The sequence below is a fragment of the Arachis hypogaea genome, chromosome 16, assembly GCF_003086295.3.
Source record: "Arachis hypogaea cultivar Tifrunner chromosome 16, arahy.Tifrunner.gnm2.J5K5, whole genome shotgun sequence".
Lineage (NCBI taxonomy): Eukaryota > Viridiplantae > Streptophyta > Magnoliopsida > Fabales > Fabaceae > Arachis > Arachis hypogaea.
This window is the reverse complement of record NC_092051.1, coordinates 94,785,266-94,857,354: the sequence shown is the minus strand read 5'-3', so window position 1 is coordinate 94,857,354 and position 72,089 is coordinate 94,785,266. Positions and strand designations below refer to the sequence as shown.

At 37.8% G+C, this 72,089-nt stretch overlaps 1 non-coding gene across 1 annotated transcript; it reads left to right on the top strand.

Moving 5' to 3' along the window:
• Positions 1–71,766: 71,766 nt before the first annotated feature.
• Positions 71,767–71,874, top strand: LOC112761846 (small nucleolar RNA R71). Its single transcript, XR_003182219.1, has one exon. It is a non-coding gene; the product is annotated as a small nucleolar RNA R71 (small nucleolar RNA).
• The last annotated feature ends 215 nt before the right edge of the window (positions 71,875–72,089 follow it).

Below are 72,089 nucleotides of genomic sequence, written 5' to 3'. Positions count from 1 at the left end.
CTATCTTCTCCTCTTGTTGTATTTCTTGCTTCAACTTTTCTTCCTCACCTTGGAGCTTTAAGATTATTCCCTCGCTAAGCTCTTTAATAGTTTCTCCGCATTCAACAATGCGAGTGCTCAGGGTACATGAACCTAGGTGAGATGTTAGGTGATTCACGGCTTCTACCATGCTAGCTACCATTACTCTTAGCTCCTTAAACTTAGCTTCATCCTCCACTTGTCGCCTTAGGATGTGAGATTCAAGATCTCTTAGTTCTAATATGAAGGCTTCGTCGATAGGTGGTGGTGAAAGATAGGGTTTAGTGTTTGAGGGAAGATTGTCAATGTTGGAAGGTGGTTCATATTGGGGAATTCTTGAGGTGGTGTATACAGAATTTGTGGTTCTTAGGAGTATTGGTATGGGGATGGTGGTTGTTCTAGATGTGATTCAAATGGTGGTTGATATGGTGTGTGTGAGTTATGGTCATATGGAGTTGAATGGTGATGTGAGGCTTGTGAGTATGGTGTGTGGCTATATTGAGGAATGGGATCACATGCATATGATGATTGTGGTTGACAACCACAATGAGGGTCATCACACACATTGGATTGATACACATTAGGATCAGGATTATACCATAGGAGTTCGTAGGAGGTTGTTGCCATGAAGGTTGTTCATAAGCTTGAGGTTCCTCCCATCCTTGAATTCCAAACCCTTGATGCATATTCTCATTGGAGCTTTCATTTCCTACAACATAGTTTGAACTACACTAATAGCCAAAAGGATGAGAATTCATAGTGAAAGAGAAAATAAAAACAAAGAACAATAAGAAACAAAGAAGATAAAATCCTAACTAGTAAAAACTAGCAAACAAACCAAAATTCAAGCTATTCACAATATATACAATAGCCAATAACATAGCACCATTGTGTTCCCCGATAGCGGCGCCATTAATTTGATGTCTGAGAATCATTGTCGGTAAGGAATTTCACAAAATATTTACGTTGCAAGTATAGCTCCAAACCAACAAACAACTCTCGCAATCAAATTAAGATATGGTTTTGTCACATGTACAAATTCCAATGAATTTATAACCGAAGTATTTGGACTCCGGGTCGTCTCCCTAGGATAACAATGTAATGCTTAGTTATTGGCTATGAAGGGATAAAGGGGGGTTTTGGTTCATGAGATGGCAAGAAAGTAAATTTAGCAAGTAAGTAAAGAAAGCAAGATAAAGAACTCTTGGCTAAGATTTGGGTAATTGAGATCACCATCCTCGTCAACGAACCGAATATTGATAATCATGAGAGGCCAATCTATTAAGTCTACTTCCCAAAATCTTTAAGTACGTAACGTTTACTCCTAAACTTGAAGTACGTCAAATAGATTTGATCACATCCACCCTTAAGTCCTAACCTACCTACTAATTAACTTAGTAGTGGGTTAGCGTCAATGGGTGTCAAATTGATCACCATGGGTTCTCAAATCACCAAATCTATCATACCCAATGACTCAAGGTTACCCAATTCCCTTGGCTTAGGCCAAGAGTTGACAAAACTACTCAAAAATTAAAAAGAGCATTTCATCAAACACATAGAGTGCAATAAAAGTAAGCATCATAAATTGCAAGAATAATAAAATCTAACAACTATTAAATGCAACAAAAGTAAGATCACAACTCAATTCATCAATAAAAAGAACATCAACACTAAATTGCATTAAAAACAAATCAAATCCAACATGAGTTCATCATCACAAAAGAGAGCAAAACGAGAAATTAACATCACAATTAAGAAAACCAAGATGTAGGAATGAGAAATTATAAAAGATACAAGAGGAGATCAAGTAATTGAACTTGAATTTAAGATAATCTACCCTAATCCTAACCTAATTCTAGAGAGAAGAGGGAGCTTCTCTCTCTAGAAAACTAACTAAAGGCTCATGTTGGCTAAACTAATTGCTCCCCCTTTGCTTGGACTTTAATTCTGCATGAAATACACTCAGAAACAAGTTGGACTTGGGCCTGGGCAGCTCAGAAATCGCCCCCAGCGTTTTGTCTTCAAGTGGGCCTTGTAAGAATATTGGCGCGTGCGCGCCAAGTGCGCGTGCGCGTCGATTGGCAATTTCTCCATCCGCGCGGAAGCGGCATGTGCGCATGCACGTCTATGGGCGAGATCACTTTTGCACGTGCGCACCTTGTGCGTGTGCGCGTCCTTTGATGCACTCCCAATCTTTGTTTCTTCATGCATTCTCCCCTTTGTATGCTTTTCTACTCACTTCTCCCATCCAATACTTGCCTTATAACCTAAAATTACTCAACACACACATCAAGACATCGAATGGAATTAAAGTGAATCAAAATTACCAATTTAGGGCCTAAAAAGCATGTTTTTACACTTAAGCAAAAATCAAGGGAGAATCAAAAAACCATGCTATTTCATTGAATAAATGTGAAAAAAGGTGATAAAATCCCCCAAATTAAGAACAAGATAAATCACGAAATCGGGATTTATCACCTCCTTCATCCTCTCTGGAAACTTATACCAGCGTGCCACGCCTAAAGGCTGGCGTGCCACACCCATGATCTTATCTTGGTTCCAGTAGTTGAAGTGCCACGACTCAGCCTTCAAGTGGCACGCCATAGTAAAATGCTAAGGTTGGCGTGCCACGCCTTCAATACCAAGTGGCACGCCCAGTCTTCAATTGCCTTCAGCCCCTTCTCTGGATTGTTGTACCAGCGTGCCACGCCATGCTGCTCAAGTGGCACGCCCATGGATTTGTGAACTCTTCAAGGTTGGCGTGCCACGCCTGGGTTCTCAAGTGGCACACCCAAGTGACTTCTTGGGACTGGCGTGCCACGCCTTCGATACCAAGTGGCACGCCATAGTGGAGGTTCTTCTTGGAATGGTGAATTGGCATGCCACGCCTCTTTGCTCAAGTGGCACGCCCATAGTAGTTGATGGTTCAGGCGTGCCACGCCCAAACCTAGCGTGCCACGCCCCTTTTGTGTCCTCCATTTTGCTCTCTAGAATTTTGTACTAGCGTGCCACGCCCAGTTCCTGGCGTGCCACGCCCATATGCATGCTTGGACTTCTTCTCTGGACTTTAGTACTGGCGTGCCATGCCAGTGCATTTTTGTGGCGTTTGCTTCAAGTGGCACGCCAGTTTCACACACCCAGCTTTTTGTTTGTCTTCTACCCATTTTTTGATGCTTTTTTCACCTGAAATTCAGCACAACTCATCTCAAAGTAGTGTACCATAATATTCATCAAATAATGCATGAATTGTACTGATCAAATGAGATTTATGCTCTTTTATGGTCTTCTTTATGCAAGAAAGAAGGGTAGATGATGCAAGTCATCACAACACCAAACTTAAGTTTTGCTTGTCCCAAGCAAATTAATGTGAGTAAGCCTTTATAACTTGAGGCCTTGGCTTTGAGTGATTGCAATACAACTAAGAGTAAGACTAAGTGTTCAACACATGTATGAATGTTTTAATGTCATGGGAAGCTCTTGGATCCTTGAGGGTTCTTTCAGGTATAGGCTTTAAGGGTCCTTTCTATTGATTGTCACCTTGAAGTAGTAAGGGTTGTTTTGCTTTCTTGACCACGACTCTAAGTGTTTTGTCTCAAGACAACCCTTTAATTAAGCTTTCAATTAGCACTCCCAAACCAGTTGGTTTTAGGGTACTAGGTGTTGAGACACCCCTAAGAATTTACTTACCCAGGTCTCTTCTTGACACATCTTCACCACAAGCATCTACTAAGATTTTTAATTCTTTTTGAGCTTTTTAATGTTTCTTTTTCTATCCCAGTAGTTGATGCTCAGAGCCTTGGGTCTTTATTGCTTACTACCTTTTGGTTCTATGGATATCCAAGGAACACCCTTTGGCCTTCCCTGGTTATACCTTCTAGGACTAGTTGCTCTCCATGACTCATTTTTTTCTTAGTTCATCCAAGGTTCTACACTTAGTTTCTTATTTCTTAGTTTGTTTGATAATCCATCTTGGCCTTGGTCTCTCTCATTGTTTTTGCACAACTCACAGTGACTCTTATGGAGATAAACTCTACTTTTATTTATGTTGAAATGAAGACTTGAAATACATGGCATTTTCTTTCTTAAAAAAAAAACTCATAAAGACTTCAAACAGGAATTAAAACTAAGCATAAAGCATAAACTATCCTAGCATGATTATTTATTCAAAAAGTAAATAAAGAAAAAACTTAAATAATATTTTAGAAATTAGAAAGTGTCAACCATGGGACTCAACAACCTTGAGCAGCTTCATCTTTAGTTCATTGGCCCCTTCCCTTTGTCCTTTTTCTTGGAGGGGGAGGAGCCACCTTCATCTGGCTTGGAGGAACCTTCTTGTGCTTTGGCATCCTTGGGCTTCCAAAATCCTAGCCTCCTCATGTAGGATTTCACATTCTCCTTGTGTTGGTACGCTATTTCTTCTTGCCTTGAGCTGAGTTCCTCTAATTTCTGCATATAGGTGGGGTAATTAGGGTTCATATTAGCTACTGCGTTGCATAGGTAGCTCAACTTTGTTTGTGCATAGCAATCATATTCCCCTCTGGCTACAGTTCTTGCTTCATAAAGGTGTCTGAATTCAGCAAGGCTCTCTATTTGTTGTAATTGCCGTCTCAAAATCACTCCTAAATTGCCATGCATTTCTCCCCAATTAATTTGATCTTGCTGCTCCTTGAGATCCTCAAAACTCCCTTGGAGTTGTTGAATGTTTTGGTTGACTTGGCTCTATTGTTGTTGTTGAGTTTCTTTGAGTTGATTGACATCTTTCCTCAAGTGGTGTAGATCTCCCTTCATTTGGTGTACATCTCCTTGCAATTGCTCCCAGTTGAATCCCTCTGGAAATTGCTGATATTGGTATTGTGGCGGTGGTTGAAGTGCCAGGAATTGAGGTTGTTCTTCTGCCTCTTCTTCTTCTTGTTGTTGTTGTGGTTCATGGGCATGAGCTCTTCGTTCTCTGGCCCTGTTGAGTGGGTAAACAGCTACCACCTTGGCCATCTTTTTGGCAGTTATGAACTTGTCTTGCTTCACAAGCACTTCATCAATGATCTTTTCAACTCCAGCCTCATCACATAGCCTCTGTATAATGCTGGAGAATGCCAACCTTGGGTTGTCACTGGTGCTTTTTAGCACTTTGTTGATGTTGTTGGCAATCATCTCCCCCACGTTGATGTTCTCTCCTTTCAGGATGCTGTAGATGAGTACAGCTCTCTCCTTGGTCACCTCTAAGGTGTTGGATGTAGGGATTAGGGACCTCCTCACAAATTCTAGCCACCCTCTAGCTTGGGGCTCAAATCTCTTCTCCTCAATTGATTTGGTATCCCATCCTTATCAGTTATCCAACGCACATGCATCACACAAATTTCATTCAGGATCTCATCAAACCCAGGGTCTTGCTGCTTCATTCTTTCTTCAAAGCTCCGAGTGGAGCATGTCTTCTTCACCATTAGCATTCTTTCTATGCTAGAGGGACTGTAGTCAATGGACTTCCCCCTTACATAGCTAATGTAGCTATAGTGTTGCCTTGGTTGAGGCACTGCGTTGGCATAAAATTCCCTCACCAAGCTTGCTATCACTTTCCTTGGTTGGTTGCATAGAAGTGACCAACCTCTATTATTGATCTCAATGTTGATTTCAATGTGCTCGTTCCTCCCTAGTTGAAACCCAACTTCTGGAATGATCTCCCTCTCACTCACCTAACCATAGAATTAATTTTAGTTGAATGTGGAGAGGAACTTGTAGTCATTAAAGGAGCTTGAGGATCCAGAGGTTGGTTCCTTGATTTTTCTTTTCTTTGAGGCTGAGCTTTTTGGTGGTGCCATGAGGTTGAGAGAGTGTGTTTGAGAGTGAAAAAAATTGGGGATTGCAGGAAAGAGTAAGCAAAACAAGGTTTTGCTCCAACACCAAACTTAGGACTTGATTGTCCCAATCAAGAAAAAGAAAGAAAGAAAGTAGGGGAAGAGATGGTAAAAGATGAAAAGAGAAAGGAAGGTGAGGGGTGTATGTTCTTCGTGTGTGATTGGAGGTTGTTGAAGTGGGACAGGAGATGGGGAAGTGAGGCTTTTATAGTATGTGAATGTTATGGTGGGAATTAAAAAGGGTTAAATGTTTTCCCACTTGGGGAGTGGCGCCTAGCGTGGGAAGAGGCGCCAACTCTTTTCTCACTGTGTCTTCTACGTGTGTTGAGTTCCAAAGTGCAAGTACACTTTGACTTCCTTGCTTTGTGAGTTGTTTACCATGTGGGCCCCATCTTCTCTCCTAAAATGAAACTGAACCCATTAGTAATGACAAAAGAACCCCTTCACATTCCTTCACATCAAGAGTGAATTGGATTGCAACTAATGGGTGTCCCTTGGGATACCAAACTTAATTCTTTGGAATCTTAATAAATTGGTTTCATCATTGTGTATTTAATATGTTCATAAGAGTGGAATAACATCAATATTTTCATTTTCTTTTGATTTCAATTTCTCTGAACTCATTAAACCACATTCATGTTCTTACCCAAAGCATTAAGTGCTTTCAAATAAGGTGACTTGGGCTGCTAGGTGATTCTTGGTGGTGGCCACACCAAACTTAATCTTTGGGCTTACTCTTCAAGATTAGGCTATTAATTGTCTGTAAGCCTAGATTAAGTGGGTGGAAGGCCACACCAAACTTAGCAGTTTAGCTAGTTCTCAGCCCATTCACTCATCATGATTTATGCCTTCATCAAGTTGCAATTCCGGAATAGAAAAAAAATGTAAAGAAAATCTAGCTACCAAAGCTAAAATCAAACCTTCTAATATGCAATTGTAAACTAATCCTAATATGGTAATGTAAGATAAATGTGAGACTAAAAATTAAACTACCTAATGCAATAAATTTTAAACTACTTCTAAGAAAAGTAACTAAATCAAAAAGGATAAAGTATTGGGGTGCCTCCCAACTAGCGCTTCTTTATTGTCATTAGCTTGACATTCCTTCATCTTCAGTTGAACCTGTAGCTCACTCTCTGCTCCTCTAAGGAGCCTCCCAAATAGTGTTTGAGTCTATGGCCATTGACAGTAAAAGTTCTATGAGTCTTGTCCTCCATGAGCTCCACATGACCATAGAAAAACACCTTGAGTATGGTGAAAGGTCCTGACCATCTAGACTTCAGTTTTCCAGGGAAGAACTTGAGTCTTGAGTTGTAGAGTAACACCTTCTATCCTTCAGTGAACTCCCTTCTTGTTATCTTTTGGTCATGCCACCTTTTTGTGTTCTCTTTGTAGATTTTTGCATTCTCATATGCTTGATTTCTAAACTCCTCCAGCTTATTGAGTTGCATTAATCTCTTTTCTCCAGCAGCTTGTTCATCATAGTTTAACATCTTTAGAGCCCAAAATGCTCTATGCTCAAGTTTAACTGGTAAGTGTCAAGCCTTGCCATATACCAGTTGGTATGAAGACATCCCAATGGGAGTCTTATAGGCTGTTCTGTAGGCCCATAGTGCATCATCCAGCTTCTTAGACTAATCCTTCCTTGAGCTCCCAATAGTTTTTTCAAGGATTCTTTTTAGCTCTCTGTTGGAAATTTCAGCTTGCCTATTGGTTTGTGGGTGGTATGGAGTTGCCACTTTGTGCTTTACTCCATATCTGAGAAGGAGTGTCTCGAGTTGTTTGTTGCAGAAGTGTGTCCCTCCATCACTAATGAGAGCTCTGGGCACTCCAAATCTGCTGAAGATGTTCCTTCTCAAGAAGCTTATCACAACCTTGTTGTCATTTGTTGCAGTGGCTATGGCTTCTACCCATCTTGAGACATAATCAACAGCCACCAATATGTAGTTATTTGAGTAGGAGGTTGGGAAGGGTCCCATGAAATCAATCCCCATACATCAAATAGCTCCAACTCTAGTATGAATTGCTGTGGCATTTCATTTCTCTTGGTTTGATTACTAGCTCTTTGGCATTCATCACACCTTGACACCATTTCCTTGGCATCCTTAAACATTGTTGGCCAGTAAAATCCGGATTGAAGCACTTTTGCTGCTGTCCTTTCTCCACTGAAGTGACCTCCATATGCAGATCCATGGCACTGCCATAATACTTTATGCCCTTCTTCATGGGATATACACCTTCTTAGGATTCCATCAGCATACTTTTTGAACAAATAAGAGTCATCTCAGATGTAGTGTTTGGCATCCTTGATTAGATTCCTCCTCATGTGCTTATTGATGTTAGTTGGTAGCTCCCCAATAGCCTTGAAGTTGGCTATGTCTGCAAACCAAGGGGCTACTTGAATCATCATCAATTGTTCATCATGAAAGCTTTCATTGACTGCTACTTGCTGCATCTCTTCTTCTTGTGGGATCCTTAAGAGGTGGTCAGCTACCTTGTTCTCTGCTCCACTCCTATCTTTAATCTCAATATCAAATTCTTGGAGCAGCAAAATCCACCTTATTAGTCTGGGCTTAGATTCTTGTTTGGTAAGCAAGTATTTGAGTACTGCATGATCAGTGAACACAATTACTTTTGAGCTAATGAGATATGATCTAAACTTGTCAAAAGCAAAAACTATGGCTAAAAGTTCTTTCTCCGTGGTGGTATAGTTCCTTTGATTCTCATTAAGAACCTTGCTAGCATAGTAAATAACATGTACTAGCTTGTCTTTCTTCTGTCCTAGAATAGCACCAACAGCAAAATCAGATGCATCACACATTAGTTCAAAGGGAAGATCCGAGCTTCGTGGTGCTATAATAGGTACAGAGGAGAGTTTCTTCTTAAGTTCATCAAAGGCTACCATGCACTCTCTATCAAAAATAAAGGGAGTATTTGAGACAAGTAGGTTGCTAAGGGGTTTTGCAATCTTTGAAAAATCTTTGATAAACCTCCTATAGAACCCAGCGTGTCCCAAAAAACTTCTGATTGCTTTGACATTGTAAGGTGGAGGTAATTTTTCAATTACTTCCACTTTTGCCTTGTCTACTTTTATGCCATCTTTTGAAATCTTGTGACCAAGAACCACCCCTTCAGTCACCATAAAATGACACTTCTCCTAGTTTAAAACTAGGTTGGTTTCTTGACACCCTTTTAGCACAAGATCAAGATGGTATAGGCAATCAGAATATGAGTTCCCAAATACAGAGAAGTCATCCATGAATACTTCTATGAACTTCTCAATCATGTTTGAAAAAATGGAGAGCATGCATCTTTGGAATATTGCAGGTGCATTGCACAATCCAAAGGGCATTCTCCTATAAGCAAAGACACCATATGGACAAGTAAATGAAGTTTTTTCCTGATCTTTGGGGTCTACAACAATTTGATTGTAGCCCAAATACCCATCTAGGAAGCAATAGTACTCATGTCCTGCCAGTCTTTCAAGCATCTGGTCTATGAAAGGTAGGGGGAAGTGATCTTTCCGCGTGGCTTCATTAAGTTTCCGGTAGTCAATGCACATACGCCATCCGGTCACTGTCCTTGTGGGTATCAATTCATTCTTCTCATTTTCCACAACAGTGATCCCTCCCTTCTTAGGGACTACTTGCACCGAGATTACCCAAGGGCTGTCTGAGATGGGGTAGATCACCCCTGCTTGCCACAATTTTAGCACTTCTTTCTGAACCACTTCATTCATAGTTGGGTTCAGCCTCCTTTGTTGTTGTCTTGAAAGTTTGGCATCCTCTTCAAGTAAGATTTTATGCATACACATTGAAGGACTGATCCCTTTTAAATCTGCAAGTGTCCAGCCTATGGCATCCTTGTGTTGTCTCAGCACTTGGATGAGCTCCTCTTCTTGTTCCTTACTCAGACTTGAATTTATGATCACTGGGTGAGTGTTGTTGGCACCCAGATATGCATATTTTAAGCTGGGTGGTAATACTTTCAGCTCTAGTTTTGGTGACTCTGCATCTTTGTTGCTTGTAGTGGTTGGCAAGATTAAGTTTCCCATGGTTGCTTGTGGTGATTCTCCATCTGGTGCTTGTTCCAGCTCTATGGTTCCTCCACATTGTTCTTCTTCCAAGACTTCTTGAACTATTTGTTCCATGGTGTCTACCAGCATGCATTTTCCTATGGATTCCTTGGGGTAACTCATTGCTTTGAAGACATTGAAGACCATTTTCTCTTCATGCAACCTCAAGACCAGTTCCCCTTTTTGCACATCGATGATGGCTCCAGCAATATCTAGGAATGGTCTTCCTAGGATAATTGACGTGCTGGCCTCTTCTTCCATGTACAGCACAACGAAATCAGCAGGGAAAATGAACTCTCCTACTTTCACTAGTAAGTCTTCCACCACCCCATGTGGAAACTTAAATGTTCTGTCAGCTAATTGGAGTGCCATTCTTGTTGGCTTGGCTTCCTCAATCTTCATCCTTCTCATCATGGTCAGTGACATAAGATTTATGCTAGCTCCCAAATCACACAAAGCTTTCTCAATGGTGATGTCTCCTATGATACAGGGAATTTGGAAACTCCCTGGGTCTTTCAGCTTTTGAGGCAGCTTCTTCTGTATGATGGCGCTGCATTCTTCAGTCAAGATTATGGTTTCTTTTGCTTCCCAGTTCCTCTTTTTGGTTATAAGCTCCTTCAAAAATTTAGCACAGAGTGGCATTTATTCTAATGCCTCAGCAAATGGTATGTTAATTTGGAGCCTCTTGAAGATCTCTAGGAACTTAGAAAACTGGCCATCCTTCCCATCTTTTCACAGTCTTTATGGGTATGGTGCCTTTGGCACGTAAGGCTTCAAGACTGGTTTTGGTGGAGGTGGAGCAGGGATTTCTTCTTCATCCTTGTTCCCATGCTTTGCTGCAGCTTCTTCATGTTTGTCTTTGCTTGGGGTTCCTTCCTCTACAACCTTCCCACTTCTTAGAGTAACGGCTTTGCATTCCCCTCTTGGGGTAGCCATGGTATCACTAGAATATATGTGTGTAGGAAGTGGGATTTGCTTGGATAAAATCCCCACTTGTGCTTCCAACTTTGAGATTACTGCGCCTTTATTTTTCAGGTTTGACCTGTATTCTTCTTGATTAGCGTCTATCCTTCTTTCAGTTTGTGCTTGTCTATCCATGAGGGTGGAGACTGCTCCTGTAATTTGTGAGGACAGTTGTGCTATTGCAGCTTCCATCCTCTCAAAGTTGCTCTTGATTTCACATGGTTGCATAGTTGAGGATGGCGCATCGCGATTGAGGTTGTTGTGTATGGGTTGGTTACTATGGTATGATGTGTTTTGTGAGTTATGGTAGGGTCTATGGTTTCCTGTTTGATGGTTGGGGTTGTGGTTGAAATGCTGATTTGATGAATAAGGCTTGTTGTGGTCCTGGTTGTGGTTTTGTTGATTTCCCCACCCAAAGTTTGGGTGGTTCTTCCAACCTGGGTTGTATGTCTTAGAGTGTGGGTCATATGGTGGTCTGGATGAATTGTTCACATAATTGGCTTGTTCCCAGTCACCTTCAGATTCTGGTGCATTTCCTTCTTGTTGGGGAGTTTGGTCTTGAATGACTGAGGCTTGGTTGGCCTCCATCCTTTTGGTTAGAGCTGCTATTTGAGCTGCAATTGCTTTGTTCTGAGCTAACAAAGCATCTAGCACTCCCTTCTTCTGAGTCCTTTCTGAAGCATAGAAATATTCATTTTCAGCTACAGTCTCAATGACATCTATGGCCTCTTCAATGGTTTTCTTCTTTTTTAGTGAGCCTCTTGAAGAATGATCCACAGCCTTCTTTGCTTCATAGGATAGTCCCTCATAAAAGATGTGTAGTTGTACCCATTCATTGAACATTTCTGGTGGGCATTTTCTTGTCAGATCTTTGAATCTCTCCCAGGCCTCATAAAGTGTTTCTCCATCTTGTTGTCTGAAAGTTTGCACCTCAGCTCTCAGCCTATTGATTCTTTGTGAAGGGTAAAATCTTGCAAGGAATCTGTTTACGACCTCCTCCCATGTAGTTAGGCTATCCTTGAGGAATGATTCCAGCCACTTTGCTGCCTTATCTCTGAGTGAGAAAGGGAACAAGAGTAGTTTGTAGATGTCGGGGTGTACCCCGTTGGACTTTACAGTATCACATATCCTCAAGAATGTGCTGAGATGTTGATTAGGGTCTTCTTGGGCACTTCCTCCATATGAGCAATTGTTCTGAACAAGTGTGATGAGCTGAGGTTTCAGCTCAAAATTATTAGCATGAATTGTTGGCTTTAGGATGCTGCTGCCACAATTTCCTGGGTTTAGGTTGATGTAGGAGCCTAAGACTCTCCTTTCTTGCCCAACGTGATTTACTGGGCCTCCTCTAGCATTATGAGCTTCTTCTTCATGGTGGTTCTCCATGTTCTCCTCCATGTTTGTTTCAAAATACTCTTCCTCTTCCTTAGCATCAACGACTCCTTTCCCTCTTGCTTCCCTCCTTAATCTAAGGAAGGTCCTCTCAGGTTCAGAATCAAAGAAAGTTGAAGCACCGCTTCTTCTACCTGTCATACAACCAACAAGGCAAAAAGCAAGAAAGAGGATGAATGAAGAAATTACTCTTGTTAGAGTGGTTGTTAGTGTGAGTGGTGCAATTAATCAAACAGTTAGAAGAGTGGAAATATGGATGATAAAAATAATCAAAGAAGAAAGAAATAGAACTCAAAATAAAAGAAAATAAAAAGGTTCTAAATAAAATAACAAGGAATTTAAATTGCTTAATCTAGCTCTCCAATCAATTTAATCACTGTCGAATTTAAGCCAATCCCTGGCAACGACGCCATAAAACTTGAGGAGTCCAAATTCACACCCCATTCAAAATTGGTGAATTAGTTTTTTGGCAAGCACACCAAAATTATCGTCAAGTAATAACCCACAGTGGAGTGGGATCGTATCCACAGAGATTGGAAAATTCGAGCAGTTTTAATCAATTGATGAATTAGTCAAGCGGATCAATAGGATTGTGAAGTGCGGAATTGTAAATGACATAAATGTAAATGACTATAGTATAAAGAAAAGCAATAAAGTGCAGGAATATAAATGGCAAAATGTAAAGTGCAGAATCATAAATGACTTGAATGTAAATGGGAATGGGGAATTGCTGAATGTAAAAGTAAGCTGTAAAAAAATGGATAGATAAGAATGGAGAAATTCATTGAGATTGGGAGATGTTGTCTATTTGGATCAAATCTAGCTTATATCCTCTTCAATCATGCAACCCATTGACCTCTTGGAAATCATGATTGATTGAGCCCCAATCCCTTGGTGACTCAATCTCTCAGATCTTGATCAATAGCCAATTCCTTGGTCTAATTGCTCATGAAGAGAGATATGCTTGGTCCCTGATTATACCACACACCATTATAGGTCCAAGTAGAGGGAGGATTATATGTCACATATCCAAACACCAAAACCCAGATTCTACTCAAGTGTGAGAAGGGATTTCAAGCATGGTTTCATGTTTCCTTTCCCAAGGTTCCCATGAAACCCAATTGCATTCAATCTCTTTCCCAAGATAATTGAATACTAAGCATTAAGAACAAAATTCCTTCTAGCAAATCAAAGAGAAGATGAAGAGAAGAATAATTTCACTATTATCAATCCATCAAGTACAACAGAGCTCCCACTCTCAATGAAAGGGAAATTAGCTACTCATAGCTCAAAAAGTACTCAAAAGTGAAGTGTAAAAGTGGATCTAAAACTAACTACTTAACCCCCTTCTTCGGTACTCCTTGGGGGTATTTATACTACTCCTAGTAAAATAAAAGAATTACAAAAGTGAAAAAGGAAAATTACATTTTGGAGGGAAAAGAAAACACTCAATAAGCATGACTTCTCAGCTGGCGTGTGGCTGGCGCTTTTCTGGTGTGTCACGTTCCCTTCATTTCCAGCTTGGCGTGCCACGCCCAATCCTTCAAGTGGCACGCTCGTCCCTCTAACAACCTTGGCGTGCCACGCCTTCGAACTCAAGTGGTACGCCATAGTGGAATTCTTGTGTTGGCGTGCCACGCCTTCGAACTCAAGTGGCACGCCCCTTGCCTTTCTCACTTCTCTTTGCCTCTGGAAGCTTGAACTGGCGTGCCACGCCCAAGATCTGGCGTGTCACGCCTTTGCTCTATGCTTGGCTAGGCTTCTCTCGAAAGTTGAACTAGCGTGCACGCACAGGGTCTGGCGTGCCACGCCCCTTTTGTGAGTGAGTGGTTCCTCTGTTTGGCATGCCACACCACAAACTCAAGTGGCACGCCCCAATGCTTCTTTGCTCTCTGAATGACACTGGCGTGCCATGCCTGGTTGCTCAAGTGGCACGCCTAAATGAAGAATGGTGAGTGGCGTGCCACGCCTTCGATAACAAGTGGTACGCCCCATGTAATTGGCCTCCTTCATCCTCTCTGAAACTTATACCAGTGTACCACGCCCATGATCTTATCTTGGTTCCAGTAGTTGGCGTGCCACGCCTCAACCTTCAAGTGACACGCCATAGTGAAATGCTAAGGTTGGCGTGCCACACCTTCGATACCAAGTGGCACGCCCAGTCTTCAATTGCCTTCAGCCCCTTCTCTGGATTATTGTACCAGCGTGCCACGCCATGCTACTCAAGTGACACGCCCATGGATTTGTGAACTCTTCAAGCTTGGCATGCCACGCCTGGGTTCTCAAGTGGTATGCCCAAGTGACTTCTTAGGGCTGGCGTGCCATGCCTTCAATACCAAGTGGCACGCCATAGTGGAGGTTCTTCTTGGAATGGTAAGTTGGCGTGCCATGCCTCTTTGCTCAAGTGGCACGGCCATAGTAGTTGATGGTTCACGCGTGCCACGCCCAACCTGGCGTGCCACACCCCTTTTGTGTCCTCCATTTTGCTCTCTGGAATTTTGTACTAGCGTGCCACGCCCAGTTCCTGGCGTGCCATGCCCATATGCATGCTTGGACTTCTTCTCTGGACTTTAGTACTGGCGTGCCACGCCCAGCTCCTGGCGTGCCACGTTAGAGCATTTTTGTGGCATTTTCTTCAAGTGGCACGCCAGTTTCACACTCCCAACTTCTTGTTTGTCTTCTACCCATTTTTTTATGCTTTTCTCACCTGAAATTCAACACAACTCATCTCAAAGTAATGTACCATAATATTCATCAAATAATGCATGAATTGTACTGATCAAATGAGATTTATGCCCTTTTATGGTCTTCTTTATGCAAGAAAGAATGGTAGATGATGCAAGTCATCAATAATGCAAGAGAAGATGCAACAGTTAAATAAGAAAATTTAACACCAATGGAAAAATAATAAATTTAGAAAAGAAAATAAAAATATGCACAAAATTAAAATGCAATGAATGAAAGTATACAAATGCAATAGGAAAAATAGAATGAAAGAGAATAATTATGAGAAGGTAAATAAACGAAGAAAAAGAAAGTAAGAAAGGAGGAAGAAAGAATAAGAAAAGATAGAAGAAAGAAGAAAGAATGATAATAGAAAGATAAGTAGGATTGGAGAAGAAAAGATAGGAATTCTGGCGCTGATCTGGATAAACTGTGCGTCGCATGCGACGCGGACACGTGGGTCACGTGATCGCGTGGTGTGTGATAAGTTCAGGTGACGCGGACGCATGGGTCACGCGATCGTGTGGCCTGATTTGTGCTATTGGCGCGAGTGCAGCCGTGCGTTCGCGCAACTCTCTGTTTTAAATGCATTTTGCCAAAATTTAGGGTGACTCGTTCGCGTGGGTGACGCGGTCGCGTGAATGGCCATATTTTGAAAATGACGCGGACGCGTGGGGCACGCGTTCGCGTGATAGGGCTTGTGCTTCTAGCACGATTTCAGCCCAGCTCCATCATAACTCTCTGTCATACACCTCTTTACGTCAATTTTGTAGGGCCACGCGTTCGCGTGGGTGACGCGGACGCGTGGGAGGCTCTTTTTCAGAATGACGCGGATGCGTCATTGACGCAGTCGCGTGGGCATGTTTGTGCCTAAGGCACGCCTCCAGCCACGCTTTCGCGTGACTTTTTGTTTCGTTTTCCCTTGCATCGCATGCACATATGACGCGGACGCGTCAGCGACGCTTGCGCGTCACGTGCGAAATTTTTTTTTTATGCAGTATGCAAATGCAAATGCAGGCTATATGCAGCTATATGCAAAGATTATGAGAAGAGTCATTAACAAAATTAAAAATAGAATAAATTAAAATAAAACTAAGACTGAAAAAAGAACGATCATACAATAGTGGGTTGTCTCCCACCTAGCACTTTTAGTTAAAGTCCTTAAGTTGGACATTTGATGAGCTCCCTGTTATGGTAGCTTGTGCTTGAACTCATCCATGAATCCCCACCAATGTTTGCAATTCCAATATCCTCCGGGATCCCACACTAGTTGCATAAATCCTTCAAGCAAGTTAAAGCAAGTGACAAGGCCCCAAAAGTGTTGATTGCCAAAATGAATTTCGGGGTCCCAAACCTTGCTTTTGCACTCGTCTTCTTGTTGATCATCATTTTTCCACTTGGGTGGTGAACAGTCGGAATTGTTACCGAGACATCCAAACAGTTTTCTAGACCCATTCAATTGAGAATTATACCAACCCTTATACTTCAATTGGGAGCATGCAACCATATTGTACCTTGCATGACAATTCTTACCACTAACCATCTCCCTCTTACTCTTATAGCCACAAAGAGCTCTAAGTTGCCCATCCGTCTCAAGCAAAGCATATTCAAGTGAGCTAATTAAGCTTAGAGAGGAGAGATTTACCCACTTGAATGAAAGAATGGGCGGTGATGGCTTTGGGGGAGAGGTCTCCAACAACTTTGGCAAGGTGATTTCCAGCTCCATTCCCTTGAGCTCCTCTTTGACAACTTCCACCTCTTTGCAAGCTTCTTCAATATCAACCTCTTCCTCTTGGTAGCTTTCTTTCAATTCGATCTCTTCTTCATTGTTCACCAAGGATATGGGAGGTTGTGCTTCTTCTTCTTTAATCTCCATGTCAAGTCCAATGGGAGAGGATTCAAATATAGATAAGAATTCATCAATGATTGAATCCATCTCTTGATCATCCCCTTCAAAGTCTTCAACCATGATATGCCTTGGAGGTTGTACACCCTCCTCAACATCAATTTCAAATGTCTTGGAAGGAGGCTCTAGGACTTGACTTTCCCATGGAGGTTCAGCATTTCCTAAGTCTGCAACCACTTCTTCCTCTTCAATAATTACGGCTTCTTCCAGTTGTTCTAGTACAAAATCAAACTTCTCCTTGATGTCTTCCTCTTCATGACAACTTTTCTCAAGGGTCTCTATTATCTCTACCTTTTGGGTCTCCTCTTGAAATATGGCTGCGTGAAGCCGATCCATTACGTCCCTAAGACGATCCCTTCTCTCTTGCTCCATGTCAATAGCATAGTTGGTATTATCTTGCTCTTGGATTGGTGGGCATGGATGTTCTTCCATAGAGGATGGTGGTGCACCAAAGCTTGAGAGCTGAGTATTCGAAGTAGAGGATTGGTCCATGCGGGATATAAGTGCTTGAAGAGTAGAGGTGAGACTAATGATAGAGGCAAGTGTGGTATGAAACTCTGTTTGTCCTTGGTGAATAACACTAATGGTGTTGTCATCCAGTGGAGGTTGGGGTGGATATGGGTTAGGGTCATATGGAGGTGAATGCTGTAAAAGGGCTTGTGAGTATGGTGGTTCAAAGGTGTGTTGGGGAGGTGGTTCATAAGCATATAATGGGGCTTGTTGGTAACTACAAGGGGGTCAACCATATCTATCATCTTGGTATGCACCTCGGAATGGCTCTTGACCATAGTAATTTGGTGGAGGTGGTTTGTCACAAAAGGGTCCACCATAACTAATGTCTGGGCATGCATTGTAGGATGGTCATTGTCCATGGTATATTGGAAGGTGTTGTTGCCGAAAGGGTTGATCAGATCCTCGTGGCTCCTTCCAACTTTGATTGTTCTGACCTTGATGCATGTTTCTGTTATAGCTTCCCTTCCTTCCAACAATATTAGAACCAAACTTGAAACCAGAGGTGTGAGAATTCATAGTAGCAAAAGAAAATAAAAACAAAAACTTAATAAAAAATTAATGAAAATAAACTCCTAAAACTAGAAACACTGACAACAATATAAGATAAAGATTTGAAAAAATGTTTAAATTTTGAAAATGCTTGATTTTTAAAATTTTAAATTTAAATTTTTTAAATTTGAATTTAGAATTTTGGAATTTAAATATTGAAATTTGAAATTTGATTTTGAAATAAGATAAGATAAGATTTTGAAAAAGATATGATTTTTGAAAAAGATTTGAATTTTGAAATTTAAAACTAAGATAAGATAAGATAAAAATTTTAAAATAAAAATCTGAAATATTTTTTTTGTAATTTTTGAAAAAATCAATTAAAATAAAGAGAAAAGATATTTTTGAATTTAATGAGGAAAGAGAAAAACAATAAAATGACACCAAACTTAAAATTTTTAGATCAAAACGAAGAAAACAACCAAGAAAAACTTGAAGGTCAAGATGAACACGAAGAACAACTTGAAAATCAAGAAAGAACAAGGAACATTATTTTCGAAAATTTTAATAACTAAATAAAAACCAATAACCTCTTAATTTACGAAAAAGCAAAAATAAAAACAAAAATAAAAACAAATAAACAAGCAAAAAGAAAATATTTACAATAACCAATAATAAGGCACATGTTTGCAATTCTCCGGCAACGGCGCCATTTTGACGATCTGAATTAACTGTTAATAAAGAATTTTATAAAAATAATCACGTTGTAAGTATAGTTTCTAAACCAACAGAGAATCCTTTCGTACAAAAATTTGGTTGTCACAAGTAACAAAACCCAATAAAATTTAAAACCGAAGTATTTAAACCTCAGGTCGTCTTCTCAAGGAATTGTAGGGAGGTATGATTTATTACTGGTTATGGAAAAAGTATATTTTTTTTTTGGATTTTTAAAATAAGGAACAAGTAATTTAAATGACGAGAAAAATAAATTAATAATTGGAAAAACTCTTGGCAGGATATGAGAACTGGAAATCGTATCCTAGTTATCCTTATCAGGTGTGATGAGAATTGGATTTTGCTCCCACTTAGTTAACCCTTACTAAATAAAGAAAATTCAAGTGGACTAATTAACTTGATTCATCAAGTCCTAGTCAACTTCTATGGAAAGACTAGCTTTAGAGGGATCCAAATCAATCAGCAATCCCAATTTTCAATCAACTGCTGAGTTTGATAACTCAAGTGTCACCAATTACTCAACCAAAGCCAAAAGGAAAGAAAATCTACTCGAATAAAATGCCTTCAGATTGGAAGCAGCAGTAACATAAATAAAAGAAAGAAATCTTAAATCTGAAATACCTCGAATTGTATTAATTAAGAAAATCAATCCTAACATGGAGTTCATAAACCAAATTGAAAAGATAAATAATAATAAAATTAATAGAATAAATAAAAGTAGAAAATAAATTAAAGGAACATTGAACTTGTGATTGAAGAGAAGTAGCCTAATCATAATAGAAATCCTAAATCTAAATCATAATCCTAAATTCTAAGAGAGAGGAGAGAGCCTCTCTCTCTAAAAGCTACATCTAAACCTAAAATTGTGAATTATGAATGTTTTATATGTTGTATGAATGAATGGATTGATTCCCCCACTTTATAGCCTCTAATATGTGTTTTCTAGGCCGAAAACTAGGCCAGAAATCGCTGGGAACAAATTCTGCGACGCTGATTTTTTGCAAAACGACGCGTCTGTGTGATTCACGCGTGCGCATCGTTTTTATGTAAGGACACTCTGGCGAATTATATATCATTTTAAAGCCCCGGACGTTAGCTTTCCAACGCAACTAGAACCGCATCATTTGGATCTCTGTAACTCAAGTTATGGTCGATTGAGTGCGAAGAGGTCAGGCTGGACAGCTTAGCAATTTCTTCAACTTCTTGTATTCCTTCCACTTTTGCATGCTTCCTTTCCATCCTCTAAGCCATTCCTGCCCTATAATCTCTGAAAATACTTAACACACATATCAATGCATCGAGTAGTAATAAGAGAGGATTAAACATAGGAAATTTAAGACCATAGAAACATGTTTCCAATCATAGCATAAAATCAGGAAGGAAAAATGTAAACTCATGCAATTAGTATGAATAAGTGAGTAAAGAATTGATATAAACTACTCAATTGAGCATAAGATAAACCATAAATTAGTGGTTTATCAGTACGCATAGAGGTTTGTGTGCACGCACACTTCGCGATGCTCTGGACTCGCTCCACTTGGGTTCTTATGCGTACGCACAGGTGGTTGTGTGCACGCATGCATGTTGATGTCCTTCTTGTGCGTACGCACGCATCCTTGTGCGCACGCACGCATGGCTGAGCTCTCCTCCTTTATTTTCTTCATGCTTTTTCCCTTTTGCATGCTCCTCTTCCATTCCCACCAAGCCATTCCTACCTTATTCATCTGAAATCACTCACAAATAACATCAAGGTATCGAATGGAAGGTAATTGGAATAAAATTAGTCAAAATAAGCACAAAAGAGCATGTTCTCATAATCAAGCACAATTTAGGGAGAAAATACAAAATCTTGATATTTTAGTGAATAAGTGTGAGTTTTTGTGATGAAATCCATTCGAATCAAACCAAAATACATCGTCAAATATGGATTCATCAACTCCCCCACACTTAAACAATAGCATGTCCTCATGATAAACACATACAAAGGAGACGAATAAAAGGGAAACAACTTATTGAATGCACTATCTATATGCATGTATCTATGCTATATACTATCTATCTATCTATATATATATATATATATATATATATATATATATATATATATATATAATGTCCTATTGATTTGGTGCAAACAAACAAGAAAATTTCCAAGCAAGTATATAAACTTATAGGGCTAAGCAAAGAAGTAATTCAATGCAATCAAAAATCTAGAGAATTGATTCATTCATAAAAAGAAGCAACTTGCAAGAATGCATGATAAGAGAGGTGGAAACATAGAATTGAGCAATTGAAGCCTCACTAGGAGTGTATGCACTCTAATAGCTCGGTGTTTAGGGTCAATCCACTCAAATCTCCTCTAATCATGCTTTCAAGGATTTGCTTTTCATCTAACAATCAACAAATGTGTGATGCATGAATGCAAGTATCATGAGGTCTTTAGAAGGTTGTAATGGGGTTGGGGTAAGGGTGGGATGAGTATATGGCTAAGTGGACTAAAAGATTGAATCTTTGATTAACTTAAGTATCCCACTCAACCTATATCAATCAAATCACAACAATGCATCCTTGCCATCCATTACTTCTTTTCACACACACATTCATGCCTTAGTTCTATTCAAAACACATATGCATCTCTTATTCATTTTTTTTCTTTTTCTTTGGGATAACTTTTGTCCCATCTTGTTACTATATTTTTTTTTCTTTCATTTCATTTTTTTTATTTTCTATTTCATTTTTTTTCTTTTTCTATGACAAATGCATATGGTTAAAGCAAATTGATACATGAATGTGCACCCATTTTTAAAATTTTTCTTTCAATGCATACCCAATACAAACTTTTTCATTCACTACCAATGTTTTCCAAAATTTCTCCCACACTTAAATGACACACACACTTCAACCTAAGCTAATCAAAGATGCAATTCAAGGTCATTTCATTATTTTATGCTTAGGGATTTGATGTGGTTATGTTAAAAATAATGGGGTAAATAAAGCTCAAAATGGGTTAACAATGGTAGATGCAAAGGATAAGTCCATATGGTTGAGTGAGTTTAATATCAAAAACGGCCTCAATCATGCTCAATGCATTCAAACATCAAACAATGGAAATAAAGAATCAAGCAAAACCAATATTACAATCATAGAAGGAGTATAGCACACAATGAACAAAATTGTGGCTAAAATGTGTAACCACTCATTAAGGCTCAACAACTCACAAGGTTGTTTTGTTCTATCACCCTTCTATGTGATGGGTATTTTTGTGGAAAAATGAATTTTCCAAACACCTAAAACTCACCGGCAAGTGTACCGGGTCGTATCAAGTAGTAAAACTCACTTAGAGTGAGGTCGATCCCACAGGGATTGATGGATCAAGCAACTTTAGTGGGTGATTAGTTTAGTCAAGCTAACATTGAGTGAATTGTGTGAAATGTAGCCAACAGAAAGTAAATTGCAAGGAATTTAAAAGATGCAGAAAGTAAAATCGCAAGTAACTTAAAGAACAAGAAAGTAAAATAGATGAAACATAAATTGCAAGAAATGTAAATTGCATTAAATGTAAAGGGGAGTGGGTGCTGGAAATTAAAGAAAGCAATAGATCAAGCAACTAGAAATTTAAAGTGCAGGAAATATAAAAGGAACTGGGTGCTGGGAGCAATGTAAACAGAGAAGCAAAATTTCAGTGAATAAGAATTTAGAGCAATTGCAAGAATTGTAAATTGCAGGAAATATAAATCAAGCTCACAGCAAGCATCAAATGTAAAGTGCAGAATGCAGGAGAAGGAATTGAAGAGGAATGAAACAGAAAGTAAAAATGCTTGAAGAATTAAAAACAGAAAATGACTGGTGCTAAATTGCAGCAATTAAAAGAATGTTGAAGATCTCAGGAGTGGAAGAGACTAGAAAACAAGTCTAGATCTCAAATCCTTCCTTGATCCAACAAGAACAATTGCAAAATAAAAATGGAAAAGTAAATTGCAGAAGAAGAACAAGAGAAGTTGCAGATAGAGAATGAAAACAGAATTTCTTCCACTCTCAATCCAAGATTTAAAACAGAAATGAAAATTAAAGAGAGAGTTCTCTAATCCTACTACTCCCCTAGTGGAGCTCCCCTAATGAAATGGAATTAATGCCTTTATATAGGCTTTACAAAGTGAAAATGAAAATGAAATTGAAATTTTAAACAAATTACAATTAAAATAAATTCCTAAGCTAACTAATCCTTGTGCCATTGAGTGATGATGTGGGCTTTGCTTGCTTTGGATTTGAGGAGAAATGGGTTTGGTTGGCCTTGATTCAATTAATGAAGAATTGTGTTCAAAGGGAATTTTAATTGAATTTTGGCCCATGTGAAAATTGCTCCCAGGAGGATGCTCAGCTCAAGTGGTGAGCATTGGCTTGTGTGTGCCAAGTCTTGTGCGTGCCTTGCCTCCTCTGTCCGTGTCATGATGCTTGTGTGCACCAAGGAGTAGCGCTCTACTCTCCTTGTGAAAGCATTTGGAGAAAAGATTTTCCTTTAATTTTTATGAAGAGAGCACGACAATGCTCTCCAAGTGAGCGCTGTGCTCTCCAAGTGAGCGCTATTAGAAGCGCCTCTTTGCCTTGGAGTGAGGCTCCCTCTTCGAATCTTGGTGGTTGCACTTTGGTTTATTTTTGCTTGTTTTTGGTCTTTAAAGATGTATTTCGTTCGTGCCTTAATTTCATGCCAAATATGGATTGTCATACATCATTAGAAAGCTCTGAATGTCAGCTTTCCAACGCAACTAGAAGCACATCAATCGGAGATCTGTAGCTCAAGTTATAGCCCTTTGAAGAAGGCATAGTCATGCTGTGAGCGCCCAGATTTTGACTTAGCCAAAATTTTGCTTCCAAGCTCATCTTTGCATCAGGTTAATGCTCAGCTCTTGGCATGAGCGGAGCATTGTATGCTGATTGCTTATTCTCATTTAATTTGGTCATGGACCACGCTTTTAAAAGCGTGGTCTAAGGCTCCAAAGTGTGCTCCAACTTCAAAGTGTTCCCCAAAGCTCTTTTTTTCTCCTTTTTAGCTTATTTTGTGCTTCTTTGCTTCTTTTTCTTCTTATTTCCTACAAGATTTATAAAATTAAAAGATCAAGAAAATATACCATTTAAGTACAAAAGCATTCATTATTCAAGCACAAATCATCAATTTCTTGTATGAATAAGCATAGAAAAACATGACATGGTGACATGTCATCACAACACCAAACTCAAACCTTGCTTGTCCTCATGCAAGAAAAGAATCATGCAACAAAGATTGACAATCCAAGGTAAGAAGAGTAGCAACTTAATGTTCATGGTAAGCCAGTTTTCTAAGCATGCTACAATCACAAAAGAAATGTAAATGATTGATGCTTCCATCTAGCTCAATTTATGAAATCTTTCTCTTATATTTCTTCCTTGAAACAAGCTTTTGAGTTTCTTATTTGGCTTCTCCTTTTGGGTGCTTTGCCCCATGAGTTGATAACAAAGCTACGACTTCTAAATGCTTTGTTTTCAAGTATTACCACTTGATACATAAGCACCACAAGCATTTGATTAGAGGACTTCATTAAGCTTATTTTTCTTTTCTTTTCTTGACTCTCTAATCATTGATGCTCAGAGCCTTGAGCTTTGAGGGAGTGCTTTTGCACTTTGAGCCTAACCTTGACTTCTAAGTGTTTTATTTTCAAGCATTTGGCTTGATACATAAACACCACAAGTACTTAGCAAATAAATTGCCATTGGTACTCAGAGCCTTCAGCTTTCTCATTCTTTCCCTTTTTCTTTTCTTGCTTTAATTGTATTTGCTTCTTCAAGGTTTTCATGATTTTCAAAAGATTTCACAAAATGTACTAGATAAAAACTTCAATTAAATAAAATCCAATGCAATTGAACAACAATTAATCATACTAGCATTCCAATACTTGTATGCACATGCTAAACTCTTCTTTAATGCCTTGTTTGTTTATGGTCATGATACTTTACTGCTTTGAATTCACAAAACTCAAGTTGGTAGTCATAATGTCATGGCAACATGTTATAAATCAATATTCAAGCTATGCTTTATTCATACACACATGTAAATAGAAAAGATGAAGACAATCATGCAATTTAAGTGCTGGAAACGAATGAGAGAAAAAGGAACTCTACAACCTTGTAGTCCATCTTCTCTATTGTTGTCCTTTTTCCTCTATTCTTCTTCTTTCCCTTGTCAAACTCAGAATGCTTGCTCATCCTCAAGCAACAATTAGAACAATGGCTATGGGGCTAAGATGGATCATGAATGTCTTTACACAATGAAACGTTAGTAGTACATGTGTTTCAAGCAAGCAAAATTAAAGATAACAATCAAGGCACAAAGGACAGAGACATTACGACTGCATAGATAAGAAGGTGTGCACAATACATTGCATAAAAGATGAGTGGCACACCAAACTTAGTGTGACACTTTCACTTGGAATTGATGCAAGTATCTGTAAGGATTGGAAGCAAATTTTTGTTGCATAGCAACACCAAACTTAGAATGCAATCCTATGTCCATTTTATTTAAAATAAGACTAAATGAAACTGTTGTATGTTAAATACAATCACCAAGCCAAGAATCTTGTCAAGAATAAAGCTCTCTTGGTGATGTATTAACAAACATAGTTAATAAAAGAAAGCATTAAAAACACGTAAATGAATAAAACAAAGAGGAAACTAAAATGTTAAACCAAAAGAAAAAAATAAAATTGCAGAGGCATTATGATTATGCAAACAAGTAGTGTTGCTTGAATAAATTGCATAGAAAAATAAGTGGCACACCAAACTTAGAATCTTGGTGTGTCACTTTCATTTTTTGATTTGATGCAATCATCCAAAAAAATTGAAAACAATTTGTTGCAAGGCAACACCAAACTTAGAATGTAACCATATGCCAATTTATTGAATTTAAGCAAAACAAAGAACGAAAACAAAGCAGAGAAAAGAAATTACACCTACGGTTGGGTTACCTCCCAACAAGTGCTCTTTTAGTGTCATTAGCTTGACATGTTGTTCTTCACTTTCTTCCTCTTCTTCCAGTTTGTTAAGAGGAATGAATTCAAAGGAGGGAAAGATTCAGCTAGTGTCCCTTGTCTTGGCCTTTCCTCAGCAAGCTTCCTTTTGCAACTGGCTTGATTGATCTTGCTTGCTGGATTAGGGACAGAATTGGTGTTCTTGCTAGTTGCCTTCAATTCTTTGGATTCAAGACTTGGTTGCTGTGTGATTATTGGAGTTTCATATTCATCCAGAGCCTTTTGAATTGGTGGTTCCATGAGCTCTTCCTTCGTGTACTTCTCTGCCTCACTTGAGTGTGAATTTTCTAAAATGACTTCCTCACTTTCTTGCTCCTCCGCTTCCTCCCTTGCACGCAGCATTTGACTTAATAGCTTTTTCATTGAGGAGGTTTGTTGATCTTCCCAACATTTCTTCATCTCCTCTTCATGTTTTTCAATTACAGATTCAATTGTTGAGAGTTTTTGGGTCAGAAAAGTTTGTGAGAGTTGTGAGTCTTCATGTTCCTTTGTCATCTCAAGTGGAGTTTCATTTTTAACCACCTCATTCTTCATTGAAAGTTCACTTGATACAGTAGCCTCTTCATCTTGCTCTTCCACTTTCTCCCTTGCACTTAACATTTGGTTTACCATCACTTCTATATTTTTGAATGAATTCTCTTGCTCGTTCCAGGATATTTGTGCCTCCCTATCATATTTTTCAAACATGGTCTCAAGCTTTGAGAGGCTTTGGTTCATGGAAGTTTGTGTGGGTGGTGAGTTTTGATAGGGGCTTTCTGTTGAAGCATGGTCAAGTGATGATATCTTTGGATGAATATCATATGGAGCATTAGAATTCCCTTCCCAGCCACTATTAGAATCATGACTAGCATCATTTTGTGGTGGAGGAAAATATCCCATATGATTTTCTTGCTCATCTTGTGTCTCTGAAGCAAATCTCCATGGATTGGAGTGCTTAGAATTTATATTTTCTTGGTGATATTCCTAGCCATCATTAGAGATTGATGATGGTGGGTAATATCCCATAAAATTTGTTTGATCATAAGATGAGTTGAACTCCATTTGAATTTTGGAAAACACAACACCAAGGAAAATTGAAATTACTCATATCAGAGATGAGAATTTCTTAGTGAGGCAAAAAATCAAACACCTTGGTTTCAATTTAAAACAGAAAACAAAAATAAAAAAAATGCTTGATCTAGACTTCTCACCCACTTAATCATTGTTGATCTAAATCAATCCCCGGCAACGGCGCCAAAAACTTGATGGGTATTTTTGTGGAAAAATGAATTTTCCAAACACCTAAAACTTACCGGCAAGTGTACCGGGTCGTATCAAGTAGTAAAACTCACTTAGAGTGAGGTCCCCACAGGGATTGATGGATCAAGCAACTTTAGTGGGTGATTAGTTTAGTCAAGCTAACATTGAGTGAATTGTGTGAAATGTAGCCAACAGAAAGTAAATTGCAAGGAATTTAAAAGATGCAGAAAGTAAAATCGCAAGTAACTTAAAGAACGAGAAAGTAAAATAGCTGAAACTTAAATTGCAAGAAATGTAAATTACATTAAATGTAAAGGGGAGTGGGTGCTGGAAATTAAAGAAAGCAATAGATCAAGCAACTGGAAATTTAAAGTGCAAGAAATATAAAAGGAATTGGGTGCTGGGAGCAATGTAAACAGAGAAGCAAAATTTCAGTGAATAAGAATTTAGAGCAATTGCAAGAATTGTAAATTGCAGGAAATATAAATCAAGCTCACAGCAAACATCAAATGTAAACTGCAGAATGTAGGAGAAGGAATTGAAGAGGAATGAAACAGAAAGTAAAAATGCTTGAAGAATTAAAAACAGAAAATGACTGGTGCTAAATTACAGCAATTAAAAGAATGTTGAAGATCTCAGGAGTGGAAGAGACTAGAAAACAAGTCTAGATCTCAAATCCTTCCTTGATCCAACAAGAACAATTGCAAAATGAAAATGGAAAAGTAAATTGCAGAAGAAGAATAAAAGAAGTTGCAGATAGAGAATGAAAACAGAATTCCTTCCACTCTCAATCCAAGATTTAAAACAGAAATGAAAATTAAAGAGAGTTCTCTAATCCTACTACTCCCCTAGTGGAGCTCCCCTAATGAGATGGAATTAATGCCTTTATATAGGCTTTACAAAGTGAAAATGAAAATGAAATTGAAATTCTAAACAAATTACAATTAAAATAAATTCCTAAGCTAACTAATCCTTGTGCCATTGAGTGATGATGTGGGCTTTGCTTGCTTTGGATTTGAGGAGAAATGGGTTTGGTTGGCCTTGATTCAATTAATGAAGAATTGTGTTCAAAGGGAATTTTAATTGAATTTTGGCCCATGTGAAAATTGCTCCCAGGAGGATGCTCAGCTCAAGTGGTGAGCTGAGCATTGGCTTGTGTGTGCCAAGTCTTGTGCGTGCCTTGCCTCCTCTGTCCGTGTCATGATGCTTGTGTGCACCAAGGAGTAGCACTCTGCTCTCCTTGTGAGCTGAGCAGTGGTGCTTCCAAGGGGAGGTCCCAAGTTCAAACCCTTGTGAAAGCATTTGAAGAAATGATTTTCCTTGAATTTTTATGAAGAGAGCACGACAATGCTCTCCAAGTGAGCGCTGTGCTCTCCAGGTGAGCGCTATTAGAAGCGCCTCTTTGCCTTGGAGTGAGGCTCCCTCTTCGAATCTTGGTGGTTGCACTTTGGTCTATTTTTGCTTGATTTGGGCCTTTAAAGATGTATTTTGTTCGTGCCTTAATTTCATGCCAAATATGGATTGTCATACATCGTTGGAAAGCTATGAATGTCAGCTTTCTAACGCAACTAGAAGCACATCAATCGGACATCTGTAGCTTAAGTTATATCCCTTTGAAGAAGGCATAGTCATGCTGTGAGCGCCCAGATTTTAACTTAGCCAAAATTTTGCTTCCAAGCTCATCTTTGCATCAGGGTAATGCTCAGCTCTTGGCATGAGCGTAGCATTGTATGCTGATTGCTTATTCTCCTTTAATTTGGTCATGGGCCACGCTTTTAAAAGCATGGCCTAAGGCTCCAAAGTGTGCTCCAACTTCAAAGTGTTCCCCAAAGCTCTTTTTTTCTCCTTTTTAGCTTATTTTGTGCTTCTTTGCTTCTTTTTCTTCTTATTTCCTACAAGATTTATAAAATTAAAAGATCAAGAAAATATACCATTTAAGTACAAAAGCATTCATTATTCAAGTACAAATCATCAATTTCTTGTATGAATAAACATAGAAAAACATGACATGGTGACATGTCATCACTATGTTCCATAAAAAAATCATTCAAGCAAGTGTAAAAATAATTTTCCAAATCAATTCAATAGAATGCCCTTGAAACAAAATTCTTGGAAATCCTTATTGTTTTTCACGAAAATTATTCTTATATGCGTATGTATGTTGTGATGGATGCAATTTTTCAAAAATTTCCTAGATCTATTCCTAATTTTCAACAACCAAAAAGTAACATGAACAATTAGGACAAAATTGAACTAGGTGCTATACTATTCACATCATCCAATCACAACTTCTATCTATAAAATATATACTAAGAAAAAGATGCAAAAATGTAACATGCAATAGCTAGAAATAAACTATGATATATATACCAAAAGAAAATGCAATGCAACAGTCAAAAACACTCCAAATATATACAAGAAACCTACTAAAAGAAGTAAAAATAAAGTGCAAGGTGTTTGGGAAAAGAAAGTTTACACTCCAAAATGACGAATCCTCCCCCACACTTAAGCTTTGCACAGTCCTCCATGCACAAACAAAATCTAGTGGTGAGGAGCTATGAAGCTCCACCTTCAGATGGTGGGCTCAGGGGTTCCGGTTGCTATGTAAACAAATAAACACAATTGAGGAAAAGTGAGATGTGTGTGGTATGACAATGTGTGTGTTCTAAGTGTGCACGGTTTAGAACAACACACATTGGCCGGGTAAATGGGGATCACACAATCAAAAGAATTACCATATGTCCCTCAATTAGGTAACCTAGGTTGCAAGTGGAGAATGAGCAAAACTTAAGGCACAAGCAACCTTAGGTGACTATGAAAGTTAATTGAGTGATTAAGATATTGGCTATTGTAATTGTGCAAGTTAAAGCGCAAGATTAATATAAAATAGCACAATAAACAACAACCAATTCAATAATGAACGAAAACTCCCTACTCATCACGAAGCATAATGAAAAAGTCACATGGAAGGGTACTTGTTACAAAAAGTGATAAGCTTGATAAGAATCAAGTTAGGTCACTCAAACAAATGCAAAGCATTAACAAGGAACAAGTACCGGACATGTGATGATTTTTAATATGAAAATCATGATGAACAAGTAATTTCAACTCAAATCACTTAATCCAATGCACTTATATAATTTGCCCTAGTGGTACAATCAAAACATGAGGATTCAAATTCGCTAGGTACTTGCATATTAAAGCAAAATATAAGTGCATTGTATCAAGAGGCAACCCTATCGCTAATAAACAAACACTTGCAACTTATTTAAATAGAAACAACTAAAGTAAAACTAATATAATAACTAAAATAAAAATGAAATGCAATGAAGATTAATATAAAACAAGACGAAAAACATGGAAGAAGCAAGAAAAGAGACAGGTGGAGAGGGCAGAAGTGCGTTAGGGCTTAAATGGAAAAGAAATAAAAATTTTGCCCAAAGCAGCACTTGTGCGTTGTGTGCATTCACACACTAGGTGAAAAGGGGAGGGGTGCGTCCGCACAAGTCATGCGAACACTCTGGACAGAAGGGGGTGTAAGAAGTGTGCGCACGCATAAGCCTGTGCGTGCGCACAGAAGTTTTTTTTTGTAAGGGATGGATCATGTGTGCGTGCTCACACAGGTCCGTGCGCACGCACAGAGCGAAAGCAGGGGTGCATGCGCACAAGCTGTGCTAACGCTCCCACCAGAGGAGCTGCAAGCTCGCATGCGGACGCACACGTCTGTGCAGCCTCATAGAAAGCACAAAAGGGACAGGGCGTGCGTTCGCACAAGCTGGTGCGCACGCACAAGTCCAAGAAAACAAGGCAGCGTGCACGCACAGAGTGTGCTGGCGCTGCGACCAGAGGGCATGTTAAGGTGCGTGCGGACGCACAAGCTGGTGCGTCCGCACAGGTGGCGAAGAACGCAGTTTTGTGCGCATGCACAGCCTGGTAAGAAAGATATTACCATGGTGGGGTGTCTCCCACCTAGCACTTTGGTTTATAGTCCTAAGTTGGACTTTTTGTGGAGACTCTTGCTAGGGTGGCTTATGTTTCCACTCCTCCTTGAACCTCCATCCAAGCTTGCACTTTGAGGTTCCTCCGGGAACCCATATTCTAGGCACCCGGTCACCTTCTTGTTGATCTCTATGCTCTAAGCCGGATAGAAAAGCTCTCAAGCGACCTTTGTAGCAACCCAACATTCTCCTAAAATCACCCAATTGTGCTCTACACACCACTTGAACTCCGATTCTTGAATTAATCTTGTTGATAATCCTTGGAGTCCTTTGGCTACCAATATTCCTTTTTCTACCACTCACCAACCTAAGAAAGACCTTGAGTTGGTGGTCCGTTTCCAAGATAGTATATTGATGGGGCCAATGAAGCTCATAGGTGAAATTGCCACCCATTCAATATGTTCTTGGACTGGAATTACTTCTTCACCAACTTCCTCTTCCCCATCACTCAAATCATAACATGGAGATTGTGAGAAGTCTACCTCCATATCCTTCTCAAACTCAATAGGAAAAGGCTCATTAGGATCATTAAGGGGATTGACCAAGGAGGATAAAAAATCATCAATGATGGAATCCTCTTCTTGATCAATCTCCCTCATATCTCTCTTTCTCTCCTCCAGTTCACATATCTCACCTTCCTCCTCATGTTGCATTTCAAGCTCTAACCCTTCCTCTTCACTACACTCTTTAGTTGATCCTTCACATTCTTCAGGAGAAGTGCCTTGATCGGATGAGCGAAGTAGAACCAAGCGGTTCACCGCTTTGGCTATGGTAGCCATGAATTGCCCTTGTGTCCTTCAGAATCCTTCTTGCTCTTGGAGAAAGGCTTGAAGGTCTTGTGGTTCTTGGGTCAAGGGTGGAAGGACTTCACATTGTGGTGAAAAATGAGTTTTATTACTTGGAGGAAAGGTTATATGTGTGGAAGGTGACTCATGTTGGTAGGTATATTGAGGTGGTATGTAAGAATGTGGTTGTTGGTATTGGTGTGGTGTTTGAAAATATGGTGATTGAAGGTTATGTTGAGGGTATGGGCTATAGGCATATGGCGGTGGAGGTGCATAATCTAAGTGAGATCCACCATATCCTTGATTTGGATGTGCATATTGGGGAGGGTTTGGCTCATTGTAGTATGGAGGAGGTTGCTCTTTCCAAAATGGATGCTCCAATCCCATGATGCAATCCAAGATTTGAAGTTATCAAGCCCTACAAAATAATCACAACCAATACTCCAAACCAAGAGGGTGATAACTCATAGAAGAAATTGGAAATAAAAACCAAAGACATCAATTAACAAAATAAACAAAAATTCTAATTACCAACAAAAGCAAACAAACAACCAAAAAGTACATATTCACACTATTCACATATTAACAACAACCAAAATATAGCACTCATGACGCTAGCTCTCTGGCAACGGCGCCAATTTGATAGACGAGAATTTATGCCAATTCGGAAGACTAGATAAAGTAATTCCGTTGTGAGTATAGTCCAAACTGGCAATGGATCCTCTCAAACTAACCTTCATCACTTCAGAAATGGGCCTAGAGACCCCCAAAACGCGAGTGCATATGTATTTTTAATGAAGGCACGCACTTGGACCTGTGCGGACGCACAGACGTGTGCGTCCGCACACCTCGCTGAATTTCCACTTGTGCGTACGCATAGAGGTTTGTGCGCACACACACTTCGCGATGCTCTGGACTCGCTCCGCTTGGGTTCTTGTGCATACGCACAGGTGGTTGTGCGCACGCATGCATGTTGATGTCCTTCTTGTGCGTACGCACGTATCCTTGTGCGCACGCACGCATGGCTGAGCTCTCCTCCTTTGTTTTCTTCATGCTTTCTCCTTTTTGCATACTCCTCTTTCATTCCCACCAAGCCATTCCTACCTTATTCATCTGAAATCACTCACAAATAATATCAAGGTATCGAATGGAAGGTAAATGGAATAAAATTAGTCAAAATAAGCACAAAAGAGCATGTTCTCATAATCAAGCACAATTTAAGGAGAAAATACAAAAGCATGCTATTTTAGTGAATAAGTGTGAGTTTATGTGATGAAATCCATTCATCAAACCAAAATACATCGTCAAATATGGATTCATCACTTATCTTAAAAAGCCACTTTGAGACATGACACCTAGAGTCGAGGCCAAGATACAAAAAGAAAAGAAAAATGATTGAAAATAAATGCTGCTTCAAGTTGAATATCTATAAAGAGACTTCCACAATATCATTTGAATGAAAATCCTAAGATCTAAGACTTCCAAAATGTAAGGACTAATAAGCACTGGAAACGTTGCATGAACATATAATTCAGAGTTCACCCCACTATCACTTAATCACTTCACTCACCAAGGCATTATAAGCTATTCATCAATTCATTCCAATTAAAAGAAACCTTTGTGCATAATTCTTTTCTTGCTTGAGGACAACCAAGGTTTTAAGTTTGGTGTTGTGATGTGTTTACATCTTAGCTAGATTAGCTAGTTAGTTTAATTAATTTTAGCTTACTTTCATGCATTTTCTTTGAAATAAACAAGCACTTTGATGAATTTTATCTTCATGCACTAATGTGTCAAGGACTAAATGATTTTTTATCAATTCTATGCAATTAACTCAAGAAAAGTATGAATGAGTGATTTATCAAAAATTAGTTGCATAAGAGATAGAGCTTTGATGTATTGTTATTTCTTTGTGACCAGGAACAGAGGGGGAGAACGCTTTTGGCGCAGCGTTCTTGCAAAGGGCGCTTCAAAGCCCAGGGTAACGCTACACTCGTTTAAAGAGCACTACGTTCTCCACCATACATTACCAAGATAGCGCCTTTGGCACTATGCTCTCCTTCAAGAGCGCTCTGTGTATCCAGGAGGAGCGCCTTTGGCACTACGTTCTTCACTAAAGGGCGCCTGCAATAGTTTCAAAGTTGGGATTTAAAATTGGCCAGTGACGCGTACGTGTGGATAACGCGTACGTGTGAAAGTGATATTTTTGAAGGGTCGTGCACACGCATGGATAAAGCGTACACAAGAATTTGACATTTTTGAAGAGCACACGCACGAGTGGATGACGCGTACGTGTGAGGGTGAAGTTTCTACAAGGCCACGCGCACGCATGGACGAGGCGTACGCGTGGAAGAGTGCCTTTGGGCGCGAGCACTATGCTCTTTTCAAAGAGCGCTGAAGATGACGCGCACGTGTGGGTGATGCCTACGCGTGACAAGTGCTAAATACAATGATGACGCGTACGCGTGAGTGACGCGTACGCATGATTACACGAGCGCTACACCCTCTCAAAAACGCTACGCCAGCCTGGGAGCAGAATTTTTCATGAACCAAATAGCCCACTTTGAAGAATTTTCAAGTACACCTGAAGAAGCATGTACACTAGTATAAATAGGTGGCATCTTGAATTATTTGGGGCTTCGGCTGGATCTTCTTTTTTAGCTTCTTTTTCTTTTAGATCGTTTTGTACTTTTGCACTTTACTTTCTGCTAAGACTTTATATCACTTTCAGTTTTCACTTTTGATTTACAGTTTTCTTTTCTTTTCATTCTGATGCTTAGTTTAATTTCCAATTTTAGATTTTTGTTTGTACTTGGAGCTATGAGTCACTAAACCCCATTTTCACTAGGGGGAGGAGCTCTGTTGGTTTTCAATGAATTAATACTTCTTATTTTCTTCTCAATTTAAGTACATTTATCTAAGAGGAGACTCTTGTTCTTCACAGATTTAATTACTATTGAGAGAGGGATTGAATCTATTTGAATTGTGTGATGAACTTGAGAAAGGAGTCATAGAATTTAGTTTGGAGTTTATCCTCTCATAATTCTCTTGATTGATATATTCTGGGTAGGTATGTGAGATGCAACCACCCTGAATTGAAATCCTGGGAATTATGTGGCATTTAGGATTAGCAATTGATCTTCACGTCTTCTTATGAGCAATTAGATCAAGAGATTGGCAATTGTTTGTGATAAGAGAAATTGAATTACTAAGAGATTGGGATTCAATTATTCACAATCCGTCATAGATCTATTCACATGATTGAGAAGGAATTGATCACCATTAATTCATGAGAAGTCAATACTATGATCCCTAGTGATCTCACCTATCATAATTCTTTACTTCTGTTCTTTTAAATTCCTAACTACCCACTACATAATTCCCTTGTTTACATTCCTGCAATTTATCATTTCTACTATTTACATTTCAGCTTTTACTTTCTTACAATTTACGCTTTTGCTATTTACATTTTAGTTCTTATTTTCTTGTACTTTAAGTTTCTATTATTACATTTTCAGTCATTTAATTCATTCTCTTTTACTTTCAGTCATTTCAATTTCTTGTCATTTATAATTCTGCACTTTACTTTCATGTTGAATATATCAAGAAATCACAATTTTTTTGCCTAACTAGAGTGTCATTTAACTAAAATTGCTTAATCCACTAATCTCCGTGGGATCGACCTCACTCTTATGAGTCTTACTACTTGATACGATCTGGTATACTTGCTGGTAATTACGTGAAATTAAATTTTTCCGTATCAGTTACCGAGCATTTCTATGAACTAATACCATTGTGCATGCTTTTTTCTGATGACGTCGTCCTTATAGGAGAAATAAGAAAAGATTTAAATCAGAACCTATAGTTATGGAGAGGAGCTTTAGAGAGATACGGTTCAAGTATAAGCCGCAAGATGGTATATATAGAATGTAAGTTTGATAGACGAGGAGAAAATAATAATACAAAAGTAAAAATTGGAGAAACTATCCTCTATAAGAAAAGTGTTTCAAATATTTGGGTATATCATATAGGATAATAGAGAAATTAAGGAGGATATAAAACATCGGATACAAGCAGGTTGGTTAAAATGGTGAGTGCATCTGGTTTTATATGCAACAAAAAAAAGTACCTTTAAAACTTAAAAGGACATTTTATCGCATTGTCATTAGACTGACTATGTGGTGCGCGCTGGATGTTAGTTAGGAGTTTCGCTAGTTTGAAAGGATGGATTCGTTAAAAGTATAGCTCCAAACCAACAAACAACACGAATCAAAGTTTAAACAAGTATGTCACAAAGCTACAAAACAATTAACTGGAAGTGTTGATCCAGGGTCATTCTCTCTTGTATTAGCAATTAAGTATGCATCATTGGTTGTGAACTCAGAGGTTTTCATGCATAAAAATGAAAATTAAAGAGATTAGAAATTAAATGAACCAAAAACAATTAGATGGCCAAGATTAGACTTAAAAAACAAGCAAAACAATTATCTAAGCAAGCATGAATGGAAAGTAATACTAAGCTACCACTATACTAAAAGACAATTAAATTAAACTATAGAAGATTGAAGCAATGAGCTAATGAGGAATGTAATTCAAATGCATAACAAGGGGGCCTTGACTAGGGATTGAGAGTTAAGGTATCTTATCCTTGTCATAACCACAACCATGGCATTACAATGAGTTAATCCCACTTAGTTAACCCTTAAACAATAGAAAAAGTCAAGTAGGCATAATTGGTCTTAATCCACAAATCCAGCTAACTTACTAATTAGACTTAGTAAAAAGCTAGCGTTAGTAGAAACAAGATCAACTAACAACCTAAAATTACTATTCAATGTTGGACATTAATGACTCTAAGATCTTAGTTCCTCAATCTCCAAGTTAAGAAATGAGAATCTACTCCATATTCAACATGAGCATTTCAACAAAAAGCATATTTTTAACAATTAGGTACAATTGAGACAAAATCCACAAAAGCATGCTATTTAAATGAATAAATAGAAGTTTATGTGATGAAATCCAATTATTTCAAACTAAAAATTATCATCAAAAATGGATTCATCACTATGTTATATAGAACAGAGTGTTGGGTGTCAAAAGATAAGCATGAACATAAGTTAAGTGTGACAGAAATAAGAATGCTGAGATGGATGAGCAGCCACACATATATGGATAAAATGAGGAATGAAGATATAAGAGAGAAAGTTGGAGTAGCTCCTATTGTAGAAAAAAATGGTAGAATCTCGTCTCAAATAATTTGGACATGTGAGAAGAAGATTATCAGACCACCAAGTTAGGAGGGTGGGTGGACAAGTAGTGAATGATAGAGGAAGACCTAAAAAGAATCATACATGAGGTGATCAAAAAAGATCTACGTCTCAACAATCTAACTATAAATATGATACATGATAAGGCACAATAATATCATTTGATCTATATAGAAGACTCCACTTAATGAGATAAAGCTTTGTTGTTGTATTTTTTACGTACAATCTTCAAATTTTTTTTTACTATTATTAAACCAGTTTAATAACATAATTGTTATGCTTTAATAATATAAAATAATGTTATACTTTTAGTTAATTGTAAATTAAGAAAATTTAAATTCATTATATATAATTCCTCATTACTATAAGAATGACTTAGAATAATTTGTCAAACTTTTTTTAAAGTGTTATAAAATGAATAAAAGTCTCTCCACCAAAATATTTCCATTCTTATACGCTAATCAAAAGCCTATTATAAAAGCACTTTTATTATCACTGGTTAATTTGTTCATCTTCAACTATAATCCATTGACTAAGATCTTTGATATCACTTTATAAAAAACACTGCTTAGACTGATAGGTTGAATGAACTTCATAGAAGTCGCATTAAGGATCTTAGGAATTAAACATATATGAGTGTGATTAAGAGCATTAAGCATTTTACCTCCCGAGAAGAAACTTTGAATTGCTCGAATGACTTCAGATTTAATAGTTTTCCAAAAAAACTGAAAGAACTTTGCCGTGAAGCCATCCTCTCCTAGGGCTAAATTAGGACTAATGGAAAAAAATGCTGATTTGATCTCTTTCTCCAAAATAGGCCGAGTTAGCATTTGGTTTGTTCTCCCTATCACTTTAGTAGGCAAAAAATGAATGTCATCAATTGAATCTCTAGGATTAGATGAAATGAACAAATCCACAAAATATGCTTTTTCCACTACTGCATTTGGATCCGATACCATATTCCCCTGTCCATCCTCCAAACTATGGATTTTGTTTCTTTTGCACCTTGATTGAAATTTGGCATGAAAAAACAGTGTTCCTATCCCCTCCCCCCAATTTAGCCATTGAACTCTTGATTTTTCTTTCCAATAGCGCTCATCTTGGACAATAAAATCCTCCAGCTCAGCCTCCATACATCTGATTGCTATCCTATTTGCTTCCTCTCATTTTTCTTTTTCAGCTTGTATTTTTTCGTCTAATATTCTAATTTTCTTTTTTGAATTAGAAGAAGTACCCTGCTTTCATTCCACTAACTTGTGTCTACAGGGTTTTAATTTTTTTGGCTAGTTGAAACATCGAAAACTCCACTTTTTTCATTGTCCATGCCTGTTTAATCGCCATGACTGCCTCCTTATTCTCACACCATCTTTTCTGGAATCTAAATTATCTTTTTGCCTTCATTTCATCCCTATCTAAGCATAGTAAAATATGGGAGTGGTCTGAACCAGAGTCCTCCAATTAAAGAGTATAAGCCCTCGAATATTTATTCCTCCAGCCCATGGAAACCAAAGCCTTGTGCAAACCACGCGAAATTAATAAATAATTTGTCAATAAATTAATTATTATTCAAAAAAATTAAGAAATTAAATTTTATAGTTTAAAGAAGTAGAAATAATTAAAATATGAATTTTAACACTAATTTTAAAGATTTTGGCCCAAAATTGGACTGTCGGGTCAAATCGGTTGGACCGGGCCCAAACCAAGACCAAGGCCCAACATATATAACTTCATTTCAACCACCCCTTTCCTTTCATATTGATGAAACACGCTGAAGGCAGCTGAGAAGAAGAAGCAAAAACCCCAAACCCTTGTCAAATTTCATATCCACATACTTTCAATCTCGAGCTCCGGTCGCTGCACCGTTTGTGGCCACACGACCACCGGGTCGAGCTTTACAAAACCCACTAACCAATTCGGTAAGAACATCGCAACTTCACCTTCAATCTTTCTTTCCCCCAATTTCAAAATTTGGGTATTTGGATATTGAGATTTGTGATGTTTTGGTATTTTAGGATCAAACTAGCTTGAGAAAATATTTGGATTTTGTTCCATTGATGTTTGAGGAAGGTAAGAACTCTTAAACCCTTTTGTGGATTATTGAATTAGTAAGCTTTGATGTTGATTATAGTAATATAATATGGAAATAGATTGAATTATGTTGATCTGAAGTCCTATTGGTGGTTGAACTTGTGGATTTAGAACCTTAGAAGCTGGGAACTAGTTTTGGTGTGATTTTGGTGAAGTGAAAGCTTGAGGAAACGGTGAAATTGAGGTGTCTTTGCCTTAGGGAGAAATCGGCCAAGGTATGGTTTTGGTTTCTCGTAGATAATATATAATATAACGTGAAAACTTACACTACAAAAAATTCTGGAAAAAACGGCGGTTTTTTTTGTATTTACGGCGGTTTGAACTGTCATTATTGTAAATAATGGCGGTTTCGTGAAACAACGTAATTCTCGGCGTCATTCTGGTTATTACGGCGGCTTTTTGAAAACCGCCACAATTTCCTGGGTTAAAACGGCAGTTTTTGAATAGGTTAAAACGGTAGTTCAAAATTGCCGTTATTTCCAGGGTTAAAATGGCGGTTCTTGGATAGGTTAAAACGGCGGTTTGAACCGCCATTGTTACCCTGACAGAGTGGCATTTTGGTTGGTTAAAACAACAGTTCAAACCGCCGTTATTTCTAGGGTTAAAATGGCGGTTTTTGGATAGGTTAAAACGGCGGTTTGAACCGTCATTATTACCCTGACAGAGTGGCGTTTTGGTTGGTTAAAATGGCATTTTTGAACCGCCATTTTTACCCTGACAGTAGCATTTTGGTTGGTTAAAATGGCATTTTTGAACCACCGTTTTACCCTGACAGTGACATTTTTTATCGTTTAAAAAAATAATTTTTACTGTTATTTTTATCGCGTTAAATAAATAATTTTGTGATTAAAATTTTACAATAGCAAAAAATCATAATCCATAAATGAAATATTATATAATTCATAAACAAAATATTAATATAATATATATTTTTTTATTATTGATAATCAAAAGTAATAACTCCTGTACAAAACCTTGTCTTACTAAACTTACCAAAATACAAGCATTGCAATAAACACTAATTAGTCAAATCTACCATCCAGTTCCCTAAACTATGTTAATATCTAATAATGTATTTAAACCATCTAATAAGTGCTATTTTTACTACTTAGAATATGAATATACAAGACAAGTAGCTTAGTTAAGTGATGATGAATAAGATTTAGAGGCCAAAAGTTTCCTCCTTTTGTAATTAACTTTAAAACAAGCCTGCTTTAGTTTCTTGGTCTCTTGTGTGAGTTTCATCTCGGGAACTTGGTGGGGGCAACAGTAGCTACTTTATTTTTTGACGAGTGCAACTGTAATGTACCTGTGCAAATTTTGAACAATTGCTGAGAACTTGCTCTTGATATGCCCTATACTTTGGAGTTATAGCCTGCATTCAGACGGGAAATGAATTATAAATACTGTACACAGAGCATATCTGAACATTCTTGCAATAGCAATATTTTATAAAGTTAAAATAATAAAGAACTCAGTATGGATTCAGACAATTTGGTTTCAAGAGTATCATTTAAAGATTTTGAAACTTATTCCTCCCACCCATTTGCATTATCCAATTGATATCATTCAAATTAGGTCAATCTCCAAATCCACCCCCAAGAAACCTCCATATTATGCTAAGATGAAAAAGCAGGGTACTACAAATCCAATTTATTATCTATGGCACTTGCAAATATATACATAAACGGTGAATCATAATAATATAATATGAATAAAAATAGACCCTTTCCATCAGAATCTGTCACAACTGAAAAAGTATGAATCAAGAAACAAGGAGCATACCTGCTTCAATGCAACGGCCAAACCAGTAATGGTGTGGTTGTGCAGACCACCTTGCAGTCCTGGAAAGATAGCTTGGTTGATTCGGTCCTCGTAGTCATACAACACCTGAAAAAAAAAGAATTACTGTATCGATGTTTGGCCAATGTCATGAATTTAAAACAGTACAAACCGGACCTATAAATAAAAGTGAAATTTCAGATTGAGAAAAATAAATTTAATAATTAATAGTTAAAATAAGAAAATATATGTTATAATTACCATTTATGGATACTGTATATATACATATGTGAATAAAAGTGAAATATTTGTGTACCTTAGTGTAATGTGTTAATTTAGATGAAATGTGTTTTTCAAAAGTTGAGCATGTTAACTACTCTACATCAAAATTGTATGAAAATTTTAAATTTAAATACCTGCTACACTAATTCTCCCACTTGATACAAGGAATGGGCAAGAGCTGACTTTTTAACATTTAGAATTCTAATTAACATCACTATTGCAATATAATTAGCATGAATAGTTCCTCTCAATTCTCTCACTTGCCGCTGTATAAGGCCCAAAAGCTTTACAAAGAAAAAAGTCCAATTAGTAATTCATGAACAACTAAAAAATCAGTATCAATAAAATAAGAAGATCAATATAGATGTAGCAAAATTATGCTCTATTTAACACATTTCAATATAGATCTTCCTGAACATTGGACCCTGAATAATAATCAGGTTAATCCTCTACCTTAGATTTGATGAATTAGATGTACCAAAATATTCTATCATAAAGAGACAATCAAATATCCAAAATAAATATGATTAGAATTTTATTTTGGGAGTTGAATCATTCTACTTAATTAGTAACCATCCAGGGGTATATAGAAGAGAAACTACAGGGACAGGAACTCCAATATCAAATATTGTTTAAGTACTCCAATATCAAATATTGTTAAACCATTCAGGGATAGGAACTCACATTCATAGGGCATATCTTCAAGTCAAGAAATTCAACATCAATAATGAAGCAACCAATGAATGAAGTATCAACAAGCCAGACAAAGTCATCATATGTCCTAAGTATCCTTTCATGGACTGCAGCATCAAAAGCAAAAAGAAATAAGAATCAAGCTGTGTTACAACTTCATTGTGCAATCATGAAACTGCTATTACAATCTCAAAGGAGGGTGATGATCTGGATTTATTATCTTCCAAGCTCACTACCAAACAAGTCCTGCTCCAAGAACAAAATCAAATTTATACTACTCCCTGGAACCTATAGTTCAATCAATTTGTCCTATCTATATCTCCATTCAAATAACCAAAAAAGTTTAGCCCTTTTTTTCTTTATACCATTTTCACAAAACAAAGCTATCCACTAATTCAACATCCTAATCTTATGAACATAAACAAGCACTAGACCCATGTTAACTCTAACACATGTATTTTGGTGCAACTTAACACAAGAAAGAAGAAGAATAAGAAAAAAAATCCAGCATGGACAATGAAATGAAACAATAACAATAACAACTTGTAATTCCAACAGCTGAAGGATGATAAATTATGCCAAAATAACATAAAAAATAATAACACAAAACTACGAGTTCTATGAAGATACAAACACTAGAACAAGGTAAAGGTTAAAATAAATAATTAACCATCTAAATATATGGTTGAAATTCAACACACCAAATGCTATGCCACCAAAACCAGAACTGCACAATATCAAAAGAACCAGAAGCATTGAAGAAACAGATCCCATTTCACTTGTATGCCGCAACTAATTCTCCCTCATCAACATATATATCAACAGCTAGCTGCTCCATTGCTGATGATGAAATGCATGCAAATAAATAGGCTCAATTAATTAGTCGAGTAACAAATTTAGGAATATGAATCTATCTGGAATAAAAGGAGACAAGGTGGTAGTATATATATAAATTCTTGTGAAGCTATGTTGTGAAGGGGTTTTATAGTGTGTGACTACCTTGTCATTTAAGTTAGGATATAGGACAGTTGATGTCTTATTATTATATCATCACCTGCACTTGCTTTTGTTTCCACCTTTATTTTCTGACTTGTGTAATGCAATCATACAACTATTAAAAGAAACTAACAACCTAACCAATGGTTTGCTCAATAAGCCCCCTAAAATCCCGTATAGCTTATAATAATGTTGCTTCTAAACAATTCAATAAGATATTAAAGTAGCTTCTTCTGATAAACTCAATCACCAAAACTAGAATAGTGGACAATCCCCGTCCACAATCCCATTATTCATCATTTCATTCTTTCTTAAAAGAGGACAATTTTAAAATATGAACTTCAAAGTTATAATGGTTTGCAATTAATTATTTTGATAAATTATCTTTATATATATTATGGAGAAAAGTAAATGCCACCAGAACCAGATGAAATAAAAGAGGTATTGAAGAAAAAATCTTAATTCTAAAGCAGAAACAAAATTAGAATTAACCATCTAAATATATGTATGAACTTACCAGCTTGTTCCTTTGTAGAATCTTTTGCATTCTTAGCTTTTCCAATAGAGATATCTCTCACTTCACCAGCACCAAATCCTCCCAATTCTTCACTTGTATTTGTTGTAGTTATATTTGATGATGCTGCATTTGTAGTATTGTCTCTTTCACCAACAACAACATCTTTAGCACTTTTATAAATAACACCATAATTATAGTAGAAATTATCTTCTGTAAATGTATATAAAGAATAGCTAATCTTTTAGTTGGAATTCTTCTCTTTCAGATATTTCCCTGCACCAGTGATGGTACCACCAGAACCTATCCTACATACAAGCATGTCGACTTTTCCTTCCGAACCTTTCCATATCTCTAGGCTAGTGGTTTGATAATGTATCTGCCACAAGAACAAAATTGATCACCCAAAGTTGGCAAGAATCAATTGTACTAAAATGTACTAAAAACAAAACAATGTCTCAAAATCTTTTGACTATAGTTGAATCATGAAAGACTAAAACTAGCATATTCTTGTGAAGTTGTGCATTGATGAATTCATACATCGACGGTCCTCTAAAGAATCTCATCTATCTATCATAACCGAATCAACAAATTTCCTAAAACAAAAGTAGAAAAAAAGACTGTTGTAAGAAGATCTTAATAAACTTCTCCATCGCGGTCCTCTTTCTCCTTATCACATAGATTGGATTCTAAGCTTCGTCTATTTAATCAACAATTCTTAGAAAAAATTAAAGGAGATAAAATAAGAAATTGAAAATCATAATCAGCATAACCACAATAAGTGAAAGGCATGAAGAAGGAAGAACAGAAAAAAAAATTAAAGTACGGAACCATTTCGTGACGAATCTCTGATCGAGGATGCCGTCGAACATTTTGGTAGATCTGATTTGCTGGCGCGACTCAGTGAGCAAGTATTCTCTATTTTTTCCTACTAGATCATAAACTAGATCTAAAAGTATGAAGTGATAGGAAAAATCAAAAGAAGAAGATGAAATAGATTACCTATTGGAAGTGACAGAGAAGGTGCAACCAAATCGCAGAGCTCGTTGAAGGCAGCAACAACGACATTGTTTACAGCGGCGACAGCCGACGAAGAGATGAGCTACAACGGACGACAGCAAAGAGATGTATGAGAAAGGTGAAAGATGAACGGCGATAATAGATTAGGGTTTCGTCATTCACATCACTCTCCCCTTCTCAAATGCAACACTAATCACTTTCAGATTCATCACTTGCGCAGTTTAAAATACATAAAAAGGGAAAAAATGACTGCCAAAAGAAATTGAAGATTACGACAGAGACTAAAACTGCCGAAATTAGCAAAAAAAATGGCAGTTTTATGAACATGCCATAATATTGTTGCCATTTTAATCAAGATTTTTTGTAGTGTTAGGCTAGTTGACTGTAGGATAAGTTGGATTATGTGAACTTGTAAATCTTTAGTAACTTGGGTGGAATACATTGAGTTTATTATGAAAATGTGTAGTTTGATGATAGATTGTATGAAATGTAGTTGGTTGTTTAATTGGGTAAGGAAATTGTTGAATGTATAGATGAAATTGTTGAATGGTTGAAGGAATAAAATTGGGTATTAGTGTGAGGTGAGGTGGTTGAAAGGTATATGTGTATGTTTGGGGAGTTTTGGTGTTTTTTTTTTTATTTTTATAAAACTTTGATTTGAAATTCAGAATTTGGAACGAAAAGAGGTTTTGGAGTTTTTGGTTAAACTTGATTTTTGACCAACTTTGGGATGCCATATCTCGGCTTCCAGACCCTAAAATTTTGTCGAACTTATTTCAAATGAAAATTGGATCCGTGAAGTTTATACCGTTCGAAGAACGGATGAAAAATCATTTAAAACGAAAGAGTTGTGTGCATTTGAAGTTTGGTATCAAATTTGGAAATTCTACAACTTAGCAGCTTTTTTAGAAAAAGGAGGGGTCGTGTACGCGATCATGTATAATAACCGTCCCTCACCCCTTCTAGAAAATTCAATTTGAAATTTAAAAACCAGTTAGGAGATAGACTTAGAATTTTAAATTATGGATAGGAATCTAACAATCGCCCTTCTTTTGAATTTAAAATACCCCAGTCACACCTACCACCAGAAGTATATAAATAGGGGTACACCAATAGGTAGAAGATCACCCCTCTCAAACACTAATCCTTCCCCTTCTCTTTCTACAAAAATATTCTATGTACAAACACAAGAGTCAACCTCATAGTCAATAAAGAGGCGTTAGAAAAAAAGTAGGGAATTATGTTTTGTTACTTTTATACTTGGCATGCGTTATGCTCTATTTTGTTATTATTTACCATCTATGTTGTTCTTATCATGTTATCATGGTTGTATGTCTTATGGTATTATTCTTCTTTTCCCTTTCCTTTACACACATACATCATCTTTGTCATCAAAGTTTCTCCCATACGCAAACCCATCATTGTTTAAAGCTTTTTTTTATCAAGAGTACATGCATATTTTCTGTGTTTTGTGATGAATGTGATTCCTATAATTGTTACTACTATCTTACAAACCTTTTTAGCCATGAGTACATGCCTTTCCATAAACTTGGTTTGATTATTTAATATGCTTTATTTTCATTATGTACCTTAAAAATATGATACTACATTATCCAAACTTATGCCATTATGTTATTATTATCTCTTCAATTAGGGAGTACTGATGTTCGGGTTTTCGTACGGTTTAGAATTTCACAAATAAAATTCCGTTGCAAGTATAGTTCTAAACCGACAAAGAATCCTCACATGCAAAAATTTGGTTTTGTCACAAGTACAAACCCCAATGAAAATTAACCGAAGTATTTAGACTCCGGGTCATCTCACAAGGAATTGCAATGAAATGGTCAATTATTGGCTATGAAGGGACAAGGGATTTGATTGATAAAAGGGGCAAGAAACATAAATGACAAGAAGAGTAAATCAAGCAATTAAAGAAATCAATTAATAAAGAGAGACATTCATGGCAAGGATTAAGATCATAGGCTTTCCATCCTAGTCACTAATAACAATAATTAACAAGAATTTATCCTATCTCGTCATCTCCAATATTGGAAGAAGGTGTAAGTTATCTTCCATGAGAGAAAGTCAAACAAGACTAATTAATCTCAATCCAAAAATCCTAACCAACTTACTAATTGAATTAGCAAGAGATTAGAGTCAATAGAAATAATATTAACTAACAACTCTAGATCACCAACATAGGTTGGGTTCCATGACTCAAGATCGCCTAATTACTCTTCCCAAGCCAAGAATGCTCAAAATCTACTCTAACATCTAACCAAGCATTTTGTCAAATACTTGGAAGGCATAAATGGAAAGGATGGTAAAAGTGCAAGAAATATAAATCTATCAACTACCAATTGCAAGGAAAGTAAATCAATAACTCAAATCATCAATAAGAGAACATCAAACATCAATTGCATTAAAAGGAATCCATATCCAAATCCAACATGAGTGTATGAACATAAAAGGGGCATAAAAGTAAAATTAACAAGAGAACTAAGAAGAATGAAGTAGTAGAAACAAGAAATTGTAAAGGAAACAAGATGAAATCAAGAAATCATGCCTAGATCTAAGAAAAATTAACCTAATCCTAACCTAATTCTAGAGAGAAGAGGGAGCTTCTCTCTCTAGAAAACTAACTAAAGGCTCATCATGACTAACTAAGTGCTCCCCCTTTGCTCAATCTTCAATTCTGCATCAAATATTCCCAGAAACAAGTTGGATTTGGGCCTGGGCAGCTCAGAAATCACCCCAGCGTTTGCCTTTAAGTGAGTCACGTGCGAGCATCGACGCGTACGCGTGGGTCACGCGTGCGCGTCGATTGGCAATTTTCCTATCCACGCATACGCGTCATGTGCGCGTACGCGTCACCATGCAACTTCACTTTCACGTGTGCGCGTCTTTTGTGCGTGCGCGTGGGTTGATGTACTCTAAATCCTTGTTTTCTCATACATTCTCCACTTTGTATGCTTTTCTCTTCATTTTTCCATCCAATACTTGCCTTATGAACCTGAATTCACTCAACAAACACATCAAAGCATCGAATGGAATTAAAGTGAATTAAAATCACCAATTTAAGGGCCTAAAAAGCATGTTTTTACACTTAAGCACAATTTAAGGGAGAATTACAAAACCATGCTATTTTATTGAATAAATGTGGGAAAAGGTGATAAAATCCCCTAAAATAAGCACAAGATAAACCACAAAATTAGGGTTTATCAAACCTTCCCACGCTTAAACTAAACATGTCCTGATGCTAAAATCAAGAAAGAAGCAAAGGGGTATCAACATTTATTCAATACAAACTAACTATATATAACATGTCTATATTCAATCTATCTACATGAATGCATCTACTTGGTCAAAAGAATCAATTTCTAAGAATACATATACAAGTACAAGGGCTAAGCATTAACAATCAAAGCAAACCCACAATTGAATTGAATCATTGAAAGATCTTACAAATTTACAAGAAAAGATGATCATGGGTGAAAACATGTAATTGAGCAATTGAACCCTCACCGGATGTGTATCCGCTCTAGGCACTCAAGTGTATGGGGTTGATTTGCTTAATTCTCCCCTAATCATGCTTTTCAAGATTTGTTTTTCATCTAACAATCAACAATCATTTCATGTATGCATACAAATATCATGAGGACTTTTCCGTAGATTGTAATGGGGCTAGGGTCAAGGTAGGATGCACATGGTCAAGTGGGCTTGAAATTTGAATCTTTGATTAACATAAGCTTTCCACCCAACCTATATAACAACCTATACAATTCTAAACAAACCTAACTACCCATTCTTCACTTTTTCACACACTCATGCATTCTCTTTTGATCACCACACATATGCATTGATTATTATTGAACTTCACTTTGGGGCATTTTTGTCCCCTTTTTATTGCTTTTCTTTTTCCTTTCTTTTTCTATTATATATATATATATATATATTTTTTTTCTTTTTGTTTTGCTCATCATCATTTTTTTTTCAAACTATAATATATACAAAAGCATCAATGCGTATGGTTTCACATTTAATTAACACATGAGTATGTACCTAATTCCCAAAATTTTCAACAAAAAATACAAAATACACTTTTACCTCTACCCAATGTTCCCAACTCTCCCAAAATCAAATGATAAACACTCTCAGTAGCCTAAGCTAATCAAAGATCCAAACAAGGTACATTTATTGTTTTTCACTTAGGCTTGTAATGTGCTAAAATTAAGAACAAATGGGTTTAGCAGAGGCTCAAAGTTGGTTAACAATGGAAGATAAAAGGTAAGGATATTTGGGTAAGTGAGCTATTTAAAACAATGGCCTCAATCATATAAGTGCATGTATACACAAAATAATGGACATAAAGAATCAAATAAATCAAGGATTGCAATCATAGAAAGAGAATAATGCACACAAGAATAAAAATAAGTGGTTATATGATGTAACCACATAATTAGGCTCAAATCTCATATGCTTGTGTTCTTAGCTCAAAAATCATGTTCCACAATATATAGTTCTAGCAAGTTAAAACTTTTTTTCAATCAATTAGGGAGACCTATAGGTAAAATTCTTGAAAAATTTCATTATTTTGACTGAGCTTATTATATATACATATGCAAATAAGAAAATGCAGCTAAAAATCCTAAAAGACCTAAAAATGAAATACAAAAGTGTTGGGATTAGAGACTTGTCACCCAAAAATGGCTGATTGGTCGGACGACCTCCCCACACTTAAAAGTTTGCACCGTCCTCGGTGCACTCAAAGATGAGCAAGGTGGTACGGTGACTCTCTGAGTTGCCACCTTCAGCTGGTAGGTCAACCGGTTCTGCATGTTCTTCCTTCTGCTTCCATTTTTGCTTATGGTGCATCAGTCATGAAAAATAGAGAATAACACCGTAAGATAAGAAAGTAAAAAGCAAGGAAGCGTAAATTGTTGGAATGAGGCAGATCACTAGAATGGAGTGAGTGAATTAGTGTGACATTGATGAAAGATAGGTGTGTGAGTTCTAAATTAGGCGCCCTTTAGAATACAAACACATTAGCATAAAAAGTTATGTCACAATTACACAAAAGAAAGTATACGTTTCACCCATTCTAGTGTGCTTGATATACTTTAAAAGACTTGTAGGTTAAGGCAACCAAACAAGTAGTGAAGAAGCATGAAGGTATTCAAGCAAAAATCAAGCAATTGTGAAATTGGATAATTAATGGACATTGATTGATGTGTAAGTAAACTTACAGAACAAAATGGTATATGAAACTTACACAACAATCAATGACACATATTGAAGTTGTTGCAACACCTAAGTGACATAGAGGTAGAAGTCATGGATGCTATGGAACTTAGAAAAAGAGATGTACGAGTTAAAATCAATCACATAGCAAGCATGGTCCACAAAGCTTAGAAAGCTCAAAAATATGTCACTAGGTAAGCTTTCGATCCAATTCCACAATTCCACAAATCTCAATGCATGAAATAGGTGATGCTCAATCAGAACAAGCATCCTTTAAAAAAATACATTGATAATGTACAATTGCCTAACAATGGATGATGAATGCATGGTGGCCAAAACATGAAATTCAAAGAGTTAATATGCATGAAGGCAAATTAATATGTACTTGGTATTCAAAAGCATTAAGCATGAAAAGTTCCAAACCAAGTAACCAAATACAACCTCAACAAAGAAATCCAACAATGACAATTAACAACAATGATGTTAAACTAACATCCTATTAGTAATAAGCATCAGTAAATAGTAAACAAGAATAGTAATCCGACACTTATAATGGAAAACAAAAATTAGACAAAAATTAAACTAACTAGCTACTAAAAGAAATGGTGTTATATAGCATTTGGTAGTGTTGGATGATGTTTGAAGAGTGGAAAGAAAGGAAGAGAAGAGAGAAGAAGGAATGAAATAGAAAGAAGAGAAGAAAAGAAGATGGTTGATGTAGGGCAGGCCACGCGTGGGCGTCAGTGACGCGTGCGCGTGTAGTGGTGAAATGGGCGCGACACGTACGTGTGAAGCACGCGTGCGCATCGATGGGTTATTTCGAGAGCAACGCATACGCGTAAGGTACGCGTACGCTTGACCAGCTTTGCGCGAAAGGCACAGTGCGCACGCGCTGTTCGCGCAACTCTCTGGAAAATGGCTTGGGGTGAAAATATGCAATCCACCCGTACGCGTGCATGACACGTGTGCGTGGATGGTTGGAAATGCTTGAATCACACGCACGCGTGGAGCGCGCGTACGCGTGGTTTGGTGCTCTGTTTTTCAAAATTTTTCTATGTTTTTGCACCTAACCAAGCATTCCAAACCTCCAAACAACTACCAAAACATCATGAAACCTTATTTAACCTACTAGACTCCCAATTAAACTCAACTAACTAAACAAAACATAAAATTAAACTAATTTTACCAATATTTACAAAAGAGAAAAAAAAAGGAAAGAGTTTACCATGGTGGGGTGTCTCCCACCTAGCACTTTTGTTTATTGTCCTTAAGTTGGACTTATGGGGAGCTCTTCATCAAGGTGGCTTGTGCTTGAATCCATCCTTGAACATCCACCAATGCTTGGACTTCCATTGTGCTTCATCATTCAAAGATAATAACTCCAAGCTTTGATGGAGTTCTTCACAAACCATAGGCTCCCAAAGTTGATCCACACCTTGCAATCCGGGATCCCATACTTTGTTTTCACACCCGTCTTCAATTTGATCACTTTGATTCCGTCCGGGTGGTAAAAGAGTCGAATTCTCATGAAGGCACCAAACTATCCTCCTAGACCCATCCAATTGAGTACTACACCAATCCATGCTCTTCAATTTTGAGCTTCCCACCATAATGAGCCTAGACTTACAATGCCAACCACTAAACATCCTCCTTTTACGCTTAATTCCGCAAAGCGCCCTAAGTTGGCCATCCGTTTCAAGCAAGCCAAATTTAAGTGGGATGATAAAGCTAAGAGTTAGAAGTTTTACTCACTCAAATGAAGGATTAGATGGCAACCTAGGTAGAGGAGTTCCTAATGGTCTTGACAAAGCACGCTCCACTCCCGTCCATCCTCTTCTAGAGGCTTCCACCACTTAGCAAGGTTCTTCAAGCTCTACCTCTTGCCAAGCTTCCTCAAGTTCACATTCTTCTTCACCAATTTCTTCTATCTCTTTCCCATCACTCAAATCAAAAATAGGGAGTTTAGTGAAGTCTATCTCATCATCAATTCTAAGCATTGTGGGGGAGGACTCATCAAGCTCAAAAGGATCATATGTTGATGCAGAATCATCATAGATAGGAGGGCTTGTTGCTTGGAACACTTCTTCCAATTCTCCAATCATATTGTGCCTTGGAGGTTGTGCACTCTCCTCCTCAACATCAACTTCAAACTCCATGGAAGAAGGCTCTTCAATTTGTGATTTCTCTATGTACTCAACATATCCTAAGGCGCCAACCACTACTTCCTCTTGTTAAATAATCTCTACCTCCTCCTCTTGTTGCATTTCTTTCTTTAACTCCTCTTCTTCACCTTGGGGCTCCAAATTCACTCCCTCACTAAGCTCCTTGGTTGCCTCTCCATATTCAACACTAGGAGTGCCTTGATCGCACAAGCTTAGGCAGGATGAGACTATGTTGCTAACGGCTTCTACCATGATAGCCATCTTAGCTCTTAACTCCTCAAACTTCTTTTCATCCTCCTCTTGTCGCCTTAAGATATGAGATTCAAGATCCCTTAGTTCTAGCATAGAGGCTTCATCGGAGGGCGATGGTGGAAGAGAGGGTTCATTATTTGAGGGGAAGGTGTTATAATTAGAAGGTGGTTCATATTGGTGAAATTCTTGAGGTGGTATATGAGAAAATTGTGGTTCATGGGAGTATTGGTATTGGAATGGTGGTGGCTCTAGATATGGTTCATATGGTGGTTAGTATGTTGGATATGGGTTGGAGTCATATGGAGGTGAATGGTGATATGAGGCTTGTGAGTATGGTGGAGGGCTATATTGAGGAGTGGGAACATATGCATATGATGATTACGGTTGACAACCACAATTAGGATCATCACACATATTAGATTGGTATACATCTTGGTATGGCTCTTGAGCATAGTACATTGGTGGAGGTTGTTGCCATGAAGGTTGTCCATAAGCTTGCGGTTCCTCCTACCTTTGGTTGTTCTTTCCTTGATGCATATCCTCATTGTAGCTTCCATCTCCTACAACATAGTTAGAACCACACTCATAGCCAAAAGGACAAGAATTCATAGTGAAAGAGAAAATAAAAACAAGTATTAATAAGAAACAAAGAGAACAAAATCCTAAAACTAGCAAAACTTAACAAACAAACCAAAAATCAAGCCATTCATAATATATACAATAGCCAATAACATAGCACCATTGCAATTCCCCGGCAACGGCACCATTTTGATGTTCGGGTTCTCGTACGGTTTCGAATTTCACAAATGAAATCCTGTTGCAAGTATAGTTATAAACCGACAAAGAATCCTCACATGCAAAAATTTGGTTTTGTCACAAGTACAAACCCCAATGAAAATTAACCGAAGTATTTAGACTCCGGGTCGTCTCACAAGGAATTGCAATGAAATGGTCAATTATTGGCTATGAAGGGACAAGGGGTTTGATTGATAAAAGGGGCAAGAAACATAAATGACAAGAAGAGTAAATCAAGCAATTAAAGAAAGTAATTAATAAAGAGAGACATTCATGGCAAGGATTGAGATCATAGGCTTTCCATCCTAGTCACTAATAACAATAATTAACAAGAATTTATCTTATCTCATCATCTCCAATATTGGAAGAAGGTGTAAGTTATCTTCCATGAGAGAAAGTCAAACAAGACTAGTTAATCTCAATCCAAAAATCCTAACCAACTTACTAATTGAATTAGCAAGAGATTAGAGTCAATGAAAATAATATTAACTAACAACTCTAGATCACCAACATAGGTTGGGTTCCATGACTCAAGATCGCCTAATTACTCTTCCCAAGCCAAGAATGCTCAAAATCTACTCTAACATCCAACCAAGCATTTTGTCAAACACTTGGAAGGCATAAATGGAAAGCATGGTAAAAGTGCAAGAAATATAAATCTATCAACTACCAATTACAAGGAAAGTAAATCAATAACTCAAATCATCAATAAGAGAACATCAAACATCAATTGTATTAAAAGGAATCCATATCCAAATCTAACATGAGTGTATGAACATAAAAGAGGCATAAAAGTAAAATTAACAAGAGAACTAAGAAGAATGAAGTAGTAGAAACAAGAAATTGTAAAGGAAGCAAGATGAAATCAAGAAATCATGCCTAGATCTAAGAAAAATTAACCTAATCCTAACCTAATTCTTGAGAGAAGAGGTAGCTTCTCTCTCTAGAAAACTAACTAAAGGCTCATCATGACTAACTAAGTGCTCCCCCTTTGCTCAATCTTCAATTCTGCATCAAATACCCTGAGAAACAAGTTAGATTTGGGCCTGGGCAGCTCAGAAATCGCCCCCAGCGTTTTGCCTTTAAGTGAGTCACATGCGAGCATCGACGCTTACGCATGGGTCACGCGTGCGCGTCGATTGGCGATTTTCCTATCCACGCATACGCGTCATGTGCGCGTACGCGTCGCCATGCAGCTTCACTTCCACGCGTGCGCATCTTCTGCGCGTGCGCGTGAGTTGATGTACTCCAAATCCTTGTTTCCTCATGCATTCTCCACTTTGTATGCTTTTCTCTTCATTTCTTCCATCTAATACTTGCCTTATGAACCTGAATTCACTCAAGAAATACATCAAGGTATCGAATAGAATTAAAGTGAATTAAAATCACCCATTTAAGGGCCTTAAAAGCTTGTTTTTACACTTAAGCACAATTTAAGGGAGAATTACAAAACCATGCTATTTCATTGAATAAATGTGGGAAAAGGTGATAAAATTTCCTAAAATAAGCACAAGATAAACCACAAAATTGGAATTTATCAAGTACATGCCTATCTTGTGCCATTATCATCATTATGGTATCATTACTTTACATGTCCTTTTTGTCCTTATATCTTCTTGAATGATTCTCTTCTTATGTATGTCTAAAAAATATTGTCTGTAAATTGAACTAAGGAAATGATCTTTCAGTAAGGAAAGGTGACCCCCAAAGATAAGATATCGATATGACCCCTCGGTAAGGGAGGGTGTTCGATCGAGATGATCATTTGGTAAGGGAAGGTGATCGCCAAAACTTTTGGGATAAAAACCTTCGGTAAGGAAAGGGGACTCCCATCTTTATACCGGTTTGAGCTCAATACCTTCCATAAAAGCTACAAGTTAAGAAAGGAAAAGTATAAAGGAAAGTTTGATTGTGTTCTTATTTTCAAAGTGTATCTAGTAAGTTTTGATTATGTTGATTATCCATTCCTCTGTTTGGCTTATCTATGTTGATTATGTTATTATTTTCTTTTATATATGCATACCTTGCCATAATTTTTAAAATTATGCAAGTGGGTTGGGGATAGATATGGAGGTGTCACATAGCACTCCTACTGAGATCTTTTAAGTTCTCACCCGTTCTTTTTCCTATACTATCTCTAAAGGAGCATAGCACAGCGGATAGAGACGACGCAGCACCCCCCGAGGGTGACTTCTGAGTATGATCCCTCAAAACACACGTGGGTAGTTACGACCACTACTATCGTGCTCCAAACTATTTACTTAGGTCAAGATTTCGTAGAGAAAGACCCCAGCTGCCTGTCATTACCTTCCAAGATACGAACACTTTAGCACCCAAAAAATGGTCACCCGAGATAGTCTACCTCGAATCAGATTCTGAGACAGAGAAAGGGGAGTCTAGCAGCCCTAGCCATGAAGAGGACCCCATAGAAGAGGACCCAGAGTAGAAATTGACCTTTTACGGAAGTCCAAAGGTGGAATACGTGCTTTATTCTCCCACTTCAGCACCTCGTCAGATCTTAGTTCACCTCATACAATGGAATCGGATCTTCATCCTGCGGAAAAGTGTTGGAAAAGGATTGCTAGTACCCCGATTCATGGAAGACTGAAGGATTCTGACAAAGGATAGGATATAACACAAGGATGGGAGTTTCTTCGAGGAAATTAGTTAGGATGCATTGGGTTTTTCATCATAGTTATTTTTAGGCATTTCTTTTTATTAGAAACCGTACTCATGGGAATTTTGTTGTTATTTTATCTGGTCAAACTTACTTGTGTGTGTTCAATTTCGTCTTTTAAGTGCTTATTGATTTTACCTAAAACTTCATGCATATTTCCTTCTTTCTTGCATAACGATTGAGTTAATTTGCTTCCCAAAAGAGTGACACCCTATCTAAAGGTCTTCAAGGATAGGATCTAACTTAGGGTGTTACATCATGCACACGTGACACGAGATTCATTCACTGCCTTGATATCTCGCATACGCGGACTTGGTCTCGCGTACACAGACATGTTAAATCGAACACTCACGTACGCGGGCGGCACACGCTACACGAGATGTTCTTCTTGTTTAGCCCTCTCACGTACGCGAACATAAACTTGCGTACGCGAGACCCCTGTTTTGGCTAGAAGTAGGATTTTTACATACTAAACCAATTCTCTAGCTTCCAAACCTTCTTTACACTTGTTTAAGGTTTGTTAGTGAGCCTTTAAGCCTTATAATGAGGGTGAATCTGTTAAATAAATGGAGGAGACATTTGGAAGGATTTTGTGAATTGTTAATTGAATTAACGAAGGGTTGGTGATGTTAAATAAGAAATGATTAATAGATATGTTAATAATGATGAATTACAATTGAGTGAGAGATAGATTGATGATGATAATGACATTAAGGACTGTTGATGATTGACTGACATTGAATTATTGAGTATGTTAGAGATGGGCATATTGATTGTGTATAATCTGTTCCACTATGTTGTATCCTTTTTCTCTTTGTTGTAAAGTGTGTCGGGCACTATATCCCATGAGTGTGATGAGCACTATATCCCAAGAGCATGGCGGGCGCTATATCCAAAGAGTGTGGGAGCACTTTACCTTAGGAAGTATGTCCGGCACTATATCCCATGAGTGTGGCGGGAATTATATCCCATGAGCATGGTGGGCACTAAATCCCAAGAGTGTAGGAATACTTTATCCCGGAAAATGTGACGGACACTATATCTCATGAGTGTGGCGGGTACTATATTCCAAGAGTGTGACGGGTACTATATCCCAAGAGTGTGGAGGTATGTCAGAGAGACGATATTTGGGTTATCCACCGGGTGTGTCGGGTTCTGGCAAAGTAACTGACACATGAGCTCACGGCCAGTAGGGCAGGCATACATCATATGCATTTGTCTGTTTTGTTTGAGTGTGCATTACTTGGGTTTTCCTAGTTGATTATCTATGCCTATTTGCTATATGTTCTACTTACTGTAACTACATTCTATCTGTGTTTTTTCTTGTCTGTATTGTATGTAGGGGTGGCAAACGGGCCTAAACCCGCCGGGCCGGCCCGCGTAACCCGCCAAAAAAGGCGGGCTAGGCTGGAAAATTGGGACCGCTAAATAGTAAAAGCCCGCCTAACCCGCACCGCTTAAACCGCTGGTTTGGCGGGCTTCCCCGCCGGGCTTAGAATTTTTTTAGCAAGGGGTATTTTTACAATTTTTTTTACTAAAGCCCAACTTCTCCCAACCCAACTTATAAGAGAACGAAGATGAAAATTGAGTATTTTGGATTATATTTATTTTGTTTTAGAGACAATATTTATAATTATGTTTTGGATTATGTTTATTTTATTTTGGGAACAATATTTATAATTATGTTTTGGATGAAAACTTGGTTTATAATTATATTTATTAGATATTTATAATTACAAAGATTTTAATATTTGTGAATATAAAAATTATAATTTGTTTATACTTTTAGAAATTATAATAGTTAAAAATAAAAAGTAGGAGCGATTTTTTTATGCCTTTATATATATTATTTAATAGTTAAAAGTAAAAAAAAAGAAGTTATTTGGCGGGCTTAGCCCGCCGGCCCGCTAGCCCGCCGTTAGGCGGGGCGGGCTAAGATTCTGGGACCGCCTCACTAGGCGGGGCGGGGCGGGCCAGCCCGCCAAAGAGCGGGCTTCTGGCGGGACGGGGCGGGCTTCCCCGCTTGCCACCCCTAATTGTATGTCTATGCAACTGAGAGATCCATTGTCTAGCGGAGGAGTGACGAACGTTGTTTGTAAGAACTGCAACTAATCAACCGATTAATTAAGCAAAAATATTGCCCAAATTAGACTCAGAAAAGTTAGAGTGAGAATTTGAGGATTTAAAGGTGATTACTCAGTGGGTCTTTCTGAGTCAGAAAATGTGTTTTCTATGAAAAACCATGAAAAACTGTGAACCGGTAGTTGAACCGTTGAACCGGTTCAAATCTCTCCGGTACCGCACGAGAAAAAGTGAAAACCGTCAAAAACCTTAGAAAATATTAGAAGTTGAAAACCGGGCATTAATTTTAAAGGTTTGGCCCGAAGTTGGGCCAAACGGGATAAAAACGCTAACGGGTTGGACCGGGCTCAAGTTGGGCCCAAGCCCAATATATATAAGGTTCATTTAATGAACCCTCATCTCATAAACACACCCACACAACAGAAATAGAAAGGGGAGAAAGGGAAGAAGAAAATACTATTCACCCATCTCTTTTTTTCGCGATATCTCGACCTACGGTGCTCCGATTTACGTGCCGTCGGCAGCTACGCGTTCCTTGTGAAGAGCTCTACAAAACCCATATAAGAAAGTAGTAAGTAAAGCTCAAAATCTCTTTAGTTATTCTCCTTAAAATTTTGGGTAATTAGGGCTTTGGGTAAAATGAGTTTTTGTGATTTTGGATGTTTAGGTTTGCTCTAATCCTTGCTTAGCATTAGATTTTTGCTATCAAATCTGTTGAAAAAGGTAAGAGACATTAAACCCATGTGATTTTATGTTTAAATGGAACCCTAGGTTGATTTGTGATGGTTTATGCATATATGGTTTGATTAGTGTGAATTTGGGAGCTATTGGAACTTGTTGGAGCTTATTGGTGATTGTTGGTGACTTGGATTGTGTTGGAAAGCCTAGCCTCTGCTCAATTTTGGGTTAAGGGCATATTGGGAATCGGCCAAGGTATGGTTTCGGTTTTCTCTATGTAGCATATAATATTCATGGACACTTAGGCTAGTGACCCATAGGATAGGTTTGAATTTAAATGGTTGTTGAGTTGTTAAATGATAGTATGTGGTGATTTATGATGAATTAATGATTGTTGGGTTTGAGTATGATGAATGATGGTAATATGATAATGATGATTGATTGTGTAAATTAAAAAGGCATGGTGATGATATAAGTGATGTTGAAATTGATGATTTGGTATTGTGGTTGTAAAAATGTGATATATTGGTGTTGATGTTGAAGATGATGAGATGTGAATGGAAATGTGGTAAGTTTGGTGTATTGTGATATAAAGGGTGATATTTGATAAAAATTAGAGTTTGGAATGTTTTGTTATTGTTTTGGTTGGTTTGAGATATGAAAGTTGGAAAAATTGGTAATTTGGGAACAATTGTTAAAAGTGGATTTTTGGTGAACTTTGTCTGATCATAACTTTTGCCTTAGTTTTTAAAATTGATTGAAATTAGTTTAGAATTAAAGTTTACTGAAAACTCTTCGAAATGATATAGAGTTTGAAAGAATTGGAATTTTGTAGAGGAAGTTATGATCATTTAAAGTTGGTGTTGAAAATATGAAATTCTGCAAAGTTGCAGAATTTTGTGTTTTCTGGTATGTGCGCACGCACACCCTGCAGAAAATTTTGATCTGTGCGTACACACGGACCTGTGTGTACACACACGTAGATGCAGGCAGTCTATTTGCGGCGCTAGCACAGCTTGTGCGCATACATACCAATGAAGAATTGCAACTTGTGCGTACACACACACCTGTGCGCACGCACACGTTGGGAAGACCAGTCTGTTAGAGGCGCTGGCATAGGTTGTGCGAGTGAATAGACTTTATAAATTTTGACACCTGTGTGTACGCACACATTTTAAAACTCTCCAGAGCGTGCGCGTACACACCCCTGTGCGGACGCACACGCCCTGTTTCTCAGATTTTACTTTGTTTTCAACTATTCTACCTTCCCAACAAGGTTGTAAGCTTCTCTAACACCATTTTAGGACTCTTGGGCCTAGTTTTAGACATTTAAATCATTGGAAAAGAATTTAGGGGTTTTAGATGATATTATTTGGAAAACTTAGAAAACGGAGGCCTAGGTTTCTGGCGTGCTGAGAATGGTTTGACGTTATGTGATGAATGGTTGATGTATGAGACGAGAATTGAGGAACTATTGAGTTCGGAACTGATATGTGAATTTATAGTGGTTGAGATGAGTCGAGGACTCTGAATGAGATGATGGATCCATGTATACTGAAAATGTTTTCTGAAAAACCACTGAAATACTGATTTGTACTGAGATTATGAGACGCTAGGCTCCCGACAGGGACGGTGGTTAATCCCGCCTGTCGAGGTAGCAGCGGCGGCGTAAGGATGGTGGTTAATCCTGCTTACGTTGAGTTGTGAGGTCTGAGGCAAGAGTATCCCGCTCGCATCCCTTCGGATCAATAGAGCGTGCAGGCGCAAAACCCTGGACAGTGATCCGAGCACTATATCTCAGGGGTTTCCATTGATGATTCCGAAGGGCGACATCTCCATAGAGATGTGTCGGGTTGGCAGTTAAACCGACAATGTGATATCACAGCCAGTAGGACAGGCATTCATCATATGTATTTTCTATCTGTTTGTATGCTTTGACTACTCGAAATGGCTTGCCTATTTGTATAACATGCCTAATTGCTATTTGAATTATTTGTCTTATATGTTTCTACTTGTGTTTTACTTGCATTGTATATTATCTGTGTTTTCTACTGGGAATGAGGAGGTTCGGAAGGCGGTGGCGATGGGATCGCATGGAGGATCAGTTGGTGAAGGCTGTGGGACAACGGTGTTTGGTTAGAATAGAAATCCCTTAAGATAGATTACTCGGTTTATTTATGTTAAGGTTTATATAATTATGCTTAACTGCTTTAGTATGCCTTAAGTTGGAATCTTGTGATGGATATAGAGCTTAAGATTGCCTTTGGCGTCCTGGGGTCTTATATCCTACATCACTGGGTACTGTTACCATACTGAGAACCTCTGGTTCTCATACCATATTTCTGTTGTGTTTTTCAGATGCAGGTCACAACCCACCTCGGTAAGTTGTCTGGTTGATGACAGAAGCGGAGGATCCTGATATCTTTTTGAGTTTTTTTTGGCTTATTTTGTATATGTCTCTCACTTTTGTATTTTGTTTTGCCTAGAGACTTGTATTTGAGAGAACAAAATTGTATAAGTTGTTTTTACTGTCAGGTTTTGTATGTATGTATATATGGCTAGCCAGCTTAAAATCCGCGAGCCGTGGCTAGATTCTTATGATATTATACTATTATATTTTGATATACCTTATCTGTATCTTGTGCTTTAAGATAGAAGCTTCGTTAGTACGTTTGCGCTTTTAAAATTCTGTTTTTGAGCTGTATCCTTCATTGGGCTTCTAGATTATACTATTCTTTCTATATATATTATATGTATGAGCTTAGAACTGTCATAATCCTTGATTAACATTTGCTTTACGATGGGAGGTAAAGCTTAGGCTAATTAGGGTGTTACATTGTTCCACCGGAGTTTTGGAGGTTTGGAGGAGAATGAAAATTGAGGTGTTAAGTTATAATTGGTTTAGAACCTAAGTACCTTAGTTAGTTTACCTTGTTTCTGGTTTAATTTATAACTCTAAGTTTTAAATCTGAGTGTCGGAGTTCTAGGATCGCTTATGGCTTTCCCGGGACCTTATATCTTATGTACGTTGGCATCTTTACCATGCTGAGAACCTTCGGTTCTCATTCCATACATGTTTTTTTCAGATGCAGATCAAGATGCATCTCGGTGAGCGTCTGGAGGTTCCTATGGCAAGCGAAGTGGGGATGTTATATTTTATCTCTAGCCGTAAAGCAAAGGTTAATTAGAGGTTACGACAGTCCTAAGGCTTATACATATTTATATATATAGAAGAAATTAATATATTCTAGAAGCCTGATGAAGGATTAAGCTCAAAAACAGGATTACAAAAGCGCAAAACATTCTCACAAAGCTAACACATAAGATACAAGATATAGATGCAAGAGAAAAGAGCATATATAGATATAATATTATAATAAATCATAGAGAACTAGCCGCAGCTTGCGGAGTTTAAGCTGACTAGTTACAGATAGAAAGATACATAGTTTTAGAATTAAAACAGCTTATACAACCTATCTCTCAAATAAGACTCTAAGACCATAAAGATAAATATACAAAAGGTGAGAGAATACTATGATGAAAGTAAAACAGAAATAAACAAGGAACGAACCATACTCCGCTCTGTCACCACATCCGCAATCTCACCGAAGTAGATTACGACCTGCATCTGAAAAACAACAACAAAGTATGGAATGAGAACCGGAGGTTCTCAGTATGGTAACAGTGCCCAATGATGTAAGATATAAGGCTCTGGGACGCCGAAGGCAATCCAAGAACTTCACATCACATACGGATATTCAAGCTTAGAACCAAAAATAAATAAATACATAAAGGACTTAAACCATAAACCGGGTTATCTAAACTTAGGGGAATTCTAACTAATACTAATCACACCACTGTATCCCACAGCCTTCGTCAACCTAACCTCCGTGTGATCTCATCGCCACCGCCTACCTAACCTCCTTAGCACCAGACAAACACAATTAATGCAAACAAATAAAACACAGATAGTTTTCATATATAGCAAGTAATTCAAGAAGCAAGTAGGCATGTTATACAATTAGGCAAACTCAAATAATCAAAGCAAACAAGCATATAGAAGATGCATATGATGAATGTCTATCCTATTGGCTCGTGATATCACTTGTCGGTCTGTAAATGTGATAAACCACTATTTTATGATTTATCTTGTGCTAATTTGAGTGGTTTTTATCAACTCTTTACTCACTTATACATATAAATTGCATGGTTTTACATTTTCTTCCTAATTTTGTTCTATAATTGGAAACTTGCTTCCAAGCCTTTAAATTACCAAATATTAATCCTCTCTTATTACCATTCGATACCATGATATGTGTGTTAAGTGATTTCAGAATTTATAGGGCAGGAATGGCTTAGAGGATGGAAAGGAAACATGAAAAAATGGAAAGAATACAAGAAGTTGAAGAAACTGCTAAGCTGTCCAACCTGACCTCTTCGCGCTCAAATGGTCATAACTTGAGCTACAAAGGTCCAAATGATGCGGTTCCAGTTGCGTTGGAAAGCTAACATCTGGAGCTTCGAAATGATATATAATTTGTTATAGTTTCCTTCAGGATAGACGACGCGGATGCGTGCATCACGCGCACGCATCGCATCTGCAAAAATCAGCGTGACAGAATTCGTAATCAGTGATTTCTGGGCTGTTTCTGGCCCAGTTCTCAGCTCATAAAACACAAATTAGAGGCTATAAAGTGGGGGAATCCATCTATACACATAGACGCAACAAGACACAATATTCATTCACATAATTTTAGGTTTTAGATGTAGTTTTTAGAGAGAGAGGCTCTCTCCTCTCTCTTAGGATTTAGGATTAGGATTAGGATTTAGGATTTCTATTATGATTAGGCTACTTCTCTTCATTCCAGGTTCAATTTTCCTTTAATTTATTTTTTATTTTTATTTATTCTATTACTTTAATTGTTATTTATCTTTTCAATTTGGCTTATGAACTTCATGTTAGAGTTGATTTCTTTATTTAATATAATTTGAGGTATTTCAGACTTATGATTGCTTTCTTTAATTTATGTCATTGATGCTTCTAACTAATCCAAATTATTTTCATTCAAGTAGATTTTCTTCCCTTTTGGCTTTGGTTGAGTAATTGGTTACACCTGAGTTATCAAACTCAGCAGTTGATTAAGAGTTGGAAACTGCTGATTGACTTGGATCCCTCTAAAGCTAGTCTTTCCATAGGAGTTGACTAGGACTTGAGAAATCGAGTTGATTGGTCCACTTAACTTTCCTTTATTTAGTAAGGGTTAACTAAGTGGGAGCAAAATCCAATTCTTATCACACCTGATAAGGATAACTAGGATGGGATTTTCAGTTCTCATACCTTACCAAGAGTTTTCTTTATAATTATTAATTTATTTTTCTTGCTATTTAAATTACTGGTTCCCTATTTCAAAACTCAAAAAAATACCCAATTTTATAACCAATAATAAATCATACTTCCCTGCAATTCCTTGAGAAGACGACCCGAGGTTTAAATACTTCGGTTATAAATTTTATTGGGTTTTTTTACTTGTGACAACCAAATTTTTGTACGAAAGGATTCTCTGTTGGTTTAAAAACTATACTTACAATGCGATTATTTTCCTTGTCACGCGTACGTGTCGTCCACGCATTTGCGTCATTCGTGCAGACTCAAATCCACGCGTTCGCGTCAAGCACGTGCTCGCATCGCTGTGATTTTCTCCATTCCACGTGTTCGCGTGAGTCATGCGCTCGCGTCAGTGTTCGCTGGTCATCTCCTTAGTTTCTTGTGTTCCTTCCATTTTTGCAAACTTCCTCTCCATTTTCTAAGCCATTCCTGCCTTATTATTGGTTATTGTAAATATTTGCTTTTTGCTTGTTTATTTGTTTTTATTTTTGTTTTTATTTTTACTTTTTCGTAAATTAAGAGGTTATTGGTTTTTATTTAGTTATTAAAATTTTTGAAAATAATGTTCCTTGTTCTTTCTTGATTTTCAAGTTGTTCTTCGTGTTCATTTTGACCTTCAAGTTGTTCTTGGTTGTTTTCTTTGTTTTGATCTAAAAATTTTAAGTTTGGTGTCATTTTATTGTTTTTCTCTTTCCTCATTAAATTCAAAAATATCTTTTCTCTTTATCTTAATTGATTTTTTGAAAATTACAAAAAAATTCAGATTTTTATTTTAAAATTTTTATCTTATCTTATCTTAGTTTTAAATTTCAAAATTCAAATCTTTTTCAAAAATCATATCTTTTTCAAAATCTTATCTTATCTTATTTCAAAATCAAATTTTAAATTTCAATATTTAAATTTCAAAATTCAAAATTCAAATTTCAAAATTTAAACCTTTTTCAAATCTTTATCTTATATTGTTGTTAGTGTTTCTAGTTTTAGGAGTTTATTTTTATTAATTTTTATTAATTTTTGTCTTTAATTGCTACTATGAATTCTCACCCCTCTAGTTTCAAGTTTGGTTCCAATGTTGTTGTAAGGAATGGAAACTATAATGAAAATAGGCATCAAGGTTGGAAGAATCAAATATGGGAGGAGCCACAAGGATTTGATCAACCCTCTTGGCAACAACCCCCCCCCCCAATGCGCTATAACCAACAACCATTTTATGATGCATACCAAGACAATAGTTATGGTGGACCCTTTCGTGACACACCACCTCCGCCAAATTACTATGGTCAAGAGCCATTCTGAGGTGCATACCAAGATGATAGATATGGTGGACCCCCTTGTAGTTACCAACAAGCTCCATCATATGCCAATGAACCACCTCCTCAATATAGCTTTGAACCACCATACTCACAAGCCACCTACAACCATTCACCTCCATATGACCCTAAACCTTATCCACCCCAAGTCCAATTCAATTACTCCCAAGAACCACCACCTCCATATGCACCATGTCCATATCCATCAACCCAAGAATCACAGGCTCGCCTCAAGAAAACAGTAGATCAATTTCATGCAATCCTTCATCAACTGGAGCAAGCAATAAATCGATTACCTTCCCGACATTCGGGCACTCAAGGAACTCCCATGGCTTCATGTAGAGAATCTAATGAAGAACGTAGCATGAAGGAGACACTAGAAACTCCGATGGACAGTAAGGAGCATGACTTTGTACTGGAACAAGTGGAGGAAGCCGAAATTATCAAAGAAGAAAAAATGGTTGAAGACTTAGGAGATGTGACACGTCCATGGGAAAGCCCAGTCATAGAGCCCCCTTCTAAGGAGTTTCAATTTGATGTTGAGGAGGGTGTACAACGTCCAAGGCATATCATGGTTGAAGACTTTGAAGGGGATGATCAAGAGATGGATTCAATCATTGATGAATTCTTATCTACACTTGAATCCTCTCCCATTGGACTTGACATGGAGATTAAAGAAGAAGAAGCACAACCTCCCATGACCTTGGTGAATAATGAAGAAGAGATCGAATTGGAAGAAAGCTTCCAAGAGGAAGAGGTTGAAATTGAAGAAGCTTGCAACGAGGTGGAAGTTGTCAAGGAAGAGCTCAAGGGAATGGAGCTGGAAATCACCTTGCCAAAGTTGTTGGAGACCTTTCCCCCAAAGCAATCACCATCCATTCCTTCATTCAAGTGGGTAAATCTTTCATCTCTAAGCTTAATTAGCCCACTTGAATATGCTTTGCTTGAGAGAGATGGGCAACTTAGAGCTCTTTGTGGCTATAAGAGTAAGAGGGAGATGGTTAGTGGTTGGTAACACAATCCTAGGTTCATTGTGGTAGGAAGCTGGTGCACGAAATTGTGATCATCAACAATGGCGCCAAAGACTTGGTGCTCTCAAACGTGAATCACACTTTGTCACAACTTCGCACAACTAACTAGCAAGTGCACTGGGTCGTCCAAGTAATAAACCTTACGTGAGTAAGGGTCGATCCCACGGAGATTGTCGGCCTGAAGCAAGCTATGGTCACCTTGTAAATCTCAGTCAGGCGGATTCAAATGGTTTTAGAGATTTGATAATTAAAAGATAAATAAAACGTAAAATAAAGATAGAAATACTTATGTAATTCATTAGTGAGAATTTCAGATAAGTGTATAGAGATGCTTTTGTTCCTCCTGAACCTCTGCTTTCCTGCTGTCTTCATCCAATCCTTCATACTCCTTTCCATGGCAAGCTTTATGTTGGGCATCACCATTGTCAATGGCTACATCCCGTCCTCTCAGTGAAAATGGTCCAATGCGCTGTCACTGCATGGCTAATCATTTGTCGGTTCTCGATCATACTGGAATAGGATTCAATACTTCTTTTGCGTCTGTCACTACGCCCAGCACTCGCGAGTTTGAAGCTCGTCACAGCCATCCCTTCCCAAATCCTACTCGAAATACCACAGACAAGGTTTAGACTTTCTAGATCTCAGGAATGGCCGTCCATGGATTCTAACTTATACCACGAAGATTCTAATATCTTGGACTCGGTCCCCTATATTAGATACCTAAGAGATACTCATTCTATCTCATCTTCATGTAGAACGCAAGTAGTTGTTAGGCACGCGTTCATAGGTGAGAATGGTGATGAGCGTCACATAATCATCACATTCATCATGTTCTTGGGTGTGAATGAATATCTTAGAATAGGAATAAGCTTGAATTGAATAGAAAAACAATAGTACTTTGCATTAATTCATGAGGAACAACAGAGCTCCACACCTTAATCAATGGTGTGTAGAAACTCTACTGTTGAAAATACATAAGTGATAATGGTCCAGGCATGGTCGAATGGCCAGCCCCCATAAAGGTCTAAGATAGCATAAAACTGATCAAAGATGAAAAAAAGATGTAAATACAATAGTAAAAAGTTCTATTTATACTAAACTAGTTACTAGGGTTATAGAAATGAGTAAATGATGCAGAAAATCACTTCCGGGCCCACTTGGTGTGTGCTTGGGCCGAACATTGAAGCTTTCACGTGTAGAGGTCTTTCTTGAAGTTAAACGCCAGTTTGTAACCTATTTCTGGCGTTTAACTCTGCTTTGCAACTTGTTTCTGGCGTTTAACTCCAGAATAGGGCAGGGAGCTAGCGTTGAACTCCAGTTTGCATCATCTAAACTCAGAAAAAGTATAGACTATTATATATTTCTGGAAAGCCCTAGATGTCTACTTTCCAACACAATTGAGAGCGTGCAATTTGGACTTCTGTAGCTCCAGAAAATCCACTTTGAGTGCAGGGAAGTCAGAATCCAACAGCATCTGCAGTCCTTCTTCAACCTCTGAATCTGATTTTTGCTCAAGTCCCTCAATTTCTGCCAGAAATTACCTGAAATCACAGAAAAACACACAAACTCATAGTAAAGTCCAGAAATGTGAATTTTATTTAAAGACTAATAAAAATATACTAAAAACTAACTAAATCATACTAAAAACTATGTAAAAACAATGCCAAAAAACGTATAAATTATCCGCTCATCACAACACCAAACTTAAATTGTTGCTTGTCCCCAAGCAACTGAAAATCAAAGAGGATAAAAAGAAGAGAACATACTATAAATTCCAAAATATCAATGAAACTTAGCTCCAATCAGATGAGCGGGACTAATAGCTTTTTGCCTCTTGAATAGTTTTGGCATCTCACTTTATCCATTGAAGTTTAGAATGATTGACATCTATAGGAACTTAGAATTCAGATAGTGTTATTAATTCTCCTAGTTCAGTATGTTAATTATTGAACACAGCTACTTTATGAGTCTTGGTCGTGGCCCTAAGCACTTTGTTTTCCAGTATTACCACCGGATACATAAATGCCACAGACACATAACTGGGTGAACATTTTCAGATTGTGACTCAGCTTTGCTAAAGTCCCTAATTAGAGGTGTCCAGCATTCTTAAGCACACTCTTTTTTTTTTTTGCTTTGGACCTTGACTTTAACCGCTCAGTCTCAAGTTTTCACTTGACACCTTCACGCCACAAGCACATGGTTAGGGACAGCTTGGTTTAGCCGCTTAGGCCAGGATTTTATTCCTTTAGGCCCTCCTATCCACTGATGCTCAAAGCCTTGGATCCTTTTTATTACCCTTGCCTTTTGGTTTTAAGGGCTATTGGCTTTTTGCTCTTGCCTTTTGGTTTAAAGAGCTTTTGGCTTTTTCTGCTTGCTTTTTCTTTTTCTTTCTCTCTTTTTTTTTGCCATTTTTCTTTTCTTTTTTTTTTCTTTTTTTTTCGCAAGCTTTTCTCTATTCACTGCTTTTCTTGCTTCAAGAATCAATTTTGGGATTTTTCAGATTATCAAATAACATGTCTCCTTTTTCATCATTCTTTCAAGAGCCAACATATTTAACATTCATAAACAACAATTTCAAAAGACATATGCACTGTTCAAGCATTCATTCAGAAAACAAAAAGTATTGTCACCATATCAAAATAATTAAACTAGTTTCAAGGATGAATTCAAAACCATGTACTTCTTGTTCTTTTGTAATTAAAATAATTTTCATTTAAGAGAGGTGATGGATTCATAGGACATTCATAACTTTAAGGCATAGACACTTAAATACTAATGATCATGTAATAAGACACAAACATAAACATAAAGCATAGTAAACAAAAAACATGAAAATAAGAACAAGGAGATTAAGGAACGGGTCCACCTTAGTGAGGGTGGTGTCTTCCTCTTCTTGAAGAACCAATGGTGCTCTTGAGCTCCTCTATGTCTCTTCCTTGTCTTTGTTGTTCCTCTCCCATAGCTTTTTGATCTTCTCTAATCTCATGGAGGATGATGGAGTGCTCTTGGTGCTCCATCCTTAGTTGTCCCATGTTAGAACTTAATTCTCCTAGGGAAGTGTTGATTTACTCCCAATAGTTTTGTGGAGGAAAGTGCATCCCCTGAGGTATCTCAGGGATTTCATGGTGAGGAATTTTCTCATGCTCTTGTTGAGGTCCATGATCTCTTGTTTTGCATTCAAATGCTCTACCACTGAGCTATGGACCCTTGAGATGAATCTCTCCATCTCCCATGACTCGGAGGTGGAAGCTTTTGTCTTCCCTTTCCTCTTTCTAGAGGTTTCTCCGGCCTTAGGTGCCATAAATGGTTATGAAAAAACAAAAAGCAATGCTTTTACCACACCAAACTTAAAAGGTTTGCTTGTCCTCGAGCAAAAGAAGAAAGAAGTGAGTAAAAGAAGAAGAAAATGGAGGAGATGGAGGTGTGTGAATGGTTTGAATTTGAGTGGGTGGGTGTAGGTGGGTTGTATGATGGTTTTGGAGGAGTAATGGAGGTGATTGGTGAAGAGATGATGGGGAAGAGTGAGTGAGGTGATTGGTGAAGGGTATTTGGGGAAGAGAGTTATGAAAAGGTGTGAAGAGGAGAGAAGAAGTGGTGGGGATCCTGTGGGGTCCACAGATCCAGTGGGGCCAAGGACTTAACATCCCTGCTCCAATTAGGCGTGTAAAATGCCCTTGCTATGCAATCCTGGCATTAAACGCCAGACTGCTGCTTGCTTCTGGCGTTAAACGCCCAAATGTAGCCTGTTTCTGGCGTTTAACGCCAGGTAGATGCTTGTTTCTGGCGTTAAACGCCAGCTTAGTGCTTGTTTCTGGCGTTAAACACCAGACAGATGCTTGTTTCTGGCGTTTAAATTCCAGAATGCTCCTCCTCTAAGGTGTGCTGTTTTTAATGCTATTTTTCATTCTGTTTTTGATTTTTCAGTAGTTTTTGTGACTCCACATGATCATCAACCTAATAAAACATGAAATAATAAAAAAATATAAAATAGATATAATTAAATAACATTGGGTTGCCTCCCAACAAGCACTTCTTTAATGTCAGTAGCTTGACAGTGAGCTCTCATGGAGCCTCACAGATGTTCAGAGCATTGTTGGGACCTCCTAACACCAAACTTAGAGTTTGAATGTGGGGGTTTAACACCAAATTTAGAGTTTGGTTGTGGCCTCCCAACACCAAACTAAAAGTTTGACTGTGGGGGCTTTGGTTGACTCTGCAGTGAGAGAAGCTTTTCATGCTTCCTCTCCATGGTTATAGAAGGAGATCATTGAGTCTTAAATACAAGGTTGTCCTCATTCAATTGAAGGACCAATTCTCCTCTGTCCACATCAATCACAGCTCTTGCTGTGGCTAGGAAGGGTCTTCCAAGGATGATGGATTCATCCTCATCCTTCCAAGTGTCTAGGATTATGAAATCAGCAGGGATGTAAAGGCCTTCAACCTTTACTAACACATCCTCTACTTGTCCATAAGCCTATTTTCTTGAGTTGTCTGCCATCTCCAATGAGATTCTGGTAGCTTACACCTCAAAGATCCCAAGTTTCTCCATTACAGAGAGTGGCATTAAGTTTATGCCTGACCCCAGGTCACACAGAGCCTTCTCAAAGGTCATGGTTCCTATGTTACAGGGAATTAAGAATTTACCAGGATCCTGTTTTTTTTTTTTTTAAGTAATTTCTGCCTATCCAATGCATTTAGTTCATTGGTGAGCAAGAGGGGTTCATCTTCCCAAGTCTCTTTACCAAATAATTTGGCATTCAGCTTCATGATTGCACCAAGGTACTTAGCAACTTGCTCTTCAGTAACGTCTTCATTCTCTTCAGAAGAAGAATACTCATCAGAGCTCATGAAGGGCGAAGGAGGTTCAATGGAATCTCTATGGTCTCTAGATGAGCCTCAGATTCCTTTGGTTCTTCAAAGGAAAATTCCTTATTGGTCACTGAACGTCCCAGGAGGTCTTCCTCACTAGGATTCACGTCCTTCTCCTCCCTTGTAGGTTCGGCCATGATGGTCAAATCAATGGCATTGCACTCTCTCTTTGGATTTTCTTCTGTATTGCTTTGGGAGAGTACTAGGGGGAGTTTCAGTGACCCTTTTACTTAGCTGGCCCACTTGTGCCTCCAAATTTTTAATGGAGGACCTTATTTCATTCATGAAACTTAGAGTGGCCTTAGATAGATTAGAGACTATATTTGCTAAGCAAGATGGATTCTGCTCAGAATTTTCTGTCTGTTGCTGAGTGGATGAAGGAAAAAGCTTGCTATTGCTAAACCTGTTTCTTCCACCATTATTAAAGCCTTGTTGAGGCTTTTGTTGATCCTTCCATGAGAAATTTGGATGATTTCTCCATGAGGGATTATAGGTATTCTCATAGGGTTTCCCCATGTAATTCACCTCTGCTATTGCAGGGTTCTCAGGATCATAAGCTTCTTCTTCAGAAGATGCCTCTTGAGTACTGTTGGATGCAGCTTGTAATCCATTCAGACTCTGAGAAATCATATTGACTTGCTGAGTCAATATTTTATTCTTAGCCAATATGGCATTCAGAGTATCAATTTCAAGAACTCCCTTCCTCTGAGGCGTCCCATTACTCACAGGATTCCTTTCAGAAGTGTACATGAACTGGTTATTTGCAACCATGTCAATGAGTTCTTGAGCTTCTGCAGGCGTTTTCTTTAGGTGAATGGATCCACCTGCAGAATGGTCCAATGACATCTTAGATAATTCAGACAGACCATCATAGAATATATCCAGGATGGTCCATTTTGAAAGCATGTCAGAGGGACACTTTTTGGTCAGTTGCTTATATCTCTCCCAAGCTTCATAGAGGGATTCACCTTCTTTTTGTTTGAAGGTTTGAACATCCACTCTAAGCTTACTAAGCTTTTGAGGAGGAAAGAACTTGGCTAAGAAAGCCGTGACCAGCTTATCTCAAGAGTTCAGGCTATCCTTAGGTTGAGAGTCCAACCATATTCTAGCTCTGTCTCTTACAGCAAACGGGAAAAGCATAAGCCTGTAGACCTCGGACTCAACCCCATTGGTCTTAACAGTATCACAGATCTGCAAGAATTTAGTTAAGAACTGAAAAGGAT